This window comes from Sebastes umbrosus, chromosome 1 (assembly GCF_015220745.1).
Source record: "Sebastes umbrosus isolate fSebUmb1 chromosome 1, fSebUmb1.pri, whole genome shotgun sequence".
NCBI lineage: Eukaryota > Metazoa > Chordata > Actinopteri > Perciformes > Sebastidae > Sebastes > Sebastes umbrosus.
In genome coordinates this window covers 41,302,036-41,374,124 of record NC_051269.1, presented here as the reverse complement: position 1 = coordinate 41,374,124, position 72,089 = coordinate 41,302,036, and the positions used below count along the sequence as shown (strand labels likewise).

The 72,089-nt window shown below is 41.7% G+C and overlaps 2 protein-coding genes and 1 long non-coding RNA gene across 5 annotated transcripts in view; 1 reads left to right on the top strand and 2 right to left on the bottom strand.

The window, feature by feature from the left end:
• Positions 1–23,672: 23,672 nt before the first annotated feature.
• wnt4 (wingless-type MMTV integration site family, member 4) lies at positions 23,673–53,960 on the top strand. Of its 3 annotated transcripts, none has more exons than XR_005208697.1 (7): positions 23,673–24,226; positions 47,398–47,479; positions 48,929–49,082; positions 49,420–49,551; positions 50,947–51,089; positions 51,937–53,337; positions 53,531–53,960. XR_005208697.1 is itself a non-coding variant. In XM_037783640.1 (6 exons), exons 1-6 carry the CDS (start codon positions 24,012–24,014, stop codon positions 52,405–52,407), a joined length of 1,197 nt encoding a protein of 398 aa, XP_037639568.1. In that variant the 5' UTR covers positions 23,673–24,011; the 3' UTR covers positions 52,408–53,438. The 3 variants fall into 3 exon arrangements, 1 of the variants encoding a protein (XP_037639568.1); XR_005208698.1 differs by lacking the exon at positions 23,673–24,226 and adding an exon at positions 46,847–47,294; XM_037783640.1 differs by lacking the exon at positions 53,531–53,960 and having other exon boundaries at positions 51,937–53,438.
• An 8,454-nt stretch (positions 53,961–62,414) lies between these two features.
• On the bottom strand, positions 62,415–63,298 carry LOC119496546. The gene is made up of 3 exons (XR_005208742.1): positions 63,279–63,298; positions 62,999–63,088; positions 62,415–62,678 (listed from the first exon to the last, which is right to left on the bottom strand). It is a non-coding gene; the product is annotated as an uncharacterized LOC119496546 (long non-coding RNA).
• Positions 63,299–71,394: 8,096 nt separating this feature from the next.
• cdc42 (cell division cycle 42) overlaps positions 71,395–72,089 on the bottom strand; it is a 19,601-nt gene continuing 18,906 nt past the window's right edge. Inside the window, exon 6 of the mRNA XM_037783806.1 lies at positions 71,395–72,089. This exon is cut by the window's right edge and continues 1,668 nt beyond it. The gene's annotated coding sequence lies outside the window, so the exon portion shown is untranslated.

Below are 72,089 nucleotides of genomic sequence, written 5' to 3'. Positions count from 1 at the left end.
AAGCTAGTATGACATGGTTGATACTGATGGATTTCTTAGATTTTCTAGTTTTTATGATAGCAGAATCTTTACTCTAGCTTTAAAACTGAGCATTATTACCACGTTAACTTTGACAGCCCTAAATCATACACAATATGAAAAAAAAATTAAATCAAGCTAAAAAGATCCTATGAAGCGGGTCGACCTTTGTACTCTGCTGCAGAGAGCAGAGATAAACTTTTGCATGAAAGTGCTGTAGAGTTTTGGAGCACCTATCAGACTAGATGTATATCTCCAATCTCAACAACACGCTGCTCATAACGGAGCATGTTTTTCCACATGTGTTTGTGTGGAGAGTGAAAGAAAAACACCGCTTACAAAACGAATCAGACAGATTCATTGCGAATGGAAAACAAAGGTCCGGAGTCGGCTGCGATCAGATCAGATCAGATCCTCTGCGTATCATCAGATAGCATGCGGAGCCACCCAGAGATTCCACTCAAACCACATCTGCTCAGCACATGACCCCGCAGCCATGCCATACGGTACGGCGCAGCAGCCCGGCCGGCTCTCCGGAGAGACGGCGGGGCTCGGCTCTGATGCGCTTTTTTTTACGGAGAAAAATGAGCCAGGATGAGGGAGAAACGCAAGACGTGAGGGGATGAGACTGAAGCGATGGTATACGGAGAAGAAGTGGAGAACTGACAGCCCTGACGCCGTTATCAGTTATTGATTTGTCTTGTGAGTGCATTGTTTGAGCATGAACGTGTGCTTCGGTGATCTCTTCCAGATGATGATTTACATGACGCTATCTCGCTGCCTGCCGATCATGTGACTTACAAGACGCTTTGTGGGTGTTACAACCACAAATATACACCCATGCCATCGTTCTCATGTCCTGGCTGCATTCCCCCCCCCCCCCATATATTCCCTCACATCCAATCTCTGCCGACACCACGACCTCCAGGAACCCGTCATTTTGACAGTGGAGCACACATGTGGGGTTTACGCCGCGCCTGCATATGTGCACTAATGAATTCATGCATTAACAACTCGGAGTGTGCATGTGCTGTACGTAGTTTTCTGTATCTGTGTCAAAGCGGAAACAGGTCCCTCTCACTGCCAGTAAAGTCCCATTAATCACCCTCGCAGCCACGAGGCGGGCCAGGCCGGCGGATGGGACCGTATGTCTGTAACTCTAGACCACAATGCCTCGCCGCTCGTGAACATTGTCCGTCCTCCATCGATCACGCATCTGGATCCCATTGTCTTATGCCCCGACATCAGACAGTCATCTGGAGCCCGTGGAAGAAGAGGGGAGGGAATGGAGGGGAAGAAGGGGCACTCCGATTACTGGTAGAGTGATTAATCATAACCATATTGGAAGTGGGATGAAGCAACGACAGAGTTGGACCACAGGGCAGAATGATAATGGCTGCTCCTCTGGGGGTCGGTGTGTCGATAATACTGTAAGATCGAGGGGGCCGAGGCCAAAAGGCGAACGTGGAGCCTGGATAAAAAGGTTAAAGGGTGAGACCTGAACTGTAACGCGAGAAGTTAAGGTGAATTAGCACTTTGCATTAGCAGTCACAGTTCTGTTTTACATTAGCATCAGTAAGTTATTGCTCTGAGCCCGAGGTCTCCTGTCTGATTTTGGGTCTGTTTCAGATAGAGCTGGACCATATGACGATATTTATTGTCAAACGATATAAAAATTGTTTATATTTTTTCTATATCGTTTCTATCATGCTATCGAAAAACCAGCGGACGAACTGCGTTACAGCAATATTTACGTCATTTGGACGACACTTTACGTTCCTTTCATGTGGGAGTCGGAGCGAACAGCTGTTTTGCTTCGAGAGAACATAACATGCGGAAACTTTCTCAGACTCAGCTCAACCAAAATAAAGAGAGCCTGTTTATAGTGGCTCATTTTCGATTGGTATGGACTAGAGCTGTCAATCAATTACAATACTTAATCGCAAGTTAATAGCTGATTTTTTATCTGTTCAAAATGAACCTTAAAGGGAGATTTATTAAGTATTTAATCCTCTTATCAACATGGGAGTGGGCAAATATGCTGCTTTATGCAAATGTATGTATATATTTATTATTGGAAATCAATGAACAACACAAAACAATGACAGATATTGTCCAGAAACCCTCACAGGTACTGCATTTAGCATAAAACAATATGCTCCCATCATAACATGGTAAACTGCAGCCCAACAGGCAACAACAGCTGTCAGTGTGTCAGTGTGCTGACTTGACTATGACTTGCCCCAAACTGCATGTGATTATCATAAAGTGGGCATGTCTGTAAAGGGGAGACTCGTGTACCCATAGAACCCATTTACATTCACATATCTGGAGGTCAGAGTTAAAGGGACCCCTTTGGAAATGGACCTTACAGTTTTTCCTCGCCAAAATGTAGCGTACGTTTGGAGCTTTATTTAACCTCCTTCACAACAAGCTAGTATGTCATGGTTGGTACCGATGGATTCTTTAGCTTTTTTAGTTTCATATGATACCAGTATCTCGTCTCTGGCTTTAAAACTGAGCCCGCTGCAACCTAAAAATCGCAAGTTTCGTTAATGTGTTAAAGAAATTGGTGGCCTTAAAACTTTTTTAACGCATTAACGCAACTTGCGATTTTTAGGTTGTAGCGGGCTCAGTGTTATGGGATGGCGGAAGATTTGGCAAAATCAAAAAGCAAAAGCAAAAGCACCTATTTGGCAATACTTCTGATTCAAACCCAATGCTATAAGGCAGTGTTTCTCAACCAGGGGTCCGGGGACCCCCAATGGTCCTTGAGGGAGTTCCAGGGGGTCCCCAGACAGAAGAAGAAGTCATAAGAGTGACTATTCTGATTATAGGTTTCACTTCATCCACAGTTATCTCCTCCGCTGTAGTTGACAACTAGAATTCTGGTATGTATAATATTTTCAGATGGAGATCCCTGAAGTGAAATCTTATCAAATGGGGTTCTGCGGAGGAACGGCGCCGGTGGGAAGCCGGTGGGAAACCTGCGGCCCCGCAGCGAAAGCTGGACCGGAGAGGCCAGACACACAGCCATCCAACGTTCAAGATCAAAGGAATCCCTCTGCATATATTGACCGTCATCTTTTCTTGTGAAATGTCCGGTGTAATCAGTAACACCAGCGTTATCACAGGTTTATTAACCGGTGGGAAAATATCCTCACCGTGACATCACTAACTCCAACCAAACCAACTCCTATCACCCAAAATGGCCTTTGGGCTTCAATCTCTAAATTCCTCTCCAGTGCAGTCCGTGACAATCCTCTCGTAACGTGGCGGAGAAGGAGAGGAGCTGTTGAAAGGCAAAAATGTTTAAAAAAGAAAATCAATAAAAGTCTCTTGTGATTTGAGTGAGACTCTCCAGACGCTGGACACCAGACAGAAACTGCTTCTTCTTCACCTCCGCTCACAACAACACCAGCCCACGTTCAAAGGAATTCCCTTAACGGATGGAGTGTGAGTTGAAACTGCTCTTCCAAATCCTCTCGCCCTCTAATAAACCTTCAATAACAAACTATTGCAAATATGCTTTTTCAATTTTAGTTCAAATCAAAGAGAATTAACTTCATGTGGACGCAAAAATCTTACTTAAGTAAAAACATACAGAAGTATTATGAGCATCAAAATGTACATGAAGTTTCAAAAGTTATGTAAAATGATCCCACGGTTGTTACATATACTCTCTCTATATAAATATAGATGGCTCTCTGAAGGCTTCTGTCTCTGCTCTCTGTGTGTCGGAGTCTGACACACACAACAGCGCCGTCGAGATGTTGGGTTTGTTTACTTTATCAGAGATCCTTTATTGATTTGTTCGAGAAGAGGATTCACTCGTTGGGAAGAAACTGAACTGAACTGAATTTCTATCTTTTGTAGTTTATTGCTAAATCTCTGAAAAGTGGTGCTTTTTTATTGTCATCAAAATATAACATTAGCATTTTAAATAAATATTTAATGGTCTAATGGTCTGTCACCATGTCAGTGAACTTAAACTATTCCAACTACTTTTTTTTTTTTTTTTTTTACCGTGGTATCGTATTGGGTATCGAGAATCATAGATATTCACTGGTATTGGTATCGACTACTAGATTTCTGGTATCGTGACATCCCTAGCGGTGAGTGTGGGGTTATCGGTGGCGTTATAGCTGGGAACGTAACAGTGCAGTGTGTCTGCAGTTTATTTGCCGGTGAATAAATGCTACAACTCCTCAAGGCCCGAGCCAAGCTCCCGTGTCTTGCCAGCCGCCTGCTGATTAAAGTGAAAGCGGTTAGCCCCGGCGTTAGCAGCAACACCGGCTGGGACTCTCTTAAGGTGGGCTGTTAAGATGGACCAGCTATTCTCCTTTAAGTGACAAGCCGCTCTGAGTTTTGCTCAGGTTTTTATTAACCTTTAATATTTATTTTAACCGATAATTAATCGGTCAAAATTCTTAATGTCAGTTAAACGGTTAATTATTAACATCCCTAGTCTGCGATGCATCAGCGAAGGCTCGCGTCTTTGAACAGTTCACACATAGCACTCGAGCACTGATTTGCGAGCGCCGAGTCGGTGCCAATTTGCCTCTAATCTGTTGGCGAGTGGAAAAATCAGAGCTAAAGTCGTGTATTGTGAACTCGGCTTAAATTGTGTTGACTTTTGGACTTCAGAGGTCAGCGAATCACTTTCAGGGGTCGGTCAATATCTGGTCTGCTGATAAAAATCTACCATCATTTGCGATTTGATTTACTGAGAGCAAAGCTGAGATGTCAGCGGGAGCCTGTCTGGACGCCGAGCAGGATCCAGAGAATATCAACAGACGAGCAGAACAGATGAACATCAAACATTTTGTGCTATCTTTGATCTGGGGATTAAAGTAATTGATGCTGAGTTTTATGGGATGGACTGTGCTCAGTGTATGGAATATGTTCTCCGGCTGTGCGAGGCTTTGCCTGTAAGAATCTGGATGACTCATTACACCCCCACCCCCACATTAAACTCCAGCTCCGGTCAGACGCCCCCAATCCTGCTCTGGCACCTCTCCTTCTGCCCCGTTCAGGGCGATAAGCCCCAATTATGACTGCCCTCGACACACACACACTCAAACACACATGCAAAACTACATGTAAGTAAGCAAGCATGAACACAAACACACACACAGACACAGTGAGAGGTCTGATGGTCAGGTGCCCCAGACAGCATTCCCCTGTGTGATTAGGCTTAGTGAGCCATCTCCTCTCTCCAACCTGTCGCCAGTAGCTCTGCTCGGCCTTAACACCCGGCCAGCCGGCTACGCAACACCACCGTCTGTGTGTGTGTGTGTGTGTGTGTGTGTGTGTGTTTGACAGAGCCAGTGTGTGTGTAAGTATGTATCCACAAATCCAGGCAGTGTGTGTGTGTGTCAAATTTCTTTTTCGCATTGATCTACGCTGTGTGTGTGTCTGCTGTCTGCAACCCCTAAAGCCGTGTGGATTAGTGACAGGACCCCACCGGAGCATGACGAGGCTTTTGTCTCTGGAGCCCAGTGGTTTTATGGCGGAGCACGCTCTCGTGTGTGTTATGCATGTATGTGTGTGTGTGTGTGTGTGTGTGTGTCTGTGCAGCTATGTGTGAGTGTATTTGAAGGCATGTACCAGATTATTTGTTGTCTTTATTTCCCGGCCCTTTATTTCTTAATCGTAGTGTGGAGGAGGGTTAATGGGGTTTGAGGTTTGAAGTCGGGCTTGTCACGGAGTGTATGAATGTGTGTGTGTAGATTTGTAGCTCCGCAGGCTGGAGGAAGCTGCTGTGTCACCAGCTGTCACTCAACCAACCTCAGGCCACTGTGTGTGTGTTTTAGCTCATGTCTGAATGAAAGTGATGGATTCTGCTCGGAGCTCACTAACTTATCGATTACACAGTTCATCATGAAATTTATTAGTAAATTAGCTACACCCCTGGACTCTGGTTCAGACTACAGGATATCAGCTGGATTAAAGCCAGACACGGCCGTCGCAGGGTGTCAGCTTGGAACGGGAACGATAATGAGTATCGTGCGGGTTAATCAATAGTTTTATGTTTTGTGGTGTGTCACACGACAACAGACACTGCGCCTGGGACGCCTCACAACGTCCCGACAGAAAGTCTGTGTTATGTCACGACCATGATTTTGACCGGAGTGATCTGATGCGCAGACGTGCACAAACTGTAAACAACTGGCAACTTTATGCAAATGCAGAGTGCCCAACATGACGATACGTCTCTTGACACGCAACGCTACGCTACCAGAATGCATTACACGGCTGCTTGCATAGACAATGAATGGGAAGCGTGGAAATGACGGATCCTGTAGACACATACTAGGGATGCAACTGATACCACTTTTTTTCAGGCCGAGTACAAGTACAAGTACTTACATGTGGGTACTCACTGATACCGAGTACCGATACGAGTACTTCTCTGTGCCAAAAGACCCGTGTTAACAGCCAGCTGGAGGGTGTGAGCGACACACGGCAGGCCGGGGAGTCCCGCGTACGACGCGGTGCACCGCGACCGGCTCTAGGTCGGCTTGGAAAGGCTCGGGGCGAAGGTGCTTCCCGGGGCCGTGGCCAAAGTGCTCGCTGCGCCCGCTCACATAAAAGACGCCAGAGGTCTGCGGCGATGTCTGCAACCAACCCGACCCGTCTTGAAACACGGACCAAGGAGTCTAACGCACGTGCGAGCCAGAGGGTGCAAGCAAAACCCCGTGGAGCAATGAAATGAGGGCCAGCGTGCGGCGGCTAAGGTGGGATCTCGGCCCCGCGGAATCAGGCGCACCACAGGTGGGGAGGTGGAGCGTGAGCGTGTGTGATAGGACCCGAGAGATGGTGACGAGAGGTTAACATCACGCTGCTGTAAAGGGGTATCGGTGTCGTTTTGCGAGTACGAGTACATGAGCACAGTATCGGACCTGATACCCAATACCGGTATCGTTATCAGTGCATCCCTAACACGTACCATTAGGACACAGTGTCAGTCTCAGAAAATCGATGATGGAGAATCATTGTGTGCAACAGTTGATATCTCTCTGTGTTAAACATACTTGTTACCCAGCTGTAACCCCCCCCCCTGAATCCCCCTCTAAACCAGGAGATATACCTCTGACTTCATCCACTACAGGTCAATAGAGTCTACATACCAAATATAACAGCATTAACCCTGCTGTCTCTTAGTGGCACTGCTTTGTGTGTGTGTATGTGTGTCTGCGCGTGTGTCTGTGTGTGTGTGTGTGTGTGTTGGTAATTGGGGATCGTGGGGTTGACGCTGCGGTTTTTCCGTTGAATTGTGATTCCGAGTGGAAATACCAGAGCTGTGACCTCACGCAGCAAAGATCCCTGACACTAAACCCCCGTCTGCCATCCGATAGTCCAACACAGACACACACACACACACACACACACACAGAGGTGTACAGAGGAAAACCACAAACACCAGCGGCAAGTCGGGGATGCAGGAGCACAGCTGATGATAAGCTCCAGTGTTGCATAAATATTCAAAATATACTGTTGAAAATAAAATAGAAAACATGTATGTTCTGCTGAAATGTTGCATATATGCTTTAAATTGTTACATTTTAATATTATTATGGGTCAATGTTTTCTTTTTTTTTCTCAATACTTTATTTAATATAGTAGTTATGTAAAGTTCAGATTTTTCATTACAAAAATGTCAGTAAATATATTTCACAGTATTAAAATAAAATAAATTATACAACAAATAACATGTAAAAAAAGAAGATACATTTTAAAAAATCAGGGTCTGTTAAACAATTGGAATAAATTTGAAGTGTTTTTTAATTATATTTTAGAGACTTTTTTTCCCTGTGTTTTGCTTCTTAGGCCACACAGACATTGACCTAATCCTATCTGTGCGTTCCAATACCCATAATACCATACTCTTTAGTATGCCAGAAAAGATTCAGTATGTCCCAATACATGATATGCCAAAAATACCAGGAAGTCCTACATCCGGTTGCAACATGCTTTTCTGGCTATTCTGGCCCACAATCCACCTCTACACAGCAGATATGAGAGCAAGAGGGTCAAAGTTCAAGACGTAATGTTATGATGAAGTAGTTTGCCCTAATTGTATGCATACTGCATGCAACGGAACTACTTCTACATCTGTAGAAGGAGCATAACGATACATCGATCTGGATTGATATATTGGTTGAATGATCAACGATCCAATATCATTGATACAAAGTGAAAATATTGATACTCGGGCTGTTAATTGATTAAAATATTAAAAAATATTTTTTTTTTTTTATCAGTTCAAAATGTACCTTAAAGGGAGATTTATCAAGTATTTAATACTCTTATCAACATGGGAGTGGGCAAATATGCTGCTTTATGCAAATGTATGTATATATTTATTATTGTAAATCAATTAACAACACAAATCAATGACAGATATTGTCCAGAAACCCTCACAGGTACTGCATTTAGCATAAAACAATATGCTCCAATCATAACGTGGCAAACTGCAGCCCAACAGGCAACAACAGCTGTCAGTGTGTCAGTGTGCTGACTTGACTATGACTTGCCCCAAACTGCATGTGATTATCATAAAGTGGGCATGTCTGTAAAGGGGAGACTCGTGGGTACCCATAGAACCCATTTACATTCACACATCTGGAGGTCAGAGGTCAAGGGACAACTTTGAAAATGGACATGACAGTTTTTCCTCTCCAAAATTTAGCGTAAGTTTGGAGCGTTATTTAACCTCCTTCTTGACAAGCTAGTATGACATGGTTGGTACCGATGGATTCTTTAGGTTTCCTAGTTTCATATGATGTCAGTATCTTTACTCTAGCTTTAGAGCTCTAACAACCGAAAGATCGATTGCATTAAAGAAATTAGTGGCATCCCAGACTTCTAATAGCATACAGTTGAATATCCTGTCAGGTTAACATCTCTGCCAGGTTAAAGGGCGTAGTTTGGAGCAGGTTGGAGATACAGTAAATGCTGCCGTCACACACACCCGGCTTTGTACGTCTCTTTGAATTGTATGAGTGTGTATGTGCGTGCACGTTGTATCCCGGGCAGCCAAAGAGGAGCACATTTGGTGGTAAATCCCTGACGGCTGAGCTGTGGTGACAGCGAGAGGTGACGTGGTTCAGCACCCTCGGAAAACAGAGGAATGAACCAAATTAAATTGTGCTGTGAGCGTGTGTGTGTGTGTGTGTGTGTGTGTGTGTGTGTGTGTGGAGGGAGGGAAGCCCGCGGTGAGCGCGAGGCCCGGCAGGCTGTAGCTGTCGGCTGTTGTTGTTTTCACACTGTGGTAACGCCTGGAATACTTAAACAAACCTTCGCATCTGAAGGCAACTATCCCATTTCCTGTACCACGACAGAAAAAAGGCTCTGATAAGGTAGAAGACCTGGACCTCTCAACACGTTGACACACACACACACACACACTCTATGCAATATGCTCCTTATCGCCTCAAAGGTGGCGTATAGGGCACTCCTGACGACAGGCACGTTCAGCGCTGACACGCGGGCCTCCAGCACGTACAAACACAGCTTTTCCCACTTTCTCCACGTCGGTGAGGAAACCGTTCTCCGCTGAGTGAAGCTGAGGAATAAACACGTACATAGTTGTGGCTTCTGTCACTAGAAACAGAGGAAGTCACAGCCAGTAAATGTGGGGAAAGAGTGGGCCGACCAAGGCTAGAGCCAGCACCTATATAGTCAACGCCTCGAGGGCCACCCGCCTCCACCTCCACCTCAACCTCCACCGTCGCTCTCCCTCTTTTTCCTTCATTGTTGAATAACCAAAGTTTGTGACGCAGGCGGGATAGAAGTGGAAGTAGGACGGTCGCGGTGAAGGAATTTCCCCTGCGGTGACGTGATCGGCTCAACAGCGTGATATATTTGAATTTTCTTTTTGGCAAATTACTTCATTTATCCTGATTTTAGTGCTATTATAAATAAGCTTTATTGTTAAGCTATTATTAGGTATATTGTAGGGCTGCACAATTAATTTAACATTAATCTTGATCACGATTTTGGCTTCCCACAATTAAATGAACATGATCAATATTGATGTTTAAAATGCTCCGCTCATAGAAAACTCTGCTGCATAAATCAAACGCTTCCTAAACTAACATCTAGAGATGAACCGTCAGTCAGCAGCCGATCGAAGCCGGACGGTTTTCAGCAATCTCATACAGTATATACGATGTTTTACCGGTCAGACACACACATATGCAGCCGCCACATGATGGTTTTACGTCATCACACAGCGGCACACAGTCAGTAACGTCACACACACACATGTTGTCAGTTATTATATTGTAATTCATTCCCATGATGCTGCTCTGTGTGATCACAGTAACCGACTTGTCTGCCGACTGTATGAGGCTAAAGAGCTCCGTTAACGGAGGCTCTGTTATGAGGTGTTCAAGCTCTACTCAGTAAAAATGAGTATTGGGCGATGGTAGATTATAACGCCATCATGATGCGTTCAAATGTAATCTTGTAAAAGGCAGTTTTTGGTGAGAAACTTGAACAAATCCAGTTGTTTGAAGGAGATGTTTTCACAGTAATATAACAGATAATAGAAAGAGAATTATGACCTGTTTAACTTCCTAACACTTCCTCTAAGCAGCTTATAATATATATTATATATATATATACATATATATATAATATAATATAATATGTAATTAGAAATACTAATGCCAAGATTTTTTTAATCAAAGCACATATTTAAATAAAAAGATGTTTCTTCTATCTGTTAACTGCATTCAAAATTAGTTTTCATTCATATGTTGTAAGTGTCGTTTTTTGATTACCTGTAGACATTTATTTAGTTGCACCTAGAGGAATAAATAGTCAAATAGAGCGTGGAAACAGGCTATTTTGTAAACACGTGCCAACAACAACATCAGCAATGTGTCTCGCGTCTGGTATCATGTCATTTACCGTGTATTTCTTGCGTGTGTTTGGAGACCTCATCGGGGATTCCTCCTGGTGAAAGATCTTGTAGTGTGTGACCTCCTGTCGCCGGTCAGTCATGTAGTGTTAAAACCACAACGACTAAAAGATTCACGTTTACAAGACAGCGAGTTGTGTGGTGTGAACACTGACGACTTTGAAAGTCTTGTAGTGTGAACTCGGCTTTAGTGAAATATCTTGACAGCTCATGGATGGATTGCCTGATTGGCTGTAGACTCTTAGTCTTGTCAAAGAGATAATAGACTGTTACATCAATAATATTATCACGGTGAAACGGAGAAGATTGGAGCCTTTATTCTATAAAACTGTAAACACCAGTTAGCGTTGTAGTGTAGCTCACACGGCGTGTGGGAGAGTACTGTTTCCGTACTCAGAGCCAGTAAAACGTTCTCATTATATCACATCTTCTGACGAGATTGTCTCCAGACCTCCTTCATGCTTGTTAATCTCACAGAGACATTTTCAAGGTCCAATTATAATTTGATCAGATTCCACCCGACGACGCGGGACTGTGTTTTGATTATTTTTGTATCAGATGTCTGAGCGGAGACATCATTCCACTGTGGTGTGGGAACATTTCTCTCCAAAGTCTATAAAACCTGCAGTGAAACTTGCCTCGCCCTGTCTGCAATCATAACTCAGAAAAATTTCACCAGTTTGACATTTTTTCGGGGGGGAGAGTTTTAAAGTGTCCCTCCATGGTCAAAAAACCTGGTTCCGGTCGGCATTCCCACCCGGACAAGAGGAGCACTCTGTGGCGAGGGATTTTTTTTTTTCCAGCCTTTATGCCAGCTCGAGTGTGTGCACATCGGTTGAAGTGTGTGGTCAGTGTTGGCTTTTTGCTGAAAGCCAAAGCTCTTCCAAAGCCACAGACAAAGCCACAGCAGGTGGATGGGTAGCAGGGTGGAGGAGGGGGGTTACAGAGGGCTCAATGCCTCTCCTCATCACGCTCCTTGACTCTGAAGAAAAGGCTGATTAATCGGAGCCTAATAGGATGGAGGGGGCTACACTCATCCTTTTACTGCTGCCGGACAGGCCTGCAGGACGCCGGCTGACACACGAGAGAGTGACGAGAAGAACTTCAGAAGATGTGTGGAAATCATGCTCAACATCACCAGGATGCATACATCTGTCTTCTTTCATTATATCCTCAGCCCTATCTAAGCTTGATCAGTTTAAAGTAGAGCTGTCAAAGTTAACGCGAAAATAACGCAAATTCGTTTTAACGCATTAACACAAACACAAACTTGCAATTTTTAGGTTGTAGAGGGCTCAGTTTTAAAGCTACTGGCATCATATGAAACTAAAAAACCTGATGAATCCGTTGGTACCAACCATGTCATACAAGCCTGTCGTGAAGGAAGCTTAATAATTCTCCAAACATACGCTAAATTTTGGTGAGGAAAAACTGTCATGGCCCTTTTCAAAGGGGTCCCTTGACCTCTGACCTCCAGATCAGTGAATGTAAATGGGTTCTATGGGTACCCACGAGTCTCCCCTTTACAGACATGCCCACTTTATGATAATCACATGCAGTTTGGGGCAAGTCATAGTCAAGTCAGCACACTGACACACTGACAGCTGTTGTTGCCTGTTGGGCTGCAGTTTGCCATGTTATGATTGGAGCATATTGTTTTATGCTAAATGCAGTACCTGTGAGGGTTTCTGGACAATATCTGTCATTGATCTGTGTTGTTAATTGATTTACAATAATAAATATATACATACATTTAAATAAAGCAGCATATTTGCCCACTCCCAAAAGATAAAAAAATGTGCGATTAATTTGCGATTAAATGTTTTTAATTGATTGACAGCCCTAATAAAAATATTTTTTCTATATCGTTTATATCATGATGTCGAAAAACCAGCGGCAGAACTGCGTTACAGCAATATTTACATCATTTGGACGACACTTCCTTGTTTATGGGAGTCGGAGCGAACAGCTGTTTTGCTTCGAGAGAACATAACATGCGGAAACTTTCTCAGACTCAGCTCAACTAAAATAAAAACAGCTTGTGTATAGTGGCTCACTTTCGATTGGTATGGCTGTTTGGAGCTATCACGCTAATAATAATAATAAATATATACATACATTTACATAAAGCAGCATATTTGTCCACTCAGATGTTGATAAGAGGATTAAATACCTGACTAATCTCGCTTTAAGATACATTTTGAACTTTTAAAAAATGTGTGATTATTTTGCAATTAACTCTAGAAAATCATCCAGTTAATCACGATTAAATGTTTGAATCGATTGGCAGCCCTAGTTTAAAGTGTAATTTTGATGAGACAGTTATTACTGTTCTGATGATATGAGGTAAAAACGGTTCCTGGCTGGAGGTTTTCCTGCTACTTTGATTTGATCAAGTGAAAGAAAATCTTATCTGGATAAAAACCTACCCTGCGAGGCCTTTACCTAAACGGGTTGTTATGTATCGCCTTCCAAAATGACCCATATGACCACTTTGTGATTGGAGCTCTGCGGTTAAAGTTTGGCTAAAACTAATCGGTTAAATTAGTGTTTTACGGGCCGCTGTGTGTTAGTGGAACATTGACACATTGCCACCAAACGTGTTAGCAAACAGTTGCCTAATCACACATCCAGTCTTTACTAACTACTTGGGGGGGAGCTGTCTGTCTCATTAGCTGTTAAATGGCCTCCTGTGTTCACCAGCTAGTCGCTAACTGTGTGTGTCTGCTGTTTGCTGCTCGTTAGTTAGCGCTCTGAGGGTTTATTAGAGCTGTAACTTCACTGAAAACAACTGCCTGCTTGTTGCTGGGAAAAGATTGACGAGAGCGGTGGGACTGAATCACAACAGGAACGTTTCTGGGCTGTAAAACCAAAACAATGAGGTGAGAGACGCTAAAACACAGAAAGATTGCCTCGAGTGATGTCACTTGAGTCGGCGTCGGTCGGGGCTGAAGGCTGAAGTTTGAAAAGTATCTGGAGGTGTGGAGTTAGAAGTTAGTTCATCTGGTCCTCATCTCTGCTTGAGGCTAGTGGCTCGAGGCTACTTTACTAGCATAACACTGCAAATCTTTGACCAAAGTGTCGGTGGTCAAGTTGCATTGTGGGTAATTTTGGCCCCAGGTTTTTTGAATTGTACATCTTGAGTCAGACAGCGTTACAGGAGTGCGATGCTAACTTCGTGGCGTTCTCTTTTAATCAACAATTACAATATATTAACCTATCACAGATATATCGGTATCAGTGAACGCGTTTTTCAGATTTGTGCTGATACGAACATCATCTTTGAATGAACAGAATTCAATAACAGTGTTTGAGTAACTCTTTAATATCATTATTACTCAGTAGAGCGCGCTCTGCTCAACACCTGCAATGTAAATGCCAAGAAGAAGCTAACGGCAATGACAACCCTTCAGCATTACACACAGAGGACAGGCCTTTTAGCTCTCTGGCAAAATACAGCTGGCGTCAACAAACGTCAACAGCCACCTCACTAATAATTCAAACTGTATTACACCATAACTACTCAGTGCTGGCATGGCGCAGTTGGCCCGTCCACCTCCCTACCCGCCCAACTTAAGTGATCTTCCTCACTTTTTCATTAACTCTTATCGTAGCATTTATACACAGGTGCGTTTACATGGCAGTCAGTACAGGATACATGGTGTACAAATGACAATCAAGAAAGGCGTATTTATTGCACGCTAAACACCTTGTGTGTTATCGTGGCATTTATACGCCTTTTTGTGCAAACGGGCTGAGGATTTGGTGTCAAAGCGGAGAACAAAAGCACCTATTTGACAATATTTGGGATTTAAACCCAATGCTGTGAGGGAACCATAACATTAATGAGGCAATCGCCGTGAAGAAGACGAAGCCGTCACAGCCGGTGCACACGGTCCGACGTTAAAGATCAAAGTAAGCGCTCTTTTAGATATTAAGCGTCGTCTTTTCTTGTGAAATGTCCAGTGTAATCGGTAACACCGGTGTTGTCACAAGTTTATTAATCGGTGGGAAACTTTCCTCACCGTCACATCCCTGTTGCACATACCACCCACACTGCAACGATACAACGCCAGTTGAAAATGGGCAAAGTTTCCCTTTAACGTCACAACACTCAACGTTAGATGGAAATATTTTTCGTTAGTTAAGATATCTGCTGATGAAGCATCGTCACCCTCTGAGGCTGAGTGAGGCTGAGTGAGGGTGCGTGAGGGTGCGTGAGGGTGCGTGAGGGTGAGTGAGGGTGCGTGAGGGTGAGTGAGGGTGCCAGTGGCGAGGCCCGTGGGTGACCGCTGTGGTCCTGTGTGTGACGCCTGCCTGGCTTTGTAATGGACACCTCTTGGGTCCTTTCAACCACCGAGCTCAGTTCGGCCCCCTGGACCTTCGCAAGGCCTCTGGGAGCCCGCTGCTGACTCCCCATTGTCTGTGTAGGCTAAGTGTGTGTGTGTGTGTGTGTGTGTGTCCAAAGGGGTCTTTGGAGGCCTCCTGGGGGCCGGTGACTCCTCTTTGTCTCCGGTTGGCCTGCTGTCAAAGTGTCTTTGTTATGACAGTTGGGCTGCTTTTATACAGACTAAATCACCGCTGTCAGCTGTTCATTTACTGGCCTAACCCCAGACAGCCCTCGTGACACCTAACACACACACACACACACACACACACACACACACACATCTCCCATCCTCTTTTACTTCATTGAATCCCTCTACCTCTTTTTACCAGATAACATGTCCTCGTCCACCCTGTGAAGATCTCTACGGTTTCTTTAGAGGATGAAAATGAAAAAGTGGATGAGGAGGAGAAAGGGTAACAAAGCGAGGGAGGGGAGGGGAGGGAGGGTGGAGGCCAAAGGGCGTTCGACCTCTGACCTTTGTGTTGTGGCTGGGGCAAAGGGGGGTCAGAGGACGCAACAACCCCGGCTAATCAGTAACTACATGCTAGATACGACACACAAGAAGCACGACCAAATTCAGTCCAATTCAAATCTCATTTATCTGTGTGACGGGAAATGCACCTTTGTTGTCAAAGCAGTAAAGTAGCAATTATAGTCACATTGTAATTATAGTTATTAAACACAAACATAACCGACTCCTCTGAAGCCATCTCGTCACGACAGCAGTGAAAGTACATAAAATAACTGGGCTCATAAGGAGGAAAAAGCTGAGCTGCTTAACTGTAAAACAAAAGTGAAACTAAATTGTTATCAAGCTGTTGTTTCACTGGGAATCACCTAAAATGATCAGACTACTGTTTGGAGGAAAATTACACTATTAATCATGAATGTCTCAGAGTCAGAGACGTCTTCGTCGATATCTACAGTCAATATTGAACAGCATTGATCGGGTTTGTGTTTGAAGAGGGTTCTGTGTGTGTTTGTGTGCCTCTGAGTGTGATTACATACACACTCGTATCCTGGTTGTTTAAGAGTTAACCCTTTAAATCATTTTTGGGATACACCTTTACATGGAACATATAGCCACCGCAGGCACCAGGGTCTAAATGAAGTTCTGGGGACATTTTATGGGGCCTTTTTACCCCCCAAAAAGGCCCTGATCGAGGGATGATACTCTCTGAAAGTACCAGAATTTTCAGAGTGGAGTTTGCAGGGATGACCGTCAATATCCATATACAAGGAAGTATTCTAGTATCAATTTAGGACCCTTTTAAGACGAGGGGAGAGCATTTCTCTTTGTTTGATAACAGTAAAAGTAAAGTTAGGCTCTGCTGTCGGCTTCCCGACTCATTTCTAAAAGGCCGAGAGAAAGAGAGAGAGAGATCGTGCGAGCGAGCTGAGAGGGTGAGCGGTAGAAGAGAGAGAGAGATGTAGCGCGACGGTGCCGTGAGTGACTGATTGCATCATGGCGTTAACGTTCTAAAACACAAATAAATAACCATCAAACACTCAACAGAGGAGACAGAAGCTCTTAGTTTCATTTTCCTCTGTTGCATTTCATTCATTATATCCAACGTGCATCAGGTAGTATATGCAGCAGTAAATGTCGTTTTTTTCCAGCGTGTTTAGAGTAAACAGGCGGACACACTGAACGTCAGGCTGCAGAGTGTGTTTACCGCTGTGACCTCCAGCAGCCCTCGTCACACGTCATGTGGCTTTTTCATACGTCAGCGGACTAATTTGCCGAATCTTCGCAGGTCTTTAGACCACGGTGGAAACGCAGTGTGCTGAAGGAACCTTTTAGTTCCTTGAAAGGTAGTTCCAGAGACTAAAAGTTTCTGCTCAACATCAAGAAGTTTTGTGAACATCTGCAGCAGTGCAGTCTTTGGTCACTTTCACACCTGTAGTTTGTAATTTTGCAAGGACCAAAGTAAGAAAAAAACAAAAGAAAAAAAAACTTTATGATAATCACATGCAGTTTGGGGCAAGTCATAGTGAAGTCAGCACACTGACACACTGACAGCTGTTGTTGCCTGTTGGGCTGCAGTTTGCCATGTTATGATTTGAGCATATTTTCTATGCTAAATGCAGTACCTGTGAGGGTTTCTGGACAATATCTGTCATTGTTTTGTGTTGTTAATTGATTTCTAATAATAAATATAAACATACATTTGCATAAAGCAGCATATTTGTCCACTCCCATGTTGATAAGAGGATTAAATAGTTGACAGATCTCACTTTAAGGTTCATTTAGAACAGATAAAAAAAATTTGATTAATTTGCGATTAACTATTTTAATGTATTGACAGCCATTCCTAACACCAGTTGACCATTGTTCTTCCTCATCCTCTTCTTCAAACATCTCCTCTTCCTCTTGTCAGGCAGCAGGGTGTATGAGGTCCGTCTTAAGAAAGAGAGAGATTAAGAAACAGAGGAAGAGAGGAAGATACTTGTCAGAATTGTCATAACTCTTCCAGGGGTCACACACTCTCTATGTGTGTGTGTGTGTGTGTGTGTGTGTGTGTGTGCGTGCAACAGTTCATTCTTGCATGACTGTGTGTGTGTGTGTGTCGCCAGAGAGTAAATGTTGGAGGGCCGAGCAGCGTTGGCGTTACCGGGGTGATGGCACAGGAGTGTAAAGCCAGGGGCAATATAAAACCTGTGCTTTCCCAGAATGCCTTTATGCCGGGTGTGTGTGCCAGCTCCCGTTGCCATGGGGATGTCGTTAAGGGTAACACGTCCTGACTCAGACCTTTTCTCTCGTGACCCCCCCCCTTCACTGTGTTTCATGTGTCCAGCGAGAACACACACCGTCCACGTCTGTCCGTCTTTATCTGTCACACACAGTCGTGCATAGATATGTGTGTGTGTGTGTGTGTGTGTGTGTGTGTGTGTGTGTGTGTGTGTGTGTGTGGGCTGCTTGTACGCTGTGGGTAGCGAGCCCAGATGTCTGGGGCTCCGTGGGGGATAATGGTTTCTTTCACAGTCAACGTTGTGTGTGTATGTGTGCGTGTGTGTATGTGTGTGTGTGAGAGCTTGTGTCTCCGTCAGCGGTGGCTCATGCTCGCAGCGATCTCACCTCAACAAACTGAATGGGAGTGAGTTACAACACACACACACACACACACACACACACATTATTGGAGAGGAAGCAGTGGGTTGAAACTGCTGCTGAGCGTTGGCGCGAGCGTCTCCCCTGCTTGTGTGTTTTGTGCAAATTAGATTTGGTCGTGATTGTGAGCAGCGGAGGAAACTTCAGGACGCTGCAGGAGTTCACAGCTGCAACCTGAAGATTCAGTCAAAACCTCCTCGCTGACGGCTCTGAGACCGCTCGCCTTTTATACGCCCTAAAATATATCATAAAACACAGAAAGTTAATCACTTGATTTGTATCAGAGAAAGAAAGCACCAGTCAAGTTATTAGTATTTAAAGATTTTTTCTCTCTTTTTGCCTATTCATATTTTAGTTCAGCACTCATTCAGCAATCATTGGGCAAAAATCCCATAATAACCTTTCAACATATTGTAATTCAAGTGTTCTGAGAGAAAACTAGACTTCTGCTCCTCCTCATGGCTCTGTTTTCAGGCTTTAGAACATCTGGCCCGGGACAGGAGACTTTGACCAATCACAGGTCATTTCATTGAGAGAGAGCGTTCCTATTGGCTGTGCTCCGGTCATGTGACCAGAACTTGGCGTTCCTTCACCAGATTTCACAATGGCAGTGGCGTCACAAACTTTCTCATTTTCCAGCTAAACCGTGCACTACAAGATGATTCTGAGAACATCTGAGGAGAGAAATAGGCATTAACGTAACATAATATTGATTCATATTTGATCAGCGCTGCCTAGTTTCACCGTTTGGTCGGAGTTCAGAGTGATTGACAGCCGGCTCTCATAGACGGCAGATGGACAGCAGACCTCAGATCAGCTCTGACTGTTTGTTTTCCTCCGGTCTGCGAAATCTTGCAGATGCCGTTGGGAGCACCGGAGGACACAGAGGACATGATGTTTTTTCAGGTTACCTGTTTCATGTACTGTCACGATATAGCGATTAAGCGTTTTATAGAAATTACTTTTTTTAATTCATATTTGCTCCAATCTCGCCGACTTCAGCTTTAAGTTACATTTTGAACAGATAAAAATGTGTGATTTATTCGTGACTAAATATTTGAATGGATTGACAGCCCTAGTATTTTATAGGACACTATATACAAACACACCACCATAACCCTGTAATGCTCTGCTTGGATTATTATTGGCCCAACTATAATAATAATACAGTAATTAAAACACAGCTGATAATGACTGACACAGTGTAACATGCTTAAAGAAAGTACTGGCACTTATTTGTATCCACTTGAAGCACTGGATGTAAGATCATTGTTGATTTCCTGCTGATCTTCAACACGCTCCGTTACTCACTGCCCCCCTCTGTTGGCCAGTCAGCAGCAGATGCTGATGCAGGTGACCTCTGGGAAACCTGGATGCACTCAGGGACGTCGTCTCGTCTCGTTTCACCTCTGGACGCCGAAGCCTTCGCGGCGGGCAGACTGTGCGGCGGCAGCTCTCGAGCTCGCTCTGTAATGCCCGTTGGAGTTTAACACACTGAGCAGAGCTGAGCTCGGTGCAGGTGCCATCTGTCTGGTTGTGAAGCAGGAACCGGGTTCAGTGGGAGCAGAGGTTTGGAAGGAGCTGTCAGCCCAGAATGTAGGTCAGCAGGTTCCCACACCAGCTCCGCTCGGCTCGTCCAGAAGCTTCGACTCTGTGGCTTTTTTTTTCTTTCTGAGGAACCTGCAGACTTTCCGCTCCGATCAGGAGAAAACTTTAGAGCCCCTTGTCAGTTACTGTTTTCGGTGTTTAGTTGATACTCCGTTTTTTGGGCTCGTATTCAACTTTTTTTCCACCGCTGAATTCATTTAGTTTGGCTGCTGCAGCAGAATCTCCCCACAGGGAGAAACACACATTTATCTTATCTTTAAGTATCCAGAATCACACAGATGACTTGTCTTACTGCGTGTGTGTGTGTGTGTGTGTGTGTGTGTGTGTGTGTGTGTCTGGCAGCCAGGAGCCACACTGCACACAGCTGGTGGCGCGGCTGCAGCGTCTCGTCCCAGCAGGGTGTATTCTTAGCTCCCTAAACCCAATAAGTGAAATGAGATTAGACGACACACACAACCAAAACCTCAACCACCACCACCACTACACACACACACACACACACACACACACACACACACACACACACAAGCTTAAGACTGAGCCCATGTGTGAAGAGCGGCTACTGTCAAAGTCTCCCGTCTCTACGAAGGCTGTCAATCAATTAAAATATCTAATCACAATTAATCAAATCAAATTAATTGCACATTTTTTATCTGTTCTAAATTAACCTTAAAAGGAGTTTTGTAAAGTATTTAATGCTCTTATCAACATGGGAGTGAGCAAATATGCTGCTTTATGCAAATGTATGTATATATTTATTATTGTAAATCAATTAACAACACAAAACAATGACAGATATTGTTCAGAAACCCTCTCTGAGCCCGCTACGACCTAAAAATCACAAGTTGCGTTAATGCTTTGACTGCTCCTAGTCTCTACGTTTTTTCTTGGTCTTTGCACATCTGCAGGCTGTGACTGAAACCAGCTCTGATGTCACACGCAACACAACAATGCATCGCCCCGGTTTCTTTCACAACAATGACCGGCTCGCTGTACATTATCTCTTACTTATTAGTATGTATATAGGTTCGGTATTTCTTTCACTCTCAATGTTGAGCATATTTGCAAAAACAAATGCTGCTGCTTGACTAGACGTCTATCCTGTATGTCCCCCTCTCTGACTTTTCCTTCAACTTTCCGTTGAATAACTTTAAAGGTACGCGAGCTGTATAATATCCCGTCTCTATTCTGTTTCATCATCTCATTTCAAACCTGACCCGGTGCCGTGTTTCTCGCGGCTGCAGCACGGTTAAATACAAGTACATGTTTGTGCATCTTTTTATACACCTTTACCCATAATTCAGTCTGACATATTTGGAAACTTTGGGATTCTCGCTGGTGTTAAAAATAAAGTCCTGAGAGTTTGAAAAAGTCATTTTGTAGTGATGGATCCGGGCAGCGTAAAAGAAACATGTATTTTTCTCATTTCATTTTTTTTTTTGTTATGTAAATAAAATATAATCTTGCAGTCTTCAGTCCTCCACCTCTCGCTCGTCCTCTCAGCCAGGACCAGGTGAGTCATATACAGTCCTCAGTGTTACATGACTGCCTCACCTTATTATCCTCCTACAACGTTTTCATCAATCAATAGTGTGCAGCTGACATTTGTCATATTATTGGGATTTGCTGGTTTCGAATGCAGACATTTTGCAGCCAAGCTTTAAATAGCCCGCTGACCGCAGAATATTTGGTTGAGTGTGTGACAGGGAGAGTGAGGTGCTGCCAAGAAGTGTGTGTGCGGTTTGAGGAGCGTTGGTGTGTGTGTGTGTGTGTGTGTGTGTGTGTGTGAGTGAAATGTTTATGTGTGTGTTGGAGAGGAGTGGGGGTGGCTGGGGAGGGCATTAGTGAATGGCTGTGCTATTGCATCCTCCCAGGAGATCTCTAAAACACACACATTGTCCCGTCTACGCACACACACACACACACACACACAGACACACACACACACACACACACAAGCTTAAGACTGAGCCCATGTGTGAAGAGTGGCTACTGTCAAAGTCTCCCGTCTCTACAAGGGCTGTCAATCAATTCAAATATGTAATCACAATTAATCAAATCAAATCAATCGCACATTTTGTATCTGTTCTAAATGTACCTTAAAGGGAGATCTGTCAAGTATTTAATGCTCTTATCAACATGGGAGTGGGCAAATATGCTGCTTTATGCAAATGTATGTATATATTTATTATTGGAAATCAATTAAAGGGACTGTTTGTAACTTTTTACAGGTATAAATCTACCGGGTCGGGATCCCATGTACGCTCGCGTCTGGCTACGCTGTTCAGACCGCTCCGCTCCTCCTCTGCCTGCTTGTCTTCACTCACACAACGCGCGCGTTCTCGCTCCAGCTCACGTGCATGCGCGCTCACTCCACACTGCAGAAGAGTTAGTTTAGCTCTGAGAATATCTAGTGAATGTAGAGTGGACGTTTGTGCAGAAATAACTGCTGCAGCTCCTCCAGACCAACAGAGGTTTTCCATGTCTTGTGAAGTGACGGGGCTCCGCAGAGAGAAACGTTATCGCCATTGCTTCAGCCCCGGAGGCTGGAGCAGGAAAAGCCAACACTAGGATCAGCATTGATTCATGGAGAGACCTTCGTCTGGTCAGCTAACATTACTGCCAAGCAGCTGAAATATAGAGTGATATTGTGCTTTTAGCTGACGTGTGTCTCCTCACTGTTTTCAGCAATGCTCGTTCATGTCTATGTAGAGCGAGCAAGTGCGAGCCTGACGCTGACTTTCATTGAATTAACGGCCACAGGTGTCGCTGTTAACAAGCATTTCGGAAACTTACAAATAGTCCCTTTAACCACACAAAACAATGACAGATATTGTCCAGAAACCCTCACAGGTACTGCATTTAGCATAAAACAATATGCTCCAATCATAACATGGCAAACTGCAGCCCAACAGGCAACAACAGCTGTCAGTGTGTCAGTGTGCTGACTTGACTATGACTTGCCCCAAACTGCATGTGATTATCATAAAGTGGGCATGTCTGTAAAGACTCGTGGGTACGTTTTTACAACGATACGATACCTATCAATTTCTGTCGTTGCGATACGATTCAAGGATGATATTTGGCTCATCTAGAGCGATGCGATGTCTTGAAATCGATACAGTAACTTTTTTCTGCCAAAAATTCAATCAGTGTGAAATAAATATCTGATACGGGACAGAGCAGGTCAGGACTCCTCAAAGTTTCTCTTTTAAGGGGATCAGTGATAAATTAATTATTATCAGACTACAAATGGAAACCAGAACGCTTCCGATACCAAAATCGTCCCGTTGACTACAGATTCTTTATAGAGATTACAGTAAAACGCTGCATGACTTCCTCTCAGTCAGAATTACATTTCCCCACATGGCTCCATGTAGGTTATTTTTATTTTATTTATTTTTTATTTTGGTCCTTTCAAAATTACAAACTGCAGGTGTGAAAGTGACCAAAGACACGCCTGCACTGCTGCAGATGTTCACAAAACTTCTTGATGTTGAGCAAACACACACACACACACACACACACACACACACAAACACACGCACACACAAACACACACACACACTATAAGCCCGCCTCCTTCATCTCTGCCTCCTCTACCTCTCTCTCCTCGCACCGCCCCTCAGACTAAAGTCAGCACACATCTCCTCTCAGCCAGACGCACCGAGAGACGGTGAGGAGAGAAGAGGAGAGCTCCGTGCGTATTTACGCGTGTATGTGTCCGGAGAGGAGAGTTGGAGAGTTGGAGAGTTGGAGAGCTGCGGCGCGCTGACAGGAGCTTGTCTGAGAGCAGGAGACCCAGCAGCAGCAGCAGCGGGTGATTAGAAACCTCCAGAGAGGAGGAGGAGGAGGAGGAAGAAGAACCAGAGACGTCTGTCTTCTCTTACTGACTGCTCATGGGACTGGAGAACCGGACCGGACCGTGAAGCTGCGCGTCTCTCCGGTGGATGATCCACTGGATGCGGGACGATGATGGATTAACAGCCTTCTGCAGGACCCCACCGCTTCTTCTTCTTCTTCTTTGTGTCCACCTCTTCCTCGGGATTATTTCATCTCTCCCTGACCTCCCTGACCTCCCTCTCGAGATGACCGAGGACTCTGTTCTGCGCTGCGTCCTGATGCTCTGCTGCGCGCTCCTCTCGGCCAACGCGAGCAACTGGCTGTAAGTTTGGACTCCACATTTATAACTCCTGATTCTTTTTAGAGAAGTGCACCACATCATCTTCTCATCTTCTTCTGCACGGTTAAGAATTTCCCAGTAAAATAACAGTAAAGAACTGATGGCAGCAGGGTTGCCTTTATGTCACTGTTAATGAAAAATACTGTTTGAACTTTATTAATTTCAGTTAATTTAATGTTTAAAGACACATTATATAGTTGTTTTTCACCTTTCTTTTACATTATCTTACTGATTTGTTTTAATGCACTATTTATTTTTTACATATAACATTATTGTTTGCCTAGATGAATAGACTTAGCAGGTTACAGACATAGGAATAGTCACACTAAATACAATTAAAGGTTGTTAGGAAAAAGGCTATAATAGACTTGTTGACACTTTTCCCAAAATGTGTGTCTCTAGCTGCTACAAGCACAGAATGCAAACCAGAACAACATGTGATGAAGAACAATAAAGCTAATTCACTGATTTTACAATCATGTACAATGTACACGCCTCACATGAGCAGATCAGGTCCCAGAATTAAAACAATACTGCATGAAACTGTTACTGATGATACTTTAGACAATAACAGCAATAACAGGTTAATACTGTTGAAATCCTGCTGTAAATTAACAGCAATTGTTTACAGTGTGTCCTCCTTTCCCTCCAGCTCACTGGCTCTTCAGGTTAATTGTTAACCATCACAAACACATTCTCTCTCTCTCTCTCTCTCTCTCTCTCTCTCTCTCTTTCAATTAAATTTTTTCAATTCAATTTGCTTTATTGATCATGACTGTCAGGTTAACAATATTGCCAAAGCGTCAATTCAATAATAAATAAAAATAAAAAAAGAACAAGATAAAAACAAAAACATATATGAATGAATGAATGAATGAGACTTTATTTCGAACATAAAATAAATAAAAACAGATACAAAATAATAACAAACAAAACAAGAGTAATAGTGTTCGAAAAGGAGCAGGTTATATTATATTTCCCTACCCCTTTCTCACTTCTCCTCTAATAACTCATATATCATAGAATGATAATATAATATAATATATAAACTATCCCAGATTTATTTACATCCCAAATTAAATATATGAACAGCATCCCAAGTTTATTTACAACCCTCATATCCATCCGGAGTTAAAAAGTAGATATAAACCAACCCCTAACGCAGCCTTATCACAACCCGTAACACAACCCTTATCACAACCCGTAACACAACCCTTATCACAACCCGTAACACAACCCTTATCACGACTCTTCCTCAACCATATACCTCCCAAAAATATATATTCGTATATACAATTCATTAAGCAAATTACAATATATAGATATTTAAAAAGAACATGCATGTAAATGGAAGAAAACAATAAAGAAGTAATTCAAGTTTGTTTTGTCAATAAAACAAACAAACAAATAAAAAACAATTAATAACAATATATTGCAATATAAAAGGATAAATATATATATATAAAAAAAAAAAAAAACATGAAGTAGAGGAGTAAATAAAAGGTAGAGTGTGCGTTACATCTATTATGTGTTGTTGTTGTGGTTGTCTCTTAGGTTGTGACATCACTGACGTATCCTGCAGCTTCTATGCTGATGACTCTATTCTCTCTAAGTAGATGTTGTATTTTATTTTGGTCAGAGAGGGAATCGAAATCTTGGAGTTCACATTTAATTTTTGTAAAGAAGTTTTTCCTAATTTCTTCATATGTGCATTGTAGCAGGAAATGTCTCTCTCTCTCTCTCTCTCTCTTTCTCTGTCTCTCTCTCTCTCTGTCTCTCTCTCTTAATAATTTACCAACACCGCTACACCCCCCTTACCAAAAGAAAATCACCTACAAGTGAAAAAGCACATGTTCTTTTGGGAAAAGGTGCATGTTTCCATGTAGGTATTACTTTTTTTATGTGAAAAATAAGTTTTATGTATGAAACTAATACATTTAATAGCAGGTGGAAATGTGACGATCATTTGCAGCCTGAAGAAAATATATATATAAGTTCAGGGTCAGATGGGATTTTCTTTTCTAAATGAACATGTCTGAGGATAACCCTCAACCCCATTTGTTCATAATGAACCATAAGATTTGGGAAATTCTGCAGTCAAGACCTCGCGGAAAGAAGTTTTTCTTTTTTAAGTGCAGCCTGTAAAACTTAATGCGTTAATTTCCTTGTAAATGGCTGAGAACAAACTGTGAAACTGAACCGTTACGGACCAATCAAACCTCTGACCTGCGTTCTTAAAAACATTATTTCATAATCCTAAATTCATATTTTTTCATCACCAACATCCTCATGAGGAAGGCAGAAGCTGATGTTGTTGATATCAGACAGGTGTGTGGGGGGGCATTAGAGCTTAAGAAACAATTCAAAAAAATATTCTATTATAAAATTAAAACACATAAATATCCCAGCAAATTATCAGTGCAATCATCATGATACAGGGGTTACGATTCAATATCTTGTGACGTATCGCGATACTGAAAGCAAGGCGATATGTTGCGTTCTTTTTTCAAATCTAATTGTAGGAAAACCGTCATAAGTCACTTTGTCAAATGGGGACTAACATCATTAAGCTACACATGAATACAACGGGACTCAGGATCCACAAGAGTCTCAGCTTTACAGTCATCATTCATTTATGCAGTATGCAGAAATATTCAAATACACCATTTTAGAATAGGTGAAAATAACACATTTGTACTGCATGTGATCATCATAAAGTGGGTATCTCTATAAAGGGGAGACTCGTGGGTACCCATAGAACCCATTTACATTCACATATCTTGAGGTCGGAGGTCAAGGGACCCCTTTGAAAATGGATATGACAGTTTTTCCTCGCCAAATTTAGTTCAAATTTGAAGCGTTATTTAACCTCCTTACCAACATGCAAGTGTGACATGGTTGGTACCGGTGGATTCCTCAGGTTTTTCTAGTTTGATGCTAGTATCTTCATTCTAGCTTTAACACTGATTCAATACAGCTTTTTGGAGAATTGATACTTGGTATCGCAAAACATAATATCGCGAAACTCATGTGTATATTTTCTCACACCCGTACTGAATACCAGATGAATATTACAGTGATACTAACATACTCAAAATACCTAAATGAATAAAGTACACTATTAGTTTACCAGTAGAGGCCATAAACATAAAAGTATAAAGATATATCAGGAGTCTATATATTTTATTATTCATTCATGTATTTGGTGTGTGTGTGGTGTGTGTGTGTGTGTGTGTGTGTGTGTGGGGGGGCTCCAGCACACAGTGTGACTCTGTAGTTGAACGGCACAGTCAGTGCCACCTCCTCCTGGGGCCGGTCGGTTGGGTCGCATGTGTGTGCCTGCTCTCCCGGCAGCCTGTGGGAGGTGGTTAGGTGGGTTTCTGCATTCCTCCGCAGGCTCCGCTCCATTTTCTGCTGCCATTCATTCCTCTCAGCTGCACAAATTTACACGCAGCGCTCATCATTTACTGTCGAGGACGGCCTTCCTGTCCAGAGAGTCGAGGCTCGGGTGGTACGAATTATAGCTGATAGGTATTAGTATGAGACACGATTCCCTAGAGGGGGGCTTAAATTATGGCTGCTGTATGTAGACTTTTATATTTCAATTCCTCTGTATTAATACTGTTATGAGATGTACACTAGGATCACTACAGCCGTTGCATGTTTACATCAGGATGGCGCTGCAGACGTCCTAATTGATATCAGTGACGGATTCATCAGAATAAATCAAATTACAGTCTTGCCAAACAGCAAACAGCTTGAACTCTGTCGCTGAGTGCAGCAGGGTAATTGTGCTGTTTGGGGCTGAAGGCGTGGTGACAGCAGCACAGAATAGAGGCATGTACAGGCAGGCTGCCGAGCTGCCAGTCTGCTCGACCGGGATCACACTGCCGAGGAAAATCTGTTTGCGTCTGTACACGGACTGTATCTCGAGTCCTCAACACCTCAGCAAACCCTCCAGCTTCAGTTTCAGCAGGTACACTCTCTAAGGGTCAAAGGATGGGAGGCCATTAGGAGAGAGATTACTGCTGTTAGCCTGGAGCGTACAGCATGCTACAGCTGACCTACTGTATATTACCTGGATCAGCTGGTCATGTTACTGATATAACTGACTGGTCTGAATGTGTTTACAACAGTATGATGTCATAACAACAGTGTGGCCGTTCAAAACGTGCGTTACTACGACAGTTCTGCATCCAAAACACAGTCACAGTGGAGACTCATTACTTACACCGTCCAGTTCTCTGTGATATGTGTGCTTATTGTTGTGTAATAAGTATATTATAGGGCTGTCAATCAATTAAAATATTTAATTGCAAAATAATCACACATTTTTTATCTGTTCAAAATGTACCTTAGAGGGAGATTAGTCAAGTATTTAATATTCTTATCAACATGGGAGTGGGCAAATATGCTGCTTTATGTAAATGTATGTATATATTTATTATTGTAAATCAATTAACAACACAAAACAATGACAGATATTGATCCAGAAACCCTCACAGGTACTGCATTTAGCATAAAACAATATGCTCCAATCATAACATGGCAAACTGCAGCCCAACAGGCAACAACAGCTGTCAGTGTGTCAGTGTGCTGACTTGACTATGACTTGCCCCAAACTGCATGTGATTATCATAAAGTGGGCATGTCTGTAAAGGGGAGACTCGTGGGTACCCATAGAACCCATTTACATTCACTGATCTGGAGGTCAGAGGTCAAGAGTCCCCTTTGAAAATGGCCATGCCAGTTTTTCCTCGCCAAAATTTAGTGTAACTTTGGAGCGTTATTGAGCCTCCTTTGCAACCAGCTAGTATGACATGGTTGGTACCGATGGATTGACCAGGATTTTTAGTTTCATATGATACCAGTATCTTCACTCTAGCTTTAAATCTGAGCCCGCTACAACATAAAAATTGCAAGTTGCGTTAAAGCGTTAAAGAAATTAGTGGTGTTAAAACAAATTTGCGGGTTGTTTTGTTGGTTTATGCGTCCTGCAACTTCATTGAGAAAGTGATAAAGTAGATTACATTTTGTTTGCACAATTAATAGATGTTTGATTTTATATTAAAACCAGAATGGATCAAGCTGATAAAACACACAGTATTTGAAAGATTGTGAATTTACACCAAACATTGTGGTTTAGAAATGTATTAAACTTGCGGTCTTCAGTTATGTTTGCTTAACATTGTTACCATTAGTCATGCCAATAATCCACTTCCTTTTTCTATAAGCTGAATACCTTCAGTGTTGTTCTGATAAAATAAGCAATATTAATTTGTCACCTTGGGATTTGACAAATTGTGACAGGTATTTTCTCTTATTTTCTGACATTTTATATATAAAATCATTCATTTATTAATCATAAAAATACTCATAGGATTAACTGACAATGAACGTAATTGTCAGTTGCAGCCCTGTGTTGTAGAAATATGGCAGATTATTATTGTTTCACACATGAAACGTGTCTTAAAATGATGATTCAGAAGCCTTTCTAACAGCACTCGGCTGCTCTGACGTCACCGTTAAACCGCAGCCTGTTTGTTTACCTGTAGCGCTGCCCGTCACCTTCAGGGAGCCGGCAGCCAGGATGCAGGATCACTTTGCCAAATCTCTGCGGCTGCTGAGTCATGTTTAGTGTCCCGCTGCCGAATAGGGGATTTTGAATGTTACTTTTCATTAGTTTGTCTGTCATCACCCTCCTCCTCTTCCTCCTCTTCCTCCTCTTCCTCCTCCTCCTCTTCCTCCTCCTCCTCCTCCTCCTCTTCCTCCTCTTGCCCTGCTCCGACTGGTTCTGCTGCACCTGCAGGCTGCTCCAGGGCTGCTGCTCTGTGTGTTTCTGTGTGTATGATTTCTTCTGATTGAGCATGTAAACTGGCATCTTCCCCAACAGTAGCACACACTCAGTCATTACCACACCGGCTGCACAAGAATGGTAGCCACTTACACAACGCACGCTCTGTGTGTGTGTGTGTGTGTGTGTGTGTGTGTGTTTTGAAATCAAATCAAATAATCTAGGAATGTTCTGGCTATTGAGAAACCAAATGAATTAGCAAGAGGACTCTCTGAGGCCTTCACTTCACTTCAATGGAAGGAGGAACTCAGTTGTTTTAACCCTTTCAGTTACTTATTACAGCTAGACACCGTGTCCACACTGAATACATTCAATTATGAACTTCTGTCCTACGTCATGTAACAAACCACGTACATATCGGCTGTGAGCTCCACATCAGACTAGAGACGTAACCACTTTAAAGCATGGGTTAGCAGTACTTGCTATCTACGTTTGTAGCCTCCTTTTTAAACAGAGAACACACGTTTATATTGTGATATTTACTGGAAATGACATACAATAGGATACAGCCCGCCGTGCGTCTTGCTCGTGCCCGGGACAAGATGCGACAACACCCTCAGGCAGTGACACAGACAGGAGGTGAGATACAGTAAACAGGCAGTTAAACAACACATTAATCTAACTTTATTAATCTAACCTAATTTAAGTTAATAAAGACTAAATGTGGATGTTTCTCTCATCAGTTGTTGTTTCTGCTCAGCCTGCTGTGTAGTGTAACATTAGCCGTTGTTAGTTTCCACAATACTTAACAAAATAATCCAAACAGGTAAAAGAAATAAGATGTAAGAGGAGCACAGGATGCTTTTCTTCTACGATTTTTAGGCCAATTTTCTCTCATTTTGTTCTGTTGAGTGAGATTAAAAACACACACAGAAGGCAAACGGGAGCGGATCAACACGAGACTTCGTACTGAAATACTGGAGTGACGGCTCATATTTCCCGTAGTTTCCATATTGTCTCTATTGTGCTGTGTGTTTGTGTTTTCTTTTAACCATTAGTGAGGTGGCTGTTACATCTCATAGTGACAATAATCAAGTTAATGTCCTCAATTACATCCAGGACAACTGACAGCTCATTTTATATAAACTAATCAGCTGTTCCTCGTCCATGTTGAGGTGCTCTCATCAAGAGCAACAGAAAAAAATAGGAACAGGGCGTCCAACAAAAGTTCAACTCAAAACCTAACACTGACGCTGACGCTTGCTCGCGTTGCATCCAGTTAGGACACGGTGTAAATGTAAGAGATTCTCTTCTGTAGTGATGGCTAGCGACCCAGAGACTGTAATTACAGGTGCATTTTTTTTTTTTACATTAATATCTTAGTTTTTTATTCATAAAAACAACAAGACTGATGCTGCGTTCACACCAAGTGAGAACCAAACTTTTTGTGCGGCGCAATTACAGAAGAATTTGAATGACGAAACGCGAATATGCAAAATCTGCTCATTCGCCTATTCGTGTGAGTTAAATTTTTCAACCGGAGTGAAAAATTTGTGTGACGCTGTGTCGCAAAAGCCTGTCAGCGTCGAGGTTCTCCTGCTGTCGCCACTGACGTCCCGACGTTGTTGAACCAGAGATGGATGTCAAAGTTATTGTAGCTGTCTGTGGTCACCTAGACCTACAATAGTACATCATATCTGAGACCGGACCAAACTGTGCATTAATGTATGTGTATAAACCAGTGACTGTCTATGATATAAACAACAACGTTGCTGCCGTAACATACTCATACGAGCTTGTAGTGAAGGAGGTTAAATAACGCTCCAAACTTGCGTTAAATTTTGGCGAGGAAAAACTGTCATGGCCATTTTCAAAGGGGTCCCTTAACCTCTGACCCCTCTAGTTAAAATGAATTTGTGTTAATGCGTTATGGCGTTAACTTTGACAGCCCTAATTGTAATTACTGTAAAAACGTTGCCCCGGTTACCTGTTGTTTTGCACGGACACACTTAGGAAGGACTGGCTGGACCGGTCCTCAGGGAGTTATTAGTGGAGAGAGAAGTTTAAATTGATTTTTCATGGAGCGTGTGTGAACTGTTTTCAATCTCCAACACGCCTGTTGATTTACAATCCAGTAGAATCTGTAGAATAATTCATTATAATGTGCACAGCGGCTATAGAAATAGACAATATTCTCGCCGATGGTCTCATTTACTTACGTCGGTCATATAGAGGCATCACTATTAAACTATTGAGACTGTTTCATTACCAGTTAAAAGTTCCTCACAGTAACTCTAAAGAAAAAGTAACCAGAGTGGTTTTGAATAATTACTTTCACCACTGCTGTGGCAAAAGAAGGATTACATCTGGCATCCGTCTAAAGAAAAGGCAAAAAAAACAAAACAAGAGCAGCCTCGCTGGGTTTCATTTATTTGTTTAGTTAGACTGTCATGAATCTGCTCTGGAGAAAGGATTAGATCCTCATTTATTTGCTCAGGAAAGGACATCCCTCCCTTTTAAAACCTAGAAAGAGTTGAGTGTTTGCTTTTGAAACACTTCACTTTCAGTAGGGAACAGTGTCAACATGAAGCAAAAGATCCGGCAGCAAAGTAACCGGAATATGGAAACAAATGTGGCTGGAAGTTCGTATTATTACTCAATGTTCTGGTTTAGGCAGAATAGTTTCCCTGGAATACACTGCACGTTATTACTCAGCATCCTCAGCAGCATCATGATGTAACAGCGTGTCATCGATGTCTCTTTATGTACTGCAGGATAAGAGACACACGCTGGTCTCTCTTTCTGTTTCTGAGTGGAAGTGTGTGAACATCCATGCACGTGTCCTGGATAACCATGGTGAGGTGCTAAAGAGATGGCAGCTGATGGGTAACCAGAGAAAGCAGAGACCTTGGCATTGCGGTACACACTGGCGCCTCACACTTCTTTACACACACATGTGGTAAAGCTGTGTGGCGTGTTATTTCGAGCCCTCTTGTCACCAGAGTGTGTACAATTATCGTGGCACGCTCGGTAGTCGCTTGGGGAGAGTCGCTCGTGATGTTCCAGATTACCGCCACCGGGACGGCTCTGAGTTGCATGGCTGACGAGGAAACACCCGGGTTGCTGACAGACGAGAGAGACAGCTCTGGCAGATTCGCTGAGAGGTGCAACGGGGCTTTTAGGGAGACATACGTGAACAGCTGATTGCATTTCTGAATGTATGCCGGAGCTTCTGTTGTGATGCGTCGGCTGGTGAGCAAATAAAACAAGGCAGGAAGAGTGATTTTCCTTCAAACGTCTCGATCATATGCAAATAACCGGCCGAAGACATATAGGCCAGATAGGCCATATAGGCCATATAGGCCATATAGGCCATATAGGCGGTCGCCCAGGGCGCTACCTTCTGGAGAAGAGGTTTTTTAGTTTTTTTTCCATAAATCTGCTAAGAAATCATAGAAAAAGATGCTCCTTATTAGTGATGTCACGGTGAGGAAAGGTTAATAAACTCAGGCTAACACCGGTGTTACCCGATTGCACCGAACATTTTACAAGAACAGATGACGCTCAATATATGTAGAGCGCCTACTTTGATCTTTAATGTTGGATGGCGTCGAGCTTTCACTGCGTTGCACCGCGCACACCGGCTGTGAACGAGCCGACGATTGCATCATTAAAGTTGTGGTTCCCTTACAGCGCTGGGTTTAAATCTGAAGTATCGCCAAATAGGCGCTTTTGCTTTTCTCTCGTCCGATGCGGGACATCGAACCCGTTGTCACTCCCAACTCGTCAAAGACCAGCATCGGAAACCGACGCACGGAGGCGCCCTTTAGCAACAGTATGTGACGAACCGGGCTTTCAACTAATTCCAACGTGAACCCACCCGTGACGTTATTTGACTGTCGAAGCAAATGACGTAGTATTAATAGCGTGAGAGTCCGCTAAGGGCGGCAAACAATCACAAGACTTCCAACCAAGAGACCGCTGTTTGTGTCCCGTGTGAAACTAAAAGTAATGTTGATTTATTTTGTCACATCATTATTTAGTCAAGTGACTTGTTAGTCAATGAAGTTAACTTCGACCACGACCGTTTCCGAACCTTAACTAAGTGGTTGTGTTGCCTAACCCTAACTTCCCGTTAAAACAGAAGTTTATTTTGAAAGGGCTCCATGAATGTAACGAGCGTACATTGACACGCCGTCCCCGGTCCATCCACAAGTAACGCAAGAGGGGTTCCCCGTGCGTTGGCCTCCGATGCCGACGGGCGCTGACCAAGAGGCGGTATTTGACAAGTTTGGAGTGAGTTTGTGTGTGAAATCTGACTCCGGAGCAGACACTTTCACTTTCAGTTTGTAGGTGGGTAAGTAATGTAATCGGTATATGCCCGACCACCGTGTAAACCCGACCACCGTGGCAAGCATACTCCTTATATAACTGCAGAACTTTCCTGAGAATCATCATGTTTTTAAGTTTTCCTCAGTATCAAAGTAATCAAGTGTCTGTACATCCATGGGTACATTGCAAACAAGAAATGCTAATAACTGATTCTGCATACTTTGAATCATGCCAATTTGCATGTATTTGCTTAAATCAAGTTCCTGTCCAGGGGTTAAACTCCTTACTGCATGAGCAACATTTAAGGATATTTAGGGTGTTTGACTCTGAGGTTTATAGTCAAACTAGATTTTACCCTTTAAGTTACTTAGTCCATGCTCATTTCATCTTCATCTTAAAATGAAAACTTTAGGGAGTTTAAAAGGGGATTCTGTTCAGTAGTGATGGCTGAGCACCAGATAGGTGAGAACTAATGCTGAACCTCACACACAGAGAGTTCTTTATACATACAAACCTTGTGTACAACACACAGTTTATACACGCGTGTTAAACTGTGTAAATAGTTAGCAGGAATGGAGCATGTCCAAACCTGCCCGCTGCACATGAATGATTTCAGTTTTTACAAGCAAACGTATCTCTAAGCATCCAAACTGGATGTGAAAACAAACATCAGTTTGACACTGTAGAAAAAAAACGTATCAATAATGCATCATTCTTTTCAGCTTTTTTTATTCAACAAATTGACAGTATAAGAAATCAAAGCTTTAGTCTGCAGTAACGTAAAGTCATCCTGTTGACTTGATCACTTTCCTCTTTCATTTGAAACTTAAAATTGGCATTTCATCCAAATTAGATTCTATCCCTCTGAATCTTTTCCTCTGACAATAGGCCATGATAAACTAAACTAATAGAAGGAATGAGTCCTATAACCCAGAGATGAGTGAGCATTTCAGCACTTCCTGTTCCCTCGTCTGGAAGTCAGTGGGTTTTTAGTTAGATGCCTGAAATAAGATCTGTGGTTAAAACAAGCTGAAGACATTTTAAACGTTTTGTTCTACAAAATAAAATACGTCAGTAAATATCCCACCAGTGAATTTTGAAGCCTTTATGTGTCTTCAAAAAGGTAGTGGCTAAATGAGACTACTAAACGTCATCATGCCAAACACGGAGACTCATCTGCTCACTAGTCTGCCTTTACAGCCTCGTTGTGTTTGTGCTCACGCTCTTGCAAACTATTCTAACTCAAAGTTTCCAACTTGCTCACTCAGAAGCTGATATCATCATGCTTGTATATCATCTTTGTCCTACTGAGCCCAACAGCACAAAACCGTCACGCCGCTTTGGGGGTATGATACATTTTGTTACCCATATGGTTAGCTAGCTAAAACGCTGACTTCACCTGAACACAAAAATGGTCACATTTTTTTTACGATTTTGAAATCTATTTTATAACGCCAGAATCAATATATTTGCTTCATTTGAGTCTATGCAGAGGGAGAAGGAAGTTACCGCTTTTATTGGCCCTGTTCAGACCTGGTATTAACATGCGTCCTCGTGATCGGATCACAAGTGGACAGCTTTAAGTACGTCTGTTCACACCTGGCATTAGAATGCGTCTTCAGTGACCACTTGACCATATTCGTGAATTCTGGTACATTGTACTAACATCAAAATAAATGGTTATTGTACCGGCGGTCCCCGGGGATGCTCAAGAGAACCGGGGAGGACGGAGAACAGGCGGGCGATCGGGTGTCAGCTGTTGCAAAGCAGCGTAACAAAAACACCGACACATCTCCGACAGTATGATAATAATGCACTTCCTGTTCCCAGTCTGATAGTCTGTAGATATGTAACCTATACACAAGATATATTTTAATAAAATACAGTTGTACCGACAGGATACAGTAGAGCACAGAGGCTGTTTCCATGCTGACGAGCGCCCGTGTCTGCCTGTCTCTTCACCTGAGGGGCGCGGTGATCCCGCGGATCCCAGCTGGACATCAGTTGAGTAGGCGGTCCTTAATGTGGCCCAGGACGCATTCACTACACACTGCTAAAAGAATGTGGTCATATGTGGCCCAGACCACCTCTCAATGTGGTCTGAAAGATCTGATCTCAATGTGTCCTCAATGCGTCTTGAGTGTGTTCACACCTGTACTTAGAGTTGTCCACTTGTGATCGGATCACTGAGGACGCATGTTAATACCAGGTCTGAACAGGGCCTTTGTTGTAATCAGAATAACGTGACGTCGTGTCCGTTCCATATCCGTCAACCAAAACAAACCACAGCCGGCAACAGCGAGCCGAAAAACACGACAAAGAATCCGAGGACGGTAAAACAGGCTGTAGACTACGGTTGGATGAGGCTGGTATGCATGAATGTTATACCGACACACAAACACACACACACACACACACGCACACACACACACACACACACACTAATTGATTCCTGGCCTTTGGGGGCCGCGGCACTAACACCAGGCAGGAGGTCAATTTCATGGCTTTTATTGCCTCTTTTCCCAAATGTGTGTGTGTGTGTGTGTGTGTGTGTGTGTGTGTTAGAGGGTTGTGGTGTTGGCAGAGCATGTTATTTTTAGGGGGAAATGAGCTCTAGTGGAGCCAGCAGCATATAAATACACCCAGACACACGCGTGGGCACACACACACAAACACACACACACACACACACACACTAGCCTCTAGCTGCTCAGTAACTGTGTTAACTGAACTCGTCAGATGTTTTTGACTTTCACCTCTTAACCCCGTTATCACTTCACTGTCTCCCCGCGTTGCTTCCATTGTTTCTCTCCTTCACCGTCTGACTTCTAGTGATTCCCTTTGACCTTTCTCCATTGTCTTTCCCCGCTAACATCCTCCTTTCCTTCTGTTCTTTGAAGCTACCATTTCCCTCCATTTATTTTATTTGTCACTGAATACATAACAGCGAAGGCTATTTTGAGCATCGTGGCTCAAAATTAGATCCACGTAGTCCTTCATACAATAACACACCCTGACCTATTGTTACCGAGGCTCCTGAACCAACTACAGCACAGCAGTGCTTTCCTTTTGCTTTTTTTAAATTAGCATATGATAAGTTTATATATAAGTTTATTCCTCAGTTAGATATTCATGATTTCAGTGATTCTTTTTCAAATTTATTTAAAGTTTGTTTCCGAGGGGGCGCCCCAGTAGATCACCTGGTAGAGCTGGCTGAGTCCTTACCACAGTGACCCGAGTTCAAATCCGACCCGAGGCCATTTGCAGCATGTCGTCCCCTCTCTCTCCGTCCGTCCATGACTACCACTATCTCTATTTAATAAAGACAAAAAGAAACATAAAAAAATAATAATAAACCTTTTTTTTTACTCAAGAGAAAGAATTACAGATATTAGTGGAGCAGAATCTTTTGCATTCAATATATCAGAGCACAGTTTATTTTAATAATCATATATATATTGTGAAAATATTCCCTATTTTTTTCGCTTTATTTTTTATAATTCTATTATAATGTTTCAGATCAACAACAAAGCTTTCAGTATGCAGATTTCCATTCACGTAAAACTCTGCTCTGCAACCTTCAAATAGACCTTTGAAATTGTACGATTCTGTGTTTATCGTTAAGGATAAATGGTGTTGAACCACTGGCAATGTTTTGACATTTTATTATTCCATCAACAGACAGGAATGGTTGGAGTTAGATCAGGGCTCAGCAACATGCGGCTCCGGAGCCACATGCGTCTCTTCAGCTCCTCTCCAGTGGCTCCATGTGGATTTATAAAAATGGAAATGAATAACTGTTTTTTTGTTTACATTTTCATTTTTTATTTATCATTGTTGTAGGTCTATGGTACGACGGTACGACGGTACGACGGAGTATTAGGGCCACATTGAGGAAAAAATACATAAATCTGAGATTGCAAGAATAAAGTCGTAGGTTTACGAGAAAAAAGTCGTAATATTGCGATAATAAAGTCATAATATTATAAAGTAGTAATTTTACGTGTTGTTTTTTTCCGTAAAGTTATGACTTTATTCTCGTAATATTACGACTTCTTTCTCGTAATATTCTGACTTTATTCTGTAAATCTCAGATGTTTTTCCCCTCAATGTGGCCCTAATACTCCGTAGTACATTGTCTCTTTGGCCCTCACTGCATTAGACTTATATACTATATACTTAGACTATAAACTGTGTTACCTTCATCACAATGATCACATGATTTGCGGCTCCAGACAGATTTTTTTTGTTGCCTAAAATGTCTCTTTTGATAGTAAAGGTTGCTGACCCCTGGGTTAGACAATTAAAACCATTTGATGGATGTTGCTGAAGGACCGTGGTTACGTTGTGTAACAGTGACTCCTGAGATGAGACAAGATGCAGCTGCAGGTGTTTAAAGCATTTAAAGCACCCCAACCTCATCATCCTCACATTTCTTAGTGCATTACACACTCAGTTGTCAGTTTATTAGGTACACCTATCTACAGATAATGCTGTCTAATACAACAGCCCTGCAATAAATCTGACCTTCATGAAGGTTATAATGTTCTGCCAGATGTTTCTAGAGCATCACAAACTACATCCTCCAAAAACAACCGTACGGGTCAACACTTCTCTGAAACAGGTTCAACGAAAACAGAACATTATAACCTTCATGAATGTCCACTAAGAACATATACTTGCTTACACGTATGGTGTTTGTGCTGATGCAGTCAGCTAGGTCTCGTTCTGAAAATATAATATTCAGCCATGACATTGAAAATCTGTTAGATATCACTAAGCTACGCGTTCCGTACTCCAACACAGTAAACTCTTCCTGGCAGTCCAACTCTTCAACTCTCACTCACGTTTCCACTTTCTTTCTCTGTAGGGTTCTCTCCATAATGTTGTCAGACACTTAATAATAACAATCTGAGCCTGTCAGTGGCAAAGACATCACTTTTAGTGGATGTACATTGACGGTGCATACTGCCTGTTTAGCGGCTGCAGCGTTCTCCCTCAGTACTGGACCAGTTTAATAAATGATTGACCCAATTAGTCACTTTGGCCCTGTTCAGACCTGGTATTAACATGCGTCCTCAGTGATCGGATCACAAGTGGACAGCTTTAAGTACGTCTGTTTACACCTGGCATTAGAATGCGTCTTCAGTGACCACTTGTGAACTGATCTCACTTCCCCGCTCTACATGCAAATAAACACACAGTAAACACACGGCTGATACAGCAGACGTTGTGACGTAATATTACATGCATGTCAGTAGTAATATCCTACATATTCATGAATTCTGGTACATTGTATTAACATCAAAATAAAAGGTTATTGTACCGGCGGTCCCCGGGGACGCTCCAGAGAGCCGGGGAGGACGGAGAACAGGCGGGCGGTCAGGTGTCAGCTGTTGCAAAGCAGCGTAACAAAAACACAGACACATCTCCGACAGTGTGATAATAATGCACTACGTGTTCCCAGTCTGATAGTCTGTAGATATGTAACCTATACACAAGATATATTTTAATAAAATACAGTTGTACCGACAGGATACAGTAGAGCACAGAGGCCCCGCGGATCCCAGCTGGACATCAGATGAGTAGGCGGTCCTTAATGTGGCCCAGGACGCATTCACTACACACTGCTAAAAGAATGTGGTCATATGTGACCCAGACCACCTCTCAATGTGGTCTGAAAGATCTGATCTCAATGCGTCCTCAATGCGTCTTGAGTGTGTTCACACCTGTACTTAAAGCAGTCCACTTGTGATCGGATCACTGAGGACGCATGTTAATACCAGGTCTGAACAGGGCCTTTGTTGTAATCAGAGTAACGTGACGTCGTGTCCGTTCCGTTCCAGAAACTGGTCTTATACTGAACTTCTCCAAGAATTCTCTGGATCTGCTAAGATGACTTTTAGGAAAGTGGAGTCCAGGTTTAAAGGCTTGTTTCCATCTGTCTGTATTTTGTAGGGATGCACCGATCCGACTTTTTCAGCCCTGATATCGATAGTTATACCCAGGCGATACCGAGTACCGATCCGTTACCAGTGTTTAATCAATAAGCTGTATGCCCCACTGTGTGGAAGTGACTGGGGTGAAATAATAAATTGTACACCGCAACTTGATAAAACAATCTTCAAAATGAACAGGAAGTGTAAACCTTTTTAATGCAGCAACAAATTGCTCAAAACTTAAACATGAATTCAAATTACAGTATGCAATATATATATGTTTATAGTACATAAACATAGAATTGAATTGAATAAATCAGCCCTGTTGTCACCGATACCTGATCCAGTATCGGTATCGGTGCATCCCTAGTATTTTAGGCACATAACCAGTGCATCATGCAATCAACAGGTGTCTCTCCAGAAACATCTGAACGGACACATCGGCTGTTCAGAGCAGTCTGATCATCTGAAGCCATCAGGTTCAGCGAGCTCAGTGCTGTTCAGTGTAGTGACTGAAGGTAAACTGAGAGGACAGTGCCCTCTACAGCTCACTATGTGTTTAACATACTGTAGGTGTCCACTGCAGAGGGGACAGGGAAGGTTAGCTCAGGTCACACTTGTCTTTACGAGCAGTTTAAACCTCTGCTGGCTCTCTACTTGCAGCACTTTATTTGCACAAAGCTAACCAAAAATATTGCCCATGCATGAAGTCAAAGAGTCGTTGCAGCATTGCCTGCAGGTCTGTTGGCTCTTTTAGGACCCGTGCACGCAGTCCCTCAGTAGAGAAGGAGTTTCTTAGACTCTTTCTTGCAGCTCTCTCCTCCTTGCATTTCCCATCCATGCTATATTTACCTGTCGCTGTGTACCTCTGCTGTGTGCTCAGTGCTGGAAAGGCAAACACCGGGATATTTTCATATAAATACACATTAGAAGTGATGGATGCACAGAGTGTGTGCTGCAGTTTGTGAGCATTGGTGTGTGTGTGTGTGTGTGTGTGTGTGTGTGTGTGCGTGTGTGTGTGTGTGTGTGTGTGTGTGTGTGTGTGAGTGAGTGAGTGTGCGTGTGTGTGCGTGTGTGTGCGTGTGTGTGAAGCATACTACTGTCATGCAGATGTATCCAGCTTCTATATCCCCTCCATCCCTGCTGCATTTCTCTCTTCTCTACTGTCCATTATGTGTCTTCCTCATTTTAGCTGACTTTATACTTGATCAAAGTAATTAGTCTAGCCAGTATATTCAATGTTGAATGAAAATAGTGACAGAAAAGTGTAAAACTTATACATTTCAGACAGGAAAGGGATTCATTTCTTTGTTGTTTATTAGAAAATAGTGGGAAAAAAGCTGTTCACAAGTTGCCAGAGCCCAAAAGGGATGTGTACAAGTAGCTTGTTTTGTCTGACAACAGACCAAAGGTAGTCAATTTCAATTCATACAAAACAGTACAAAGAAATAAGCAGCTAATTCCTCTCATTTCAGAAGCCGAAACCAGCAGATATCTGGTATTTTGAGAAATGGGAATAGTTTGACATTTTGGATAATGCGCTTCTAGATGAGGAGATCTATACCTCTGAAATCACTGCTTCAGGCCAAGAAATAGTCCACCACAAAGCGCAACTTGTTTTAAAAATCCAACTTGTCGTATTAGAGCTCAGTCACTTTGAGATGTGTTGCTAGAAACACGTCGCCAGCAAAACCATTGTCTTCCTGCGGTACAGCGCGGCTGGCCTACGCTCTTTTCTTGCACCGCACGCCGTGTTTTTCTACCACTTTTTAGACACTCATAAAAGTTCAAATATTCTCAACTTTTCAGCGCCGGGCGCGGAGTCGCACACGCTCGTCATTGTCGCACTTGACCCAGGCAGCCAATCAAATCAAGCAAGAGGCGGACTTCACTACTTTACCACTTCCTTCCTCTTGTTTTTATGGCGGTAGATGAGGCTAGCTAGTTAGCTGTTGGACTGTGAGAGGGAAGAGTGAATTTATTTCTCATGAGGCGGCTGCGTTCGTAGCGACACATCTCTGTCGGATTGGGGCATTACACTGTCAGATTACGGATTAAACAAACCAGATGAACCAGTGTTAATCAGTGAGCTTCAGAGGTGCTCGTAGGTGAAGTTTGTTACCTTTGGACAGAGCGAGAGTGATATCAATCTTCTCTTCTCTCTGCAAGAAAGCAATACTGTATTTTCTAGGGCTGTCAATCCATTATAATACTTAATCGTGATTAATCACACATTTTTTATCTGTTCAAAATGAACCTTAAAAGGAGATTTGTCAAGTATTTAATCCTCTTATCAACATGGGAGTGGACAAATATGCTGCTTTATGCAAATGTATGTATATATTTATTATTGGAAATCAATTAAGAACACAAAACAATGACAGATATTGATGCAGAAACCCTCACAGGTACTGCATTTAGCATAAAACAATATGCTCAAATCATAACATGGCAAACTGCAGCCCAACAGGCAACAACAGCTGTCAGTGTGTCAGTGTGCTGACTTGACTATGACTTGCCCCGAAACTGCATGTGATTATCATAAAGTGGGCATGTCTGTAAAGGGGAGACTCGTGGGTACCCATAGAACCCATTTACATTCACTGATCTGGAGGTCAGAGGTCAAGGGACCCCTTTGAAAATAGCCATGACAATTTTTACCCTTCAAAATTTAGCCCAAGTTTGGAGCGTTATTTAACCTCCTTCTCAACAAGCTAGTATGACATCGTTGGTACCGATGGATTCCTCAGGTTTTATAGTTTTATATGATGACAGTATTTTGAGCCCGCTACGACCTAAAAATCGCAAGATGTGTTAATGCGTTAAAGAAATTAGTGGCCTTAAAACAAATTTGCGTTTACACGTTATAACGTTTAACTTTGACAGTCCTAGTATTTTCCAAAATGTAAAATTATTATTTTAAACATTGGAAAAGAAGTTCAGGACCTGGACCTTTGGTAGCAATTCATGTAGCAATAACAAAACAGCTTTCAGAGCTTTCAATCGCATCTCATGGTCTTCATTCAGAAAGAAGCTCTGAAGGCTCGTAAACACCTTTAAGCTTTGTTACTTAATGGACTTAACTATTGATTGATTATCACAATTGTTGTTGATCAACTAATACATGTCAACTTATCTTTTCTGCACTACAATGAAGTTGTTTCTTCAATATAATGCAGTAATTCATATTAATATGGCATGAAAGTGGTTCAGACGGGGGAGGTTTTGTGTGGTATTCTCCATTTTGATGTGAGCCTTTATTTCCTGTCTCCAGATAACAGCCTGCGTCATAAATGTCTCCTCTGTTTAGAATTATCTCTTATTTTCAGTTTCAGCCTCCCGTGAGGCCGTGGGGGGCTCCGGGTGGGAGGTATGGAGCATTCCACCTGGACTGTGGTGCGTTCGCGTGTTTGTGTTGCATTACACATCGCAGCCTTCACAACACCACTGGCTCCACCGGGCTTAGGCCTCTGGGATTTAAGCACGCAACCACCCGAGGCCAGCGAGACGGAGAGGAGAGAGGGAGAGGAGAGAGGAGAGATGATGGTGTGTGTGTGTGTGTGTGTGTGTTGTCCTTCTACGGGTTGACTCCTCTGTCTCCGTGTTGAGGCGTTTTGTTAACCTCGTCTCTGGGAAGCGATACACAGCAGCAGATAAAGGGAGACACACACTCGCCCAAGGCCTGTGCTGAACTTTTCCCATGCATGTACACACACACACACATATCCAGAAAATCACCTGAATAGCAGCTTATCCAGTGTTTATTAAATGTTTCCAGGGTGAATGTCAGGCCAGCGGGATGCCATCCAGCCGTTTGTCGAGTGTGGCGGGGGTTCTGTTGTCGTCGAGGGGTTGTTTTTATCGTCGTCTGATGGTCTCCCAGCTGGATGTCTCGACCCAAACATAGCGCCCTGCCCAAGGCTACGCTAAACAACAAAGAGGGATCAAACGGCGCACATGGCTTTGATGAAACCCCTCGCTACTGCGATGGAGCAAATCAGAGCTGAGTTGGACTCGATCCACACCAGGAGAGGAGGGGGGGGGGCAGGTTCCTGTAGATTTGGGAAGATAAATAACCTCACAGAGGGCTCGAGGACAAACAGTCGGGGTTTAGGATTCCCCCGACAGTTTAGATTCACTCAATTCAGATATTTTAAAAATGTAATTATCAGGTGTTCTTACTGCTGTTATCTTTCCACGTTTTCATATCAGTGTCCTTCGTGGTGAAATTACTTTCAAAGACTCAGTTGAAGCCCTCTGTGACCGCAGCGTTTTATTCCTTCCAGGTTTGTTAGAGCAGTAGTGTGTAACTTTAAGGGCTGTCAGAGTTAACGCGATAATAACGCGTTAACGCAAATTTGTTTTAACGCCACTAATTTTTTTAACACAGTAAAACAACTTACAGACTCAGTCTTAAAGCTAGAGTGAAGGTCCTGGTATCATATGAAACTATAAAACCTAATGAATCCATCGGTACCAACCATGTCACACTAGCTTGTCGCAAAAGAGGTTAAATAACGCTCCAAACTTACGCTAAATTTTGGCAAGGAAAAACTGGCATGGCCATTTTCAAAGGGGTCCCTTGACCTGTGACCTCCAGATCAGTGAATGTAAATGGGTTCTATGGGTACCCATGAGTCTCCCCTTTACAGACATGCCCACTTTATGATAATCACATGCAGTTTGGGGCAAGTCATAGTCAAGTCAGCACACTGACACACTGACAGCTGTTGTTGCCTGTTGGGCTGCAGTTTGCCATGTTATGATTGGAGCATATTGTTTTATGCTAAATGCAGTACCTGTGAGGGTTTCTGGACAATATCTGTTATTGTTTTGTGTTGTTAACTGATTTCCAATAATAAATATATACATACATTTACATAAAGCAGCATATTCGCCCACTCGTTGTCGCTTTCAGTCCAAAATGGCGGAGGAGTAGCTCTGCTGCTGGGACGTTGCGATGGAACGAACAATTGACTTTCACTTCTTAGTAATATTCGTTCTTTGAGCCCTTTCACATTGTCATCTAAACCATTGTTAATGTAGAATTACTGACTAGTGCAGCTTTAAACAAAGTGTTGGCGGTTCATGACATGAAAACATCGGACACACTCTGATGAAGGATGGGGGGGGGGGGGCCCTGAGGAAACGGAGTCAACCTTATGAGAGAGTGAGGTCACTGCTGAGGGTGGATGTGAGCGGATGTGGCTGAGATGTGGTGGAGTGGCAGAGAGCGAGGTTATCACCGCGATGAGTGCTAAATACTGACACTGTCTGGAGGGGAAGAGAAGAAGACGGCCATCAAAGAGACGCAGAGAGAGAGAGAGAGATTATCTGAACTGTTGAGAGGAGGAGCTGAGAGGGTGAACGGAGAGGAGGAGCTGTTTGACCTCTGGAAGGAAACTAATTATACTACCATATAGTACTAAACATAATGCTAAACTTGTACTATTACCACCCAAGCTCAGGAGGGTTTGAAAGAGCTGATATGTGATCTATACATAATATAATCAATAATTAAGATGCCATAAAAACCCTCCGCTGGTGTACAACATTGGTACTCTGCGTTGTGCGTTACAGCTTTGTCAATAATCTGACAGCAGAAGTCTCTGCAGTCTGGACGTGTGCCACAGCTTGATTGAGACGGGCTAGCAGGGCTTTACAGAGGTATGTGTGGTCTTGGGAACTCATAACCCGAGACTCATAAAACAAGCTCGAGAGACCTTAAGGAAAAACATGTCTGCTTGTACAGAATGATAGCCTAAAAGTTAATATGGTTGGAATTTGCCTTTATTAAGGGACGTTTTGATATTCAAACTCTGTCCGCTGTGTGTGGAGGAGCCTGCAGTAGTAAAATAGTTAGGTTATCACTTTTGTGTTGCTACATTTCACACTAGATGCCAGTTTTATGGCGTTATAATGTAGGTGAGCATGTACCACAGTGTAGCCAGATGTACTGCTTGGATTTAATGCACTTTATTTTGTTATAATTTGGATGTTAATACTTTTTCTCTCCACTGTTTCACTTTTTCAGTCCTTTATTATCTATTTCATTTGTATTTTCATTCACCTCCGCTCCGCCTGTCTTGATTTCATTTGATTATTTCGGGCTTGACCTCTGACATTACATGATGGACGGATCTTGAAGGGGTGAGGGTCGGTACCACTGCACCTGTCGTATAGGTAGCCTATTTACAATTTTGGGGCCGTGTAACCCGTGATCAGATGGGCTGTTCCAACATTGAGTGTGCCGCGGCCGGCAGGTCAATCTTTTTCCTACATTTTTGGTTGGACCTCAGATTTCTTTGAATCTAGAGTGATCTGTGTTTTTGTGCGTTGTCTGAACAAACAAACATTTCAAAACTCTGTGACTGCGTTACGTGAAACTGCACATCTTCAGGAGTTATCTCATGTCATCTGCAAAACTTTCCATTGTTTGAACAAGCTAAGATGCGTAGACTCAGCTTCATGTTTAAATGAGTAGACTCGGAGTCGTGTAGACGGTACATAATCAGGGCTGCTCCCTCTGTGGGAGACTCGCTGCCAGCTTATGAGAAAGCCTATTTCTGTAAGGTGCAGCTGGGCCTGAAGATATGAGGCTGAAGTGAGGTGGATGTGTGAGGGTCAGGGCATCCAGACTGATGCCACTTTCTCACACATCCTAGATTGTGTGTGTGTGTGTGTGCGTGTGTGTGTGTGTAGTATATCTCCCCGACCTGTCTGGCCTGGAGGTGGTGTGTATGATAAGCCACTTTCCCTCCTCTCAGTGTCCTCACAACCAGACATTTATCCAAAACATTCCCACAACGTCATGGGAACCGACCCTCTGTACACAAGCTCTGCTTCATCCGAACGGCGTCGTTCAAATTACAAGTCATCGCCGGTTTAAAGGGGAACATCATCTGTGACAATAACTGTATGCAAGAGATAATATGTCGCCTCCATCTTGCTTGTGACTCACCTTTAACTTTAGACAAATGATTCGGTACTTCCAGCTTTTTCTCCTGAATGCTCCTTTGCGACCTCCATGTTGTTTCAGGCCACCTACGTCACACTAAAGACGTCCTGTTGTTGTTTCTTTCCGTCAGATACCTCGCCAAGCTGTCGTCAGTGGGAAGCATTAGGGATGAGGAGACGTGCGAGAGGTTACGAGGCCTCATCCAGAGACAGGTACACACCTCTACCTATATGCACATCATTTACTATAAAGTGTGTTGAGCAGCGTCTTCTTGTAGCGGGGAATATCACAACGTTTGGTATGCTGTATTTTGCAGCAAAAATGATGAGCATTTGTTGTGAGTTTGCCATTTTCTCTAGCATGCTCTCAGTTATTTACAGGGTACCACAGTTGATTTGATAATGACATATCAATATTAGGGCTGTCAAAGTTAACGCGATAACAACGTGTTAACGCAACTTCATTTTAATGCCACTAATTTCTTTAACGCATTACGTAGCTTGTGATTTTTAGGTTGTAGCGGGCTCAGTTTTAAAGCTGAAGAGAAGATACTGGCATCACATGAAACTAGAAAACCTAAAGAATCCATCGGTACCAACCATGTCATACTAGCTTGTTGTGAAGGAGGTTAAATAACGCTCCGTACGCTAAATTTTGGCGAGGGAAAAACCGGCATGGCTATTTTCAAAGGGGTCCCTTGACCCCTTGATTTACAATAATAAATATATACATACATTTGCATGAAGCAGCATATTTGCCCGCTCCTATGTTAATAAGAGGATTAAATACTTGGCAAATCTCCCTTAAGGTTCATTTTGAACAGATCATACGATTAATTTGCGATTAATCGTGATTAACTATTTGAATCGATTGACAGCCCTAAACCTAAATGAAAGCTGGTAAACCTTCTTTCTCCAGGACAAATATAGCTTAAAGGTACAGTGTGCAGGATTTGGTGATATCTAGTGGTGTGGTTGCAGATTGCAACCAACTGCGTAACCCTCTGCCCACTCATGTGAGCTGCCAAGTGCAAAACCGTGGTAATGCCGTTCACCTCGCTAAGAGGCCATCATTACCATAATAACAATACTTTAGGAGCAACGGAAGTGAGACAGCGGCTGGCGGTACCACGGTTTTGCACTCTGCGGCTTTCACAAGCATGTCGGAGAACTACGGTGACCTTCAGGTAACTTAAAAAGTCTCTCTCTAGAGCCAGTATTTGGTTTGTCCGTTCTGGGCTACTATAGAAACATCTATGTAGATGACAGTTTTTCCCCATCAAAATTTAGCACAAGTTTCAAGCATTATTTAGCCTCCTTCCAGACAAGCATCACATGATTGGTACCAATGGATTCTTTAGGTTTTCTACTTTCATATGATACCAGTATCTTCACTCTAGCTTTAAAACTGAGCCCGCTACAACCTTAAAATTTCCAAGTTACGTTTATGCATTGAAGAAATTAATGGCATTAAAACGAACTTCCATTAACGCTTTATTATTGCGTTAACAAAGTGAAAACATCGTTATGAATATTATATTCCATTTCTGCTAACAGATCCTCCTAAATGTTACACACTGGTCCTTTTAAATGAGAAGTATTTAGTTAATATGTGTACGTTGTGTTTGTGACTGACGTAGCTCCTGTGTGTCTCTGCTCCAGGTCCAGATCTGTAAGCGCAGTGTGGAGGTGATGGATGCGGTGCGTCGTGGAGCCCAGCTGGCTATAGACGAGTGTCAGTTTCAGTTTCGCAACCGTCGATGGAACTGCTCCACTCTGGAGACCATGCCCGTGTTCGGCAAAGTGGTCACCCAGGGTGAGATGATGCACCGCAGCGGTTCCTCCCTGCAACCATCTTAGTTTATAAAACTAGTTTATCAGTCAACTTTTGTACCTGCATGCCTTTACAGAATCAGAACCTGAATATATTTGACCTCACAACGCTGATTCGACGTGGAATATTCCATTTTTTTTTTTACTGGTTTCCATTTGTATTGGCTTAACAAGCTCCTTCACTTAGACTTCAACACACATTTATCTGTAGAAGGTTTTTCTTGTCATTTAAAATGAGCTCTTTTCAGTTCCATAATGAAACAATATGACTGTATGTGTGTGTGTCTGTGTTTGTATATGTGTGTGTGTGTGTGTGTTAGGCACCCGTGAGGCAGCCTTTGTGTATGCCATCTCAGCAGCCAGTGTGGCGTTTGCGGTCACGAGGGCCTGCAGCAGCGGAGAGCTGGAAAAATGTGGCTGCGACCACAATGTACATGGAGTCAGTCCAGAGGGTAGGTCTCTCTTTCCCTTTCACACAAACACACAAACACACACACACACACATGCAAAGGAAACAGGAGGACCAACTGATTCAATACATTTTAATGTCTTGACATTTAAAGACAAAATAATGTGACACTTTTAAATCATTATTTTATTATGAAAAGGCCAGACAGATATTATTGGTAGCATTTTAATTATGCCATCTTATCTCCATGTGTGTATACATCAGACCGGTGCATACGGGTACTTTGCAAAAAGTTGACTTCAATGCAATTTGAAGTATTTTTGTTTTATACACACGTCTAATAATTATTTTGCAACCTTGCCTTAAAACTGAACGCTCACAACACCTTAATAAATGAAGGTTGATCGCCGCCATGTCCCTTCAGTCTTCCCCCCTCCAACACAGAGGCCGGACATTGACGGAAAAGTCTTTATTCTTTGATTTTTTTAAAGAAAAAATTTAGAAAAAAATGTTCTTTATATTTTCAAACCTTTTTTTTCAGGCATTTTTCAGAAATTTTTTTGCGACATTTTTTCAGAGTCTTTTTTTAAGACTTTTTTTTGGCATTTTTCAGACTTTGTTTAGACTTTCTTTCCAACATTTTTCCAACTTTTTGTTTTCAGGCATTTGTCAGACTTCTTTTTTCCAGCATTTTTCAGACTTTTTTTTGGCACATTTTTTCAGACTTCTTTTTTCAAACTTTTTTTTTTCAGGCATTTTTCAAACTTCTTTTTTTTCTTTTTTTTTACCTTTTTCAGACATTGTTTAGACTTTTTTTTCAACATTTTTCAAACTTTTTTTTTAGATATTTTTTTCCGACATTTCTTTGCACTTGCTGTAAAATAAAATGTAATAAATAATGCCTGACAATGATTGATATATTTGACTTCAGGACATCTATGAAAATACATACATGCTGAAAATCAAACATTTTTACCGTATTAATTTAGATTTTTTCCAAAGTAAAAGTCCCTAGAAGTGTACGATTCAACTTTTTCCCATGGTCTAGTGTTAAAAAAAAGTTAACAAAAATCTCAATAATTCGTAATATCGAATCACAATACTTAAAAATCACAATAGTATCGTGATAGTATTGAATCGGGAGATAGATGAATCGTCCCAGCCCTTCATTTTAGATGTGTAACTTTAGCCGACTGCTAGTGTTAGCCTCCAGTCTTTCCTTTGTTTTACCTCCAGCTAACACCGTGACGTCATCATGACGTCGGCTGTAAAACGGTTTATAGACACCTCTTTTACAATATCAATATCAAGCATTACTGCAGTGAACCATCGATACAGAATGAATGAAAAGTGGCTGCAAAATAGTGTCTTGTTTAAGCAATGTTTAAAGTGCCACACAGATAACCACTTCCTGTCTCCATCTTCATATGTTTTCTAGGGTTCCAGTGGTCGGGCTGCAGTGATAACATTGCATATGGAGTGGCCTTTTCCCAGTCCTTTGTGGATGTGAGGGAGAGGAGTAAAGGCCAGTCCTCCAGCCGGGCTCTCATGAACCTGCACAACAACGAGGCCGGCAGGAAGGTGACTCGCTGCCCTCGACATGAAATATGAGAATTAACCCTTTTGTAGAGCACGGAGCAGCCAAAGAGTCACGGTGGCTATTTGTTTTCTGAACTAATTCTGTAGTTCCCTCGCAGTATTTATTTGAGACAAGTCCAAGTCACGTCTGAAGTCACCCAACACAAGTCCAAGTCAAGTCTTAATCTTTCTAGATACATCCAAGTCAAGTTTTAAGTCAAACAAGATAAGAGAAAGTCAATTTCCAAGTAATTTGAGACAAGTCCAAGGCAAGTCTCAATTTATTTGAGACAAGTCCAAGGCAAGTCTCAAGTCATTCAAGAAAAGTCCAGGTCTCAAGTTATTTGAGATAAGTCCAAGTCAAGTCTCAAGACACCCAAGATAAGTCCAAGTCCAGTCTTAAGTCTTTTGTGATAATTGCAAATCAAGTTTCAAGTCATTCGAGATTAGCTGAAGTCAAGTCCAAAGTCATATCAGTCCAAGTCAAGTCTTATTCCAGACAAGTCCAAGTCAAGTTTTCAAGTCATATGAGATCAGTTGAAGTCAAGTCTCAAATAATTTAAGACAAGTCCAAGTCAAGTTTAAATTTAAATCAAAATACAGAATGTGAAGTGTCACAGCAGTCAAGTCAAAATCCCAATCCTTAATTTTTGTGACTCAAGTCTGACTTGAGTCCAAGTCTTGAGTCTGCAGGTCTGGTAGCAGCAGTAGAAACTGTTGTTGTAGTTGTTGCTGTAAGCAGGCAGCATTGAGAGATGGATGCTGCAGCTGCTCTTCTTTATGGATATCATGCATTATCATCACATTATTTTTCTTCTGCTAACTAAAAGGTTCTTTGTCATCTCTGCAGGCCATCCTGTCCCACATGCGCGTGGAGTGCAAATGTCACGGCGTGTCCGGCTCCTGCGAGGTGAAGACCTGCTGGAAAGCAATGCCGCCCTTCCGCAAAGTGGGCAACGTCATCAAGGAGAAGTTTGACGGCGCCACTGAGGTGGAGCAGCGCAAGGTGGGCACCACCAAAGTCCTGGTGCCTCGAAACTCCCAGTTCAAACCTCACACGGACGAAGATCTGGTCTACCTGGAGCCCAGTCCGGATTTCTGCGACTTTGACCCGCGCACGCCGGGCATGCTGGGCACGGTGGGCCGCCAGTGCAACCGAACCTCAAAGGCCATCGACGGCTGCGAGCTCATGTGCTGCGGCCGCGGCTTCCAGACGCAGGAGGTGGAGGTGGTGGACAGGTGCAGCTGCAAGTTCCACTGGTGCTGTTACGTCAAATGCAAACAGTGCCGCAAAATGGTGGAGATGCACACTTGCCGGTGATGGGAGTGGGGGGCACAGAGGGCACTGCTGATGAACAAAACAAACGCCCCACACTCCTGCTCAAGTACCAAGACCAGAGGGAGCGAGGAGGACTTGTGAACCTCCCTCTTCTCCTGCTTGAAACCACCCCACCCTCCTACTACTGGTCAACGGAAACAGACTGAGTCGCTCAGAGGTCAAATGTCATCCTATTCATTTTATGCCACCTTAATGGATATCAGTAGATTATGCATGGGATTTCCTACAAAGCTACAGAGGCAGTTTGTTTCTTCTCAAGTAGAGAGCATCTTTCACTTTCTGTCTCCCTCCCTCACTCTCATATTTGCTTTGTCATTGATGCTTCTTATTTTTGTAATGTTTAACTTATTTGTTGAGACTGAGAAGATTGACGGGAGGGGGTGGACCTAGAAGGAGGGGACAGACGAATGGAGATAATAAGGGACAAACTGGACCCATGGGTGGGGTTAAGGGGTTTGGGCTGGGGTAAAGAGGAGGGTCGTTTGCCCTCCGTCCTTGCTGCTGCTGCTGCTGCTGCTGCTTCGGGGACTCACTTTGGAGTGCTGGATGTCAAAAAGGGAGAGTCTGTCAGAGGACGGACAGGAGGAGCGTGTCACAGACGGACTTCCTGTGATTTGCTTCCTGAGTGTACATGGCTGCGCTGATCTGCGCTGAGGTTCAGTTGCTGTTGAGTCATTTATTTTGCCCCTGCAATGCCCTGATGCTGCTCCACTCACACACACACTCACACTCACTGTCTTTCTGTCAGAGGGAGGGTGATGACGGACAGGTGAAAGCCACTGCTTCCTGTCTTTTCTGCAGACCCGTAGCACTGGCAGGTGATGGGCAACACAAAACACACACACATACCCAGCAAACATTGGACACCTGTATTCATCCACAGCTGCTATACGTGCAACCAGAAACCTGAAGGTCCTGACACACCAAGCCAACAGGACGGTTCGAGGCCGTCGGTGAGCGTCCGTCGGCTGTAGTCTGACCGTGTCGGAGGTTTTTCCAGCGGAGCTCGTCGGTGAGATAAATCACTCTGATTGGCTGTTCAGCGAAAGCGAATCAGTGCACGAGAAGTGAAGAAAGAAAGCAAACGAGTAAAGTCACACAGTAGGCTCTTCTCCTTTTTCATCTTCATCTCATCTGATCATTCCAACACACGGATATCTTCACAGCGACATGAACATCTGGAATGAAGCTAAGTGCTGAGTGAGAGTGGTGGGCAGACGCCGCTGTTACGACCCAGCTCACTAGGGTAAAGGGAAGCGACATGAAACCAGATTTTCTTGGTAAAGTAAAGTTATTTTATTCACCAGGAGTTTGATTTTTGTCAATAACAAAAGGAGGCGAGGTAAACTAAAGGAAAAGGGGCTTGTGGGAGCTGTTAAAAATCAAAGAAATAAATAGAACAAAAAGAGGATTCTTAAAATACGAGCTACGCGTCTAACTTACTAGAAAGAAAACCTCAATAATTAACTTATTAGAACCAAAAAAATCTACGTCTCTGCTAGCAAACACACTTTACCTGCTTCGGAGCTTTCAAACAAATCTTTATTGACAACTGTCAACAGCCAGAACGGCCCACAGGAGCCGACAGGCCGTGTTTTTTTTCTTTTCTTCTTTTACACGTACAGTGTGAACACTCAGGTCGGGGCTGACGATCGGACCGTACAGTGTGAGCACATAAATCGTGAGCTTTGGCTTTACATCGCAAACGATCTACTCGTCCAGTAGGAGTAGGAATTAACACAACAACATCTCTAAAATCGTACAGTGTACGCTCAGCTTTAGACAAATCAAGAGGTTGCCGACCGCAACAGCCGCTTTGTTTCATGTACATATCACAACAACGGCTTGTTTATCCTCCGTCCTCCGTCTTCTGGTTTCCCTCTTTGAATGATGAATACAGACTACCGCCGCCTGCTGGTGTGGAGAGTTATTTCCTCTCACGCAGGCGCAGAACGTGCGTGCTAACTGGCCGTCGGCCGTAGTCTTTGCGGTGTGGAGAGTGTAACTTGTCGGCCTAAACCAAGGCGACTTCAGGCGACCAACGGGCGGCCTTCGTCGCCGCTACTTCTTTGATGTCGGCTTGGTGTGTCCCCAGCTTTATATCATCATCAAATGATACCATTTCAGAACATCATATTTTGTATTCTCATTTGGATTGATGTTGCCTCCTCCTGCACGTCGCCAGTCTGCTCGTCGGCTTAATGCAAACACGAGTAATCACACAGAGACACGCCGCATGCACACCAGCAAACAATGTAAACACACACAAAGGGGTCTGCCAGAGGGTTGCCGAGCATGTTCACCATGCATGATGACTGAAGCACTTTCTCTCCAAGCGCACATAGAGCCCTCGCCCCACAGCGACCAACATCTGACCACAGTTGTCCCTGTTCCTCTCACTCACACACACACACACACACACACACAGTTTCCCATGCCACTGTCAGGACTCTATTGTTGTCTTGTACCACCACCACCATAAAGCCAAGCTTTCCTATAATAACGTGCTATCATTATAGAGACATACTGTAGATCTGTAAAGACTTATACACTGAAGAAGACTATACTGCCTATGAATGTATGTTAATACGGAATATATGCTGTGTCAAAAATTACTGTTGTCACTTCTTTCAAAAAAAAAATACTACTTGTTGTGTGTGTGTGTGTGTGTGTGTGTGTGTGTGCGTGCGTGTGCGTGTGCGTGTGTGTGTGTGTGTGAGAAAAAGAGAGAAAGAAAGTCACCAAAACAATATTGCCCAGAAGGAAAGAAAGAACATGAGAGATGGAAAGTGAGAGAGAGCAGATCCTCTGTCACCACACACACACACACACACACACACACAGCCCTGCTGACAGACATACACATATTTCAATAAAATCGTCCATTTCCCGTGTCTTTCAGCTGCGTTATTATGTGGCCACAGCGTGCACCGTGTGTGTGTGTGTGTGTGTGTGTGTGAGGCTACATTACACCCCGAGGTCCTTCCCTGCACCCCTGACACCTAGAAACACAATTCAAATATGCCATATATCACTGCATGCAGAGAATCAATCAGAGATAAATGGATGTGTTTCCCGCGGCGCTGGGAACCTGGTCGTCGTCTGGGGTTTTTTTTTTTTTTTTGGGAAGAACCAGAGCAGCCGCTCAGGTTTCAGCGACTGCCTGCCTGATTGGGTTCGGGCTGAAGAGGGAACAGAGGCAGGAACACCGGGCTAGAACAGGGATTACAGCGAAATGCAGACCACATGGCACAAGCTTTTTCCCTCCTTCTGTCTCTATCAATATCATACTGCCCCCCCACACCCCACCTCCTCTGCCTCGCTCTTTCTCCTGCAATATCTTTGACTTGCGCCGGTTCCAGTCCGCTCCCCCTCTGCGGAAAGTGTAACCCTAACCACTCTGGGTCTGCGACGGCGGGGATCTGTCCTTCATTAAGCCACCATGATGGCCTAGATGAGGTGGGTGGTGGTGGCCACACTGATTGGGAATGTCTGTGGGCTCATGTGTGTGTGCGCTCAGTCTGTCAGACAGCCAGATGTACAGTCAGTCAGAGAACTCTAATGCCTTTTGTGGTTTGCTGCGGTTGTGGCAGAGACAAGAGGCTGACAGTAGGGTTTTACCACTTAGCGTATGTGTGTGTGTGTGTCGAAATTAAGATGCAACAAATACAGGTTTATGAAGGCTGGTACAAATAACTGGAATGAAACTACTCAGAGTTGATATTTTGTGCTAATAAAGCATCAAAACGGACAATTTCAGACCAAAAGAATACCACCAGTAATAATAATGACACTCCATGATGACGGCACACACCTTTAACCCTCTGAGAACCACAATGGACATGTTTTCGCATTTTTTTTAGGGAGGTCCAGGGGGTCTTTAGGGGGAGATAGCAGGTCAACAGCAGATGTCACATAGACGTGGTTTACATCATCTGGAAGCTGGGAACCTGAAGATTAATTTGAGATGCTGCTCAGCACTGTGTGTCAAGTTGTTCTAGTCATAAATCAGACAAAACAAGAATTAATTAATTAATTAAAATAAATTGTGAAAATGTATAAGGGTTTAGAACATTATGATAGAAGTATATGATGTCCATCCCCATGCTCTATTATGTCTCATAAGTTGTTGCATTATTTTTTGGCTTGATACCATTTGTTAAACAGATTTGGTGCTAAATTTAACAATTTTTTTACTACTTGAGAATTGATAAAAATGATCAATAATCCTTCCAAAATGCCACATTAAGACACCAAGACCTTGAGAAACTCCACTTGTATGGCTTATAGTTCTTGTAGAAGTTGATTACTTTGCATTGGGGACATGGTCAAATCGAGCACATGTACCAAAAAAAAAAAAAAGTATTAAAAAGTATTTTAAAGTGAATTGTTCTTTGTTTATGTTATAAAGAAGTAATCTATAATTTAAGACATTTGTCATAAATATTTGAAACATTTTAGAGAAAATATGAGGAAGTATTTCATGGGGATAGAAATGTTGCTGCATATTTTATTGCCCTCACAATGTAGTGGTATTTTTCCTTTAATTGATAACGGACACGGATAAGATGCTTTATACGTTTTGTGAATATAAAACAATTAATCTCATCCGGAACTCCACACTAACATGCTATTTAGTACACTAAAAAAAGTATATGGAATTTTTGAGTGTGTCCGAAACCTTATGAAACCAATAGTAAGCGTTTTGCATACTATTTCCGGTGAAATATTACAGTAAACACAACACTGCTACGGCATAAATACCCACAACGCAATGCGGTAGTGATGACAACGTTCATAAGAGGTTGACAGACAGCTCTGTAACGACAACAACGCTTCAATTTACCTGTAAGTATAAGATTTCACTTTGCTAGGTGTAATATATATATTATATATATATATATATATATATATATATATATATATATATATATATAATTTATATATCAAATTAATTCAGACTTTGATTTGACTAGCCGTCGTTTGAGGTTGGTACAAGTCACCATGGTTACACGTCTCCAACCGTCAAGGATGCTCTCAGGAAGTGACGACATAAATTACTGCTCAGTACATCAGAAAATATACAAACTACTGTTTATTTACACAAATGTATTTTGAACAATAGTACACATATTGAGTATGTAGTGCATAGTATGCGATTTCTGACTTTTTTATGACTTTTTCAACATGCTATACTATGACTTTTTTTTTACATACAAAAACAATGACTTATTTTTACATACTATACTATGACTTTTTTTCAAAAAAAATGTCGACATACTATAATATGACTTTTTATCATGGAATTTTTCGACAAACTAAATAACTCTTTTTTCATAAAATGTTATGACATACTATACTATGATTTTCTTATGACTTTTTTTCAACAAATTATGCTATGACTTTTTCATAAATTTTTGTTGACATACTATACAAACTACTGTTTATTCACAAAAAGCTATGTTGAACAATAGTACTCATATTGTTGGGTATGTAGTGCATAGTATGTGATTTCGGACGAAGCCATTACTTTTTGTTAACACCTTATTTTGAAAACAGGAAGTAGACACACACAAACACAACTCACAGCAAACTGATGTTAATAAGTTATGCTGATGCTCTTACTGTGATTGTGAGTTAATCACCTGTGGATGAGCAATTAGCATCAAGTGTCACTAACGTCAGGAGGAAAGAAAAAGATGGTGACAGGAGCTGATAATAAACACTATCGTCACTATTAGTGTAAGATTGTAGAGTTTAAAGTGGCAATCGCCATGATTTTCATTTAGATAAATTCAAGATTCAAGATTCAAGCCCTTTATTGTCATTGTGTAGTACAACGAAATTAGATTGTGTAAAATCCCATAGGTGCTAAAAAAGATAATACAATAAAAAAAACAATATAAATATAAAAAAACATAAAAGCTAATACAATATAAAATATAAAAATGCAATATGTATATTGATGAGATGACAGTGTCCATCAGATATATAAGTATTGCACAGAGTGATCTGTTAAAGTGGAAATGAAACAACCAAGTTAAGATGGTTTACTAAATGGATTTTCACTCTTAATGAATAATTATATAATAAACATGACAAATGTCAGCATTTAGGAGAAAAAAAGAAGATCTGTTTCATCTTTTCATTTTTTTTTTGTGGCAAAAACATTTATGCCGAAAACATTTACTGTATTACAACATTTATTCAACATACTATACTGACTTTTTTTGACATACTATACTATGACTTTTTTATGCTTTCTTTTTCAACGTAATATACTATGACTTTTTTTTCGTCTTACAATACTACGACTTTTTTCAACATACTTCACTGACTTTTTTATGACTTTTTTTTCGACATTCTATACTATGTCTTTTTATTATGAAATTTTTCGACATACTATATGATTTTTTTTCATAATATTGTTCGACATATTGTACTATTTATTATGAAATGTTTTGACATACTTTGACTTTTTTTCATACAAATTTTCGACATATTGTACTATGACTTTTTTTCATAATATTGTTCGACATATTGTACTACGACTTTTTTTAATGCCATTTTCGACATACTATAACTTTCTTTCATAAAAAGTTTCAACATACTATACTATGTCTTTTTTGCGACATACTATACTATGACTTTTATTGACATGCTACACTACGACTTTTTCAAAAAATATTTTGACATACTATACTATGACTTTTATATGACATTTTCGACAAGCTATACTATTACATTTTTATGACAATTCCAACATGCTATACTATGACTTTTTTTCAACATGCTATACTATGACGTTGTTTTGACATACTATACTATGACATTTTTTTCATAAAAATATTCAACATTCTATACCTTGACTTTTTATTATGAACATTTTCAACATACTATATGACTTTTTTTCATAATATTGTTCGACATATTGTACTATGACTATTTATTATGAAATGTTTTGACATACTTTCACTTTTTTTTATAAAATTTTTTGACATACTATACTATGACTTTTTTTCAACATGCTATACTATGACGTTGTTTTAACATACTATACTAGGACTTTTATTCATAACATTTTTTGACATACTATACTATGACATTTTTTCATAAAAATATCCAACATACTTTACTATGACTTTTTATTATGAAAATTTTCAACATACTATATGACTTTTTTTCATAATATTGTTCGACATATTGTACTATGACTATTTATTATGAAATGTTTTGACATACTTTCACTTTTTTTTATAATTTTTTTTGACATACTATACTATGACTTTTTTTGACATGCTATACTATGTCTTTTTTTCAACATACAATACTATGACTTTTTTTAAAAAAAAATTTCGACATACTATAATATGACTTTTTATCATGAAATTTTTCGACAAACTAAATAACTATTTTTTCATAAAATTGTATGACATACTATACTATGATTTTCTTATGACGTTTTTTCAACAAATTATGCTATAACTTTTTATAATGAAAACTTTTGACATACTATACCATGCCTTTTTTTCGACATGATTTGCTATAACTTTTTATAATGAAATTTTTCGACATACTATAGTAAGACTTTTTTCTCTATATACTATAACTTTTTTCAACATGGAATACAATGATTTTTTCTGCGTTTTTTTTATTTACTCTACGTTGACTTTTCTTCTACATACTATACTATGACTTTTTTTTGCCAAAAAAAGTGGTAAGAAAAAAGTCATAGTATAGTATGTCAAAACAAAATTGTAAAAAAGCCATAGTATATTGTATTGAAAAAAAGTCATAAAGCCATAAAATCTGTGACAAAAATGGGAAACCAGACGAGTTTAAGAGTAGTAAATAAGAAAATTTATTCACAACGTAACAATAAATTAGGAAACAAACGTGAAAGGCAGGAATCGCTCATGTAAGCGTTTATGTATATGCAAAGATTTCTGTCAAAGAAAACCAAAAAGCAGTCACGTCTGCGAGTGAATAAAGAGAGCCCTCCAGTGGGAAGGTGGTGAGGTTTTATCCAGAAATCACATCGGCTCGGGTTTGGCACATCAAGCCGAGGACCCAGATCCTGCAGCACAGGAAGGAGCCGGAACACCTAGTGGAGCGGAAGGGAGAAAAATATAAGTAGGCCGTAGTATTTGGTAGGTCGAAAGATTTGGAAAAAGTCAGTGTATTATGTCGAAAAAAGTAGTAAAAAAGTTATACTATGGTATGTCTAAAAAGTCATAGTATACTTTGTTGAAAAAAGTCATAGTATAGTTTTTCCAAAAAAGTCATAAAAAAGTCATATATTTTTTCGAAAAAGTCAAAAAAGTAATGGTAAAGTATGTCGAAAGTCAGAAAAAAATCATAGCATAGTATGTTAAAAAAAAATCATAATTTGTTTTATAGTAAAAAAAGTTATATTATGTCGAAAAAAGTCAGTATAGTATGTCGAACAAAGTCATAGTATAAAAAGTCATAGTAAAGTTTGTCGAAAAAAAGTCATAAAAAAGTCTGTCGAAAAAAGTAATTGTATAGTATAGCGAAAAAAGTCAGTTTAGTATGTCGAAAAAGTCATAGTGTAGTGTGTCGAAAAAAAGTCGTAGTATAGTTTGTTGAAAAAAGTCTTCTAAATACTAAAGTTTTTCATAAAGAAGGTCATAAAATAGTACACTTTTATTGTGCGACACACACTGGCTCCCTAAATTGGCGCTCAGTCAACAAAACTTTGAGAAAGCCTGTAGTAGTAGTAGTAGTAGTACTAGTAGTAGTAGTAGTAGTAGTAGTAGTAGTAGTAGTAGTAGTAGTAGTAGTACTAGTAGTAGTAGTAGTACTAGTAGTAGCAGTAGTAGTAGTAGTAGTAGTAGTAGTAGTAGTACTAGTAGTAGTAGTAGTAGTAGTAGTAGTAGTAGTACTAGTACTAGTAGTAGTAGTAGTAGTAGTACTAGTAGTAGTAGTAGTAGTACTAGTAGTAGCATTAGTAGTAGTAGTAGTAGTAGTACTAGTAGTAGTAGTAGTAGTAGTAGTAGTAGTAGTAGTAGTAGTAGTACTAGTACTAGTAGTAGTAGTAGTAGTAGTAGTACTAGTAGTAGTAGTAGTAGTAGTACTAGTAGTAGTAGTAGTAGTACTAGTAGTAGTAGTAGTAGTAGTAGTAGTACTAGTACTAGTAGTAGTAGTAGTAGTACTAGTAGTAGTAGTAGTAGTAGTAGTAGTAGTAGTACTAGTAGTAGTAGTAGTAGTAGTAGTACTAGTAGTAGTAGTAGTACTAGTAGTAGTAGTAGTAGTAGTAGTAGGTAGAGATTATGTGAATGTGATGCAAATTCTTATGTCGTCCCTCTTGTCTTTCCTCCTGAGATGAGTTTCCAGACCAAAACTGAGGACTACAGAGTTTCTTCACTCACTCCATCCTTTGTCTTCTACTTATGAATGTACTCAGAGGGGTTGTAAGGGGTTATTCAGGGTCTGCTGCATTTTCAATAAAAGAAATGATTTCAATTTGTGGTTTTCTGTTTCATAACCCCGTCCTGCTATCTCTTCCAAACAACAACGTTTTCTTGACTGAGTGCCAATTTAGGGAGCCAGCATATGATTGAGTCTCACACAAGGAAAGTGTGCTATTTTATGACTTTTTATGAAATACTATAAATGACATTTTTCAACAAACTTTACTATGCCTTAATGATTTTTTTTACATACTGTACTCTGCCTTTTTATGACTTTTAAATGACGTACGGCTGTTTTATTACTTTTTTATCATACTATACTATGACTTTCCTACATACTATACTGTGACTTTTTATAACATTTTCAACACACTATATACTACGACTTTTAACATAATATGCAATTCCTTTTATATTATTTTTGACATACTATATTATGACTTATTTATGACTTTCCTACATACTAAAATATGACTTTTTCGACATACTATATACTATGACTTTTTATTACTTCAACATACTATACAATTTTTTACGACATACTGTGACTTTATTACATTTTATGACGTACAATATGTAATTTTTATATGGCATACTACACTGATTTGTTTTCACAAAAATATTATAATATACTATACTATGACGTTTCTATGGCAAACTATACCTATTAAAACAATAATCAAAGTACCAAGACAATGTTTTGATTTACTGGTGTGTCCTTAGTCTGAGTTCGTCCAGCATCCTCTGCTCATCTTAGATCTCGTCTCAGAGGCGGCTGAGCTGCTTCTGATGAGCCTCCATGTGGTTCTCCAGCGTTTTCTGCAGGACGGAGACACAAAAAAAGCACATTACAGACACACAATCATTCAATCTCATCCAGTCTGCCGCTCCTCCTCCAACACCTCGTGTCTTTTCTCTGAGAATCAACAAAGAAGAAGACAAATGAGCTCCTTAAACGGGCTGTAACGTCAGCTTCAGGTATTCTGAAGGTCTGAACATCAGAGACGATGATATTCTCGGGAAGTGTAAATCATGATGTCTGAATACCACATCTTATAATTTCATGAATTTTAATAACGGAGCTAAGGAGGCCCCTGAATATTCAACACAACGCAGCTCGTAATGAGAACATATCCTACCTCAGAGCTTCAGCACAGAGCAGATGACGTCTCAGTTGGTCTGTATAACGCTCCTCTTCTTCCCAGACGTCGTACATTGAGGCTGCAGATCTACAAGTGTGTGACAAATAAAAGTATCTGTCTTAAAATGCAACACAACTGACAGTTAAAGTAAAAATCATACAACAACAATAAAGTTTTATATCATTTATAGTTATATAGTTGGCATTAACACTGGAAAGTGGAGAATTGCATAATGTTCATGAATAAAATGACAACGATACGAAAGATTTGAACAAACCTGAAGACTCTTCCGTAGTTAAATGTCAGTGAGACTTTCAATGAGGTTTCTCACTTCAACTCTGCATAGCAACCGTGTTAGCGTGACTATAAACCTTCATGTTGAAGGCCCGGTAATAATGCAACACGATGTTGGGAGTTTGTGAAGTGGTCTGTCCTGTAAACGTGCACAGTTGTGACTTTTGGACAGGCTTCCCCTGGGCAAAGAAATTCTGCAAAAGTTGAACAAGAAGCCCGGGTACGTCTCTGATAAGTCCGTCCTGGAGGTATGAGAGGTAATGAGATAACGACGGTGTGATTTCACCCTTTCACATAAATCTTCCAGCTAATTCTTCTCCCTGTCAGGCAGCTGATAGTTCACATTACACCTCAGGTACCTCTGCATACCTGAGGTTAAAGGTTTTCTGTCTCTGTCGGTCTGTTGTGAGTGTGAAGGGTTAACAGTGCAGGTTGGCTGGATATTAATGCCACTCGCTCAGAGAACCCAGGAGAAGGCTGGCTTTAGCCCAGGGCCCGGCCCTCCCAGGCCTCTCTCAAACTCCCAGATCTCTTCAGCATACTTCTCATATTAAAAGAAAACAAGTTACACAAATGAGACAGATGGTTCTTGTTTGTGATGACAGTTGCAATTCTTTCTCCTCCAGCCCTCCTCCCCTCCTCTTCCCTCTCGGCTTTCCTCTGGTGTCTCCGCCGTGGCTTTGCCCCGCAACGGCCACGTTGTGCAACACGAGCGGAGCGGTCGTGAGAATCGGGCTCGTTGGGCATCGAGACACCGGGCTCCACATCTGACACGTACTCGTGGTGCAGAGGACTTTCTATACTTTACCTTTATACTACTTGTACGTTTTATATCCTTTCTACCCAAAACTTACTCGACCTGCTCTCCCAGGTCACAACACTATCTTCTATGAATTGCATTCTGATGCTACTGTTTTTCATCATCAAAATATGTTGTCGGCACAAATTACGAGAAAGGACACAAACCATTAAAGATACAGTTTGTAGGATTTGGTGGCGTACATCAGACCGGCGATACGTCATCCAGAGTAGGCTCTCGTGACCACGCCCCCTTTTGGAGGGAAACCAAACCCGTGTCTCTCGCAGACGGTAACAGAGTCAACAGAAGAAGTTGAAACATTTCTACAAACTTCTACTTTAAACAAACGGCTAACAGTAATAACGCTATGCTGAAGAGTTGCTGTGTAGTTGGTTGCACCAACAATAAATCCAAAAACGCTGATTTGTTCTCCTGCCATGTCCTAAAAAAAGATCTAATGGCTCCAGGCTATAGACCAGACCAGCATGGCTTTATGGCTCCAGGCTATAGACCAGACCAGCATGGCTTTATGGCTCCAAGTCATAGACCAGACCAGCATGGCTATATGGCTCTAAGTTATATGCATACAAACTTGTCAAAATTACAATCTAAACATACGTTGAACTGGAACGGAAAAACGTGAAGTCTCTCTCTAGAGCCAGTGTTTGGTTTGTCCCTTCTGTGCTACTGTAGAAACATGGCGAAGCAACAACATGACATGGCGAAGCAACAACATGGCATGGCGGTGCAACAACATTAAATTGTGGAGCAACAACATGGTATGGCGGAGCAACAAGATGACATGGCGGAGCAACAAGGTGACATGGCGGAGCAACAACATGGTATGGCGGAGCAACAACATGGCGGAACAACAACATGAAATGGCGGAGCAACTACATGACATGACGGAGCAACAACATGACGGAGCAGCAACATGGCGGAGCAACAACATGGCATGGCGGAGCAACAACATGACATGGCGGAGCAACAACATGATATCGCGGAGCAACAACATGACATGGCGGAGCAGCAACATGGCATGGTGGAGCAACAACATGGCATGGCGGAGCAACAACATGACATGGCGGAGCAGCAACATGGCATGGCGGAGCAACAACATGGCATGGTGGAGCAACAACATGGCATGGTGGAGCAACAACATGACATGGCGGAGCAGCAACATGGCATGGTGGAGCAACAACATGGCATGGCGGAGCAACAACATGACATGGCGGAGCAGCAACATGGCATGGTGGAGCAACAACATGGCGGAGCAACAACAAAGCGGAGCAACAACATGGTGCTCCCTATGTAGATATGAAGGGCTTATTCTAAGCCAACGAAAACACAACGATTCTTAATAACACTTAATAACTTAATAACCATCATTTATAAATGGTAAATTGATAGTTAATTAACTTACTCAACAGTTATTTTTTCTGTTCACAAACAATGAAATGATAATTAATATTGGTTACTAATTATTAAAGGAAAACTCCCCTGTATATTTTATTTAATCTAAATTCATTAAGTGCTTTTTTGCACCCAGTGCATTTATGCTGTAATTCTTCTATTTCATAGTTTTCATTCTGTAGTTGTGGTCGCTGCTGTTACAAAGATGTTTATCTTCAACGATCCGAGCGTTGAGCTCATCGTGATGTCTTTTGAGTACGTGTCTGACAACCAGGCGACCATCAAGTGACGCCACCGCTGGTCACTGCAAGGATTATTTTGACACGGCGAGTCGCTGTTGGCTAATAGATACATGTAACACTCACGCTTCAACTCCTTTCACCCGCATAAACACACACACACACGTTCAGGTGTTTAGTGTCCAGGTGTTAAGAGAAAGTTCTTTGCAGTTCAGCTGAAATCTCCCCGATGACAGACACATGGCTATAACCATCGATAGAGAGAGAGAGAGAGAGAGAGAGTAAGCTCACAGAGATCCTTCATACCAGCATCCAGAGATGAAGCTAAAGCCCTCATCAACAGCCTCATCCACCGTGTGTGTGTGTGTGTGTGTGTGTGTGTGTGTGTGTGTGTGTGTGTTGTCACTTTCACTCCTCCTGACTGATCCGTCCTTATCTCATCTGTCCATGCCGGGATAAACTGTAGCCTGAGTGGCCTCCAGATGAGTGCTGGGAAATCAGCGTAATCAAGCTCAGTGAGTTTGTACGGATGGATGTGAAAAACAGACCTGGTTGAATTTCACTGTAAATGTCTCAGAAATTTTAAAGGGATAGTTCGGGTGTTTGGGTTGCATGAGGTACTTATCCGTAGTCGGTGTATTACCTACAGTAGATGACGGTCTGCGCGCCCAGTTTGGAGAAACAGACAACAAGTAACGGCACGGGAACGAAGCGATGTTCTGATGTGGACGGAAAAGCAGCGAAACAGATTTTAGACACCTAAAGTAAAAAACAGTTCAAAATCAATATCAGTTTATATTTATGGTGCCTTCAAACGGGGTCGTGTTGATGAGAAGAGTCCATATGAATGGTATGAATGATAGATTTTATTAAAGGAATTAAAGGAAAATAAATGATAAAATAACTCATGTTTAGCACAACAAACAATAAAAAGCGAGGGTTTCGGGTGGTGCAAGAGGTAAAACGAAGAAAGCAAAAGCACACACACTCTAATCCTGTAAATTCCCTAACAAATAGACAACCTACAAAACAAACTAAACTAAAACTAAACTGCATGTGATTATCATAAAGTGGTCATGTCTGTAAAGGGGAGACTCGTGGGTACCCATACAACCCATTTACATTCACTGATCTGGAGGTCAGAGGTCAAGAGACCCCTTTGGTTTTCCTCGCCAAAATTCATAGCGTTCTTCCTAGTATGACATGGTTGGTACCGATGGACTCCTTCGGTACTAGTTTCATATGATATCAGTATCTTCTCTCTGCCTTGAAAGCCCGCCACAACCTCTGAAAGACAGATTAGCGGCCGGGCCCGCCGGCGGGCTGTCAAAGTTTGAAGGGGTTGAAAAAATAAAGATGGCACCTCTCCATTTTCTCTCACTCGTGCACCTCCTCCTCCTACCTGCTGGAGAGTATTTAGACCAGGTGGACCGGGCCAAACCTGCACCTCTACACCACCGCCAACATCTACATGAAAACCACATTGTGCTCCATGTGTTGGCAGGAGCCGGCCTGGACGCTGGAACAGTAGAGACTGTCAAAGGTTCAGCGCAGGCACGGCTAAGCAGGCAGGCCGCATCCTCGCTCTCCGCAGCCAACACCGGAGATTTATTTTCATGCAACACACACACACACACACACACACACACACACACAGCAGCCATGCCCTCGCACAGTACGTAGCTGAGCTCTGATTTACTGCTTAAATCCTTGGCGTGTTTTTCATCACAAAGTCAGTATCTGTGCAGATCATCATAAAATCGTCTCATAAAAAGTGGGTGCAGCGCGCACACACACACACACCGATCACACAGGCAGCTCTACGCCAGCATGTGTGTGTGTGTCTGTGGGTTGCCTGGTCATTACATCCACCTACATCTGCCTGCTCGTCCCACCCGGAGGAGACGGGCTGGATGGTGATTGGACGACCCCGGAGGACAAAAATATTTAGACTCATTTGTCAAATATGATGAAGACCAATGAAGGCCAGGTGGTGTCTCTCTGTGTGTGGACATCGAGGGTTTTGTGTGTGTGTGTGTGTGTGAGAGAGAGAGGGAGGAATGCCCTTCGTTCAGCCCGTGTGATAATTAATGGCTGTCAGCGTCTCTTTAAGCAGAAGAAGGCGCTGACAGACAGCACTCCAGAAACGCAGGGAATGTGTGAACGCCTCACAGGCGGGGTGGATGAGGGTGGAGGTGGTGGTGGTGCAACGACCCTCCCAACCGCCGCCTGTTTCAGATGATCCAGGTCACCAAACCTGAGATGTATCACCCTCATTTGCTGCCATTTGAGGAATTCCTGGACATCTGTGTGAGCTGTGAAAGTGACGCTGATCTCTCAACACCGACATTACAGCTGTTAGATACTGTGTGTGTGTGCAGGTTCAGAGCTAGTGTGAAGATACCGGTATAATATGAAACTAGAAAACCTGAGGAATACATTGGTACCAAACATGTCATGCTAGCTTGTCGGGAAGGAGGCTAAATAACGCTCCAAACTTAGCGATGAAAAACTGTCATGGCCGTTTTCAAAGGGGCCCCTTGACCTCTGACCTCAAGATATGTGAATGAAAATGGGTTCTACGGGTACCCATGAGCACAAATGTGTTATTTTCTCCTATTCTAAAATGGTATATTTGAATATTTCTGCATACTGGGGTCCCTGAACAGTCTTTGAATTACATAAATTAATCACAGCCTCATGAAACTTTACAGCCACAAACTAGAGACCTAGAGCATTCAGAGGATGGATGGATCAAACTAGAGACCTAGAGCATTCAGAGGATGGATGGATCAAACTAGAGACCTAGAGCATTCAGAGGATGGATGGATCAAACTAGAGACCTAGAGCATTCAGAGGATGGATGGCTTTCCTAGCTAGAGAGACAATAAGGGGGTTTCTGAGCAGTTTACACAACACAAGTGTTTGCCATCCAATCGCCAAAAAAATGCAATTCTTGTAGAAGTCTCCAAATTGTCAAAAGTACACCACTTCTATGTGACATCTACTGTTGACCTGCTATCTCCACCTAAAGACCCAATCTACCCACCTAAAAGAGACTAAAATAGGTCTATTGTGGGTCTTTAGAGCAGCTTTAAAGAACTAAAAATGCACATTAACACCATCTGTAGCCTACGTCTGGACCTCTGTAGACCTGTTAACATGACTCTGCCTCTATCATGCATTCCTTAAAGTCCACACTGTTATTTCTTAATGTGTTCATTTATTTATCTTCATGTTTTTGAACCAGTGTTTCTGCTTTTATCTATTTTGTTTTATACATATTTAAAATTCTCTTGATAGGTGATTTGAGTGGGAGGTAAGGTGGGCGGTTCGATCCCCGTCTCCTCCAGTCCACATGTCGAAGTGTCCTCGGGGCGAGACACCGAACCCTCTGAACCCTCCGCAGCCTCTGCCATCAGTGTATGAATGTGTGTGTGTGTGAATGGGTCGGAAGACTACGAAGATAAATAATAAATAAAATACAAATGCAAATCCATTTACCATGTTATCATAGTAAACTAAAACTGAAACTAAAATAAGCAGTGAAAAATATCTTTATTAAACTTAAATAAAAATGATATCTTTTAAGAAAAACTAAACTAATAAAAATTAAAATAAATAAATAAAAGAAAATGAACGTAAATTAATTTCAGTTTTAGTTTTTTAGCTATAATAAATCACAACCAAAAAAAAGAAGAGACAGCATGAATTTCCGACGACTCTCGTAACGTTGAACCACAGAAATTTCACAGACTTGACCTTCCAGGAGACGGTGCTATGACACTAAAGTAGCACAAAGATTAAACATTAAACATTATGGCCACTCCTACACAGTTCTCCAGCCATGTATTCTAGCTCTATTTTTGGCTTTAAATTGTTACGTTATGTTTGTTTTATATCTGCAACCGTGTAACCGTGCTGCTGCTGCCTATCTTGGCAAGGACTCTTGAAAAAGAGATTTTTAATCTCAGAGTCTTTACTCCTGGTTAAATAAAGGTTCAATAAAATAAAGAAAATGAGACATTATACCTGTCCCTAACAACAACAAACTAAAACTAAATATATAAAAATAACACTAGCAAATACACACTGAAACTAAAACTAAACTAAAATTAAATTAAAAACCTTTAATAAATTATAATGCAAACGATATCAATATGTCAATATCTAATTATCAGTTTATAACAGTGGGAGTAAATGCACTTCTTGTGAATAGCATCAGTTTCTGCTTCACTGTGACCTTCAGAGGGGAACCGACATCAGGGCCGATAACGTCTGAGTGGACAGCGCCACCTGCTGGATGAACACTGGCTCATCCAGCTGTGATGGAATAGAAACAGCAGAGACTAACTGGTTGTAGTGGTCCAGTATTAATCAATAAATATAGCCTACCACTAAGGAGGACGGAACCTGCCAAAATAAAAAAATTATTAATTAATGACTCGATAAATAAATAAAGGTGTCATTAAATGTAGCAAACATAATATTACAAATAAATGTAGCCATTAATTATTTGATCAAATGTAACATAAATTGAATTATTTATTTATTTATGTCTTTTATTTTTGTATTAATTCCCTTATTTATTTACTCTTCTGTTTAATTTTCCCTTATATATATATATATTATTTATTTATTATTGTATGTATTTTTATTTATTTTTAAATGTGTGTATCTATGTATTTATGCATTTATTTATGCACGATTTTCCCTTTCCATTTCACCCTTTATTTATTTCCCAAAATGTATTTATTTTTGTATTCTGGGGGCTGTCACTCAAAATGTGTCATGGGGTCATATTTCATGCGTTATTTTTATTAATTATAAAATGTATTTATTTTTGCATTTATTCTTTATTTATTTTTAAACGTGTGTATTTATGCTTTTATTTATTTATTTCTGCACGTTTTTCCCTTTGCATTTCACTCCTTACTTATTTCCCTAAACTTATTTCTGTATTCTTTTCTTCATACATTTCTGCCACATTATGCAAAAAAAGGGGGGTGTCACTCAACATGTGTCATGGGGTCAGAGGCCATAGATGGACTACATGCTAACCAGCTACGGAGCCGGGAATGAAGACTGGAGTGCAGCAAGCAGCTAGAGGAGTAAAGAAACCAGGAAATATTCACATTTAAGAAGCTGGAATCAGAACTTTGACTTTTTTTTCTTTCTTAAAAAATGACTCAAACCACGAGTCTCCCCTTTACAGACATAACCACTTTATGATAATCACATGCAGTTTGGGGCTAAATGCAGTACCTGTGAGGGTTTCTGGGCAATATCTGTCATTGTTTTGTGTTGTTAATTGATTTCTAATAATAAATATATGCATACATTTGCATAAAGCAGCATATTTACCCACTCCCGTGTTGATAAGAGTATTAAATACTTGACAAATCTCCCTTTAAGGTACATTTTGAACAGATAAAAAATGTGCGATTAGTCGAGATTAATCCAGATTAAATATGGACAATCTTAATTTAATCCCGACTAAATATTTGAATCGATAGACTGCTCCAGCCAATGAGGAACCTCCAACGCTCGGCCGACCAATCGTGTGACTTCATCACTGCGTCAGTGACAGACTTTCGGCCCTCTGCCGTCCAGCCAAAAAAAAAAAAAGAATGGCAAGGAAAAAGTGGTAAAGGCAATTAAGGTATAAGTTTAATATTTTTTAAAAGAATGCATATACAAAGAACAAAGACTTTAGACAAAGCATTTGGTTTTGCACCAAAACAACAACAGGTTATAATAATAATAATAATAATAATAATAATAATAATAATAATTATACTGACTTGGGCTGGAAATCAACCCAACTCAAAGCCGACCAGTAAAGAAAAACAACCAATCACAAATAATCTTTACCAAACAGTCTCTCTGCCATTGGAGGTTTTTAATTCAACTGAACCAATCAGAGCTTTTCTTGGTATAAACTGGCAGGTAAGAGTTCAGATGAGTTCCCACCCCTAAATGTAAAAGGAGTGAAAGTAACCTTTTTTTTTTATATATTTATATATATATAAAATAAAAAATAAAACTGCACAAACAGAAATAATGAAGAAAAAAAAAATATTTTGGTAAAAACACCTGGAGCCTACATCAACATTGTGTGCCAGCTTACATTATAATTACATCTGTTAAACCTATCATTTAGAACAGAGACCAAGGCTCAGCTACACGCAGCGCCCGACAGTTTGAACGGGTACAACGGACCGGACGTCCCTTCACACCTCAGACACAAACAGGAAGGCACCAGATTCTGACCTGGCACAGAATTCTGGTGGAAATCGATCTTACGGATCTCCAGTTTGGCGCCGAGGAGCGTTTGTTTCGG

Bases quoted from the DNA above. Each gene is read 5' to 3' on its own strand.
- wnt4 (XM_037783640.1), top strand. From the start codon at position 24,012: ATGATCCACTGGATGCGGGACGATGATGGATTAACAGCCTTCTGCAGG. The intron at 24,227-47,397 runs GTAAGTTTGGAC...TCTTTCCGTCAG, and splicing joins GCCAACGCGAGCAACTGGCT to ATACCTCGCCAAGCTGTCGT. The intron at 49,552-50,946 runs GTAGGTCTCTCT...TATGTTTTCTAG, and splicing joins ACATGGAGTCAGTCCAGAGG to GGTTCCAGTGGTCGGGCTGC.